At 35.0% G+C, this 72,089-nt stretch overlaps 1 non-coding gene across 1 annotated transcript; it reads left to right on the forward strand.

Moving 5' to 3' along the window:
• Positions 1–40,894: 40,894 nt before the first annotated feature.
• Positions 40,895–41,000, forward strand: LOC121210562 (small nucleolar RNA R71). The gene has a single exon (XR_005905678.1). It is a non-coding gene; the product is annotated as a small nucleolar RNA R71 (small nucleolar RNA).
• The last annotated feature ends 31,089 nt before the right edge of the window (positions 41,001–72,089 follow it).

The following is a 72,089-nucleotide window of genomic DNA, read 5'->3' on the forward strand; positions in this document are numbered from 1 at the left end:
TCCCGAAGGCAATTGTGCGAGTTACTCTAACCGGGCTATGTCCCGAAGGCATTTGAGCGAGTAGCTATATCTGGTTAAATTCCGAAGGTACGTGATTTGGGAATGAGCGATCTGTTGTAATAATTTCAATTAATACGCTCGTAAAAACTCAACAACGAGGTATGTGTTGTACATGCATTGGATTAATTGATCCTCTTAAATAGTATTCGCTCAGTCGATTAAGGAGCTTCCAGTTTTGGTTAAGTTGATCCCTTATGTATGAATATAAGGGTTGGAAATGTGAAGTAGGACTGATTTTTGAGAATATATGTGTATATGAAATTATCCGTTTAGTTATATGAATGCTATACTTCAGTTGAGCCTAATTCCATTGCTCAAAACTTACTAAGCATTAAATGCTTACTCCGTTCTTTGAATCTCTGTTTTATAGATTTTGGTTCGTCAGCTATCGGACTCGGGATTATTGAAGTCGAAGTCTCCCACACTATCAAAGCCCCTTTTGGTACACTTTTGGTTGAACTTTGAAATGACATGTATAGGACTACCCTTTTTGTTGTTGGTCATGGACCCTTTGGTTTTGTATAAATTTGGATAGCCATGCGAAAATGGCTTATATACACTTTGAGCTTAATATTATAATCGTCTTGTATGATGTTCATTAAGAGGTATGGAAATGTTTGGGAACGATTAGCCATTGGAATGGTTAATCATGATCATAATTTGTGCTATATATGAAAAAGGGCTAGTTGAATCATGGAAACTATGTAATAGGTAAAGTCTACCTTAAAAATAGATGCTGATAGTAGCAGTGACTTGAATATGAAAAATCACTAAAAATAGTAGAAATGGAATTAAATAGTGAGTAAATTATGTAATCGAACCTTCATGAATCTATTTTCATAGGAAAGTAACAAAACGATCATATGAACAGTATGTTAAGAGATATTTAAGTTTTCGTGAGACAGGGCCAGAACGGTTTCTGGATTCCCTGTTGCGACTTTGGAAATTCATTATAAATTAACCAGAGATAATTATAAGTCATTCCATATATTTATAGATTCCTTTTCGAGTCTAGTTTCTATAGAAACAAACGGCATCAGTATTGAAGCCCTGTACAGGGAGATATCCAAGTCGTAATGCGCAAAGGTCAGTGTAGTCGAACCCTGAAATAGGGGAGACTTTAGCTAATAAAATGTACTAATTGGCTTGACCAAAAATTCTAGAAAAAAATTTGTAGATGAACATATGAGTCTAGTTTCAAGAAAAATTTACGGAACTGGTTTTCGAGTTTTGGAACTCGAGATATGATTTTTAAGGTGACAGTGACACAGTTAGCCAGCTCGTTTGGAAATTTAAAATGGACTGTGCAAATAAGTGATTTAAGTCTGCGAACCCCTCGTGTCTGACTCCGGCAACGGTCTCGGGTACGGGGTGTTACAATTTTATTGGTATCAGAGCTACGGTTTAGTCGATTCTAGGACTACCGTAATACGTTTGGGTCTAGCTATACATGCCATTATGTGATTATTTGATAGTGTGGTTGTGACAGCCCTAAAGTGACCCTAGTCGGAAAGCGGTCTCGGGACTGCTAGACCGAGTCACCAAATTATTTGAATGTGATAATTATTGCCTAAAATATGTGAATATAAATGTGTGAAAGTTTTAAGCTTCGATTTAGTTAATTGCATGTGAATTTAGTTGATAGGACTTATGTGAGAAAATTTAGAAATGTGCTAGGCAAATGCAAGTGGCCTAATAGTGCATGTAATCAAAGGGGTGGACTTGCATGTCAATTTCCCCCCATTTAAGTACTAGTGGCCGGCCATGACAAGGGATGATGGGCAAAACATGTCATGAAACATGTTGTGTTAATGGAAAAATAAAATAAGAAGCATGGGCAAAACATGTCATAAAACATGTTGTGTTAATGGAAGAATAAAATAAGAAGCATGGGCAATAAACTAATAAGAAATTGAAGGAAGAAAACAAAGAGAAAAAAATGTGTTCATCATTCTCATGCATGACCAAAAAAAAAAAGAGAAAAGCTCTCATGTTGTTCTTGGCCGAATAGGAGAAAGAAAAAGAAGGAAAAAGAGCTTTGAGGAAATCGGCTATGGTGGTTTGATAGACTAAGGTATGTTTGATGATGTTCCATGAGATGCATGCATGTTTTAGTAGTTAGCTTGAGTTCTAAATAGCCCATGGTTCAAATCTTTACTATGTCATGGAGATGATATTCGGCCAAGGTGGATTGGTGCTGATATCATTTGCATGCTAAAAGTGAAGCTTTGTAATGGTGCATGTGATGGTGGATTGATGATTCTTGAATCTTCTTTTTAGCATTTTTGAGTGAGACATTAAGTTCTTTGTTTAACCATGACCAAAAATTGAAATGGTATGGTGTTGTGAAGCAATCGGCCCCAACATAGACATGTATGTTCGGCCACATGAATAAGTACATAAGTTATGTGTATGTTCGGCCATAGGTAGCCTATTGATGGCTTTAGCTTGACTTAGAAAATTCGGCTAAGGGGAAATATTAGCTAGTATGTTGAATTCGATTCGTGATTTCGTACATATGTGACTCTAGTGTCTAATGTATATATGGGCTAAGTACCTTGAGCTTCTCTTTTGATGTTCGAATGAATTGTATTAAATTGCTTGATGTGATTAAAAATGCGTATGACCATTGTGTATTTGAGCTAAAAGGTGGCCATATGACCTATCAAACTCCTTGTCATATTCGGCCATAAGCTAGAAAATGAGACTTTAATGAGTTAAATTTGTTTGAATTAAGCTCAAGAGCAAAGGGGAACTAAATCCGATAAAGGGAAGGAAAAAGTGGTCGAATAGCCGTCGAAACCGTTCGACAACATCCGAGGTAAGTTCTTGAGTAATAGAGCTTAAATTATGATTTGATTAGATCATGTTTTAAGCAAATCAAAATCATGCTCCTTGTGTGTGGCTATTGAGCCGAAATTGCAAGAGTGATAAGTGTCTTGTGTTTGAGTTTTGCTAATGAAAATGAAATACGAATGTGTCATGATTTATTGTTAAATGTGCATGGTTATTCGAATGATGTCCGGGCTAAGTCCCGAAGGCTTTGTGCTAAGTGACCATATCCGGACTAAGATCCGAAGGCATTTGTCCGAGATACTAATTCCGGGCTAAGCCCGAAGACATTGGTGCGAGTTACTAAATCCGGGTTAATTCCCGAAGGCATTTGTGCGAGTTACTAAATCCGGGTTAAGTCCCGAAGGCATTTGTGCGAGTTACTATAACCGGGCTATGTCCCGAAGGCATTTGAACGAGTAGCTATATCCGGTTAAATTCCGAAGGTACGTGATTTGGGAATGAATGATCTTGCTGTAAAAATTTCAGTTAATACGCTTGAAACATCCCAACATTGAGGTATGTTTTGTATGTGCTTTGAATTAGTTGAGCCCTTACAAATAAGTATTCGCTTAGTTGATAAATGAGCTACCGGCCTTTGGCTAAGTTGATCTTTGTGTATGAATAAAAGGGTTGGTAATGTGAAGTAAGTATGATATTGAAAATTTGTGCATATGAAATTATCCGTTTAGCTACATGAATGCTATACTTTGGTTGTGTCTAAATTCTTTGCTCAGAACTTACTAAGCATTTAATGCTTACTCCGTTTCTTTGATTCTCTATTTTATAGATTTTGGTTCTTCAGCTATCGGACTCGGGATTTTGAAGTCGAAGTTGCCCACACTATCAAAGCCCCCTTTTGGTACAATTTTGGTTGAACTTCGAAATGGCATGTATAGGACTACCCTTTTTGTTGTGGGTCATGGACCCTTTGGATTTGTATAATTTTGGATAGCCATGCGAAAATGGCTTATATATGTTTGAGCATAATGTTATAATCATTTGGTATGGATATGCTTAATAAGGATTGGCCATGGGAATGGTTAATCACTATCATAATTTGTGCTATTTATGCTAAAAGGGCTAGTTGAATCATGGAAACTATGAAATAGGTAAAGTCTACCTTAAAGGCAGATGCTGACAGCAACAGTGATGTAGATTTGGAAAATCACTAAAAATAGTAGGAATGAAATTAAATAGTGAATAAATTATGCAAACGAACCTTGATGAATCTATTTTCATAGGAAAGTAACGAAACGTTCATATGAACAGTATATTATGAGATGCTAAAGTTTTCGTGAGACAGGGCCAGAACGGTTTCTGGATTCCCTGTTCTGACTTTGAAAATTCATTATAAATTAACCAGAGATAATTAGAAGTCATTCCATATATGAATAGATTCCTTTTTGAGTCTAGTTTCTATAGAAACAAACGGAATCAGTATTGAAGCCCTGTACAGGGAGATATCCAAGTCGTAATGCGCAAAGGTCAGTGTAGTCGATCCCTGTAACAGGGGAGACTTTTACTAATAAACTGTACTAATTGGCCCGACCAAAAATTCTAGAAAAAAATTTGTAGATGCATATATGAGTCTAGTTTTAGGGAAAAATCACGAAACTGATTTTCGAGTTGTGAAACTCAAGATATGATTTTTAAGGTGACAGTGACGCAGTTAGCCAGCTTGCCTGGAAAATTTTAAAATGGATTGTGCAAAGAAGTGATTTAAGTCTGCAAACCCCTCGTGTCCGACTCCGGCGACGGACTCGGGTACGGGGTGTTACAGTGGTGATTTCTGACAATTGAAAATGTGTTTATTTATAGTAATGGATCCCGATCCCGACCGAGCGGTAGCTGATGATCTTGAGAGTGTAGCGCCTGCTCCCGCACAAGGGACAACTCCGGCGGACTCTCAACCTAATGCTAGTAATCCGAATGATGAAGCTAGACAAGCTTTTTATAGCATGATGAATGATTGGTTCAACCAATACATTCGAACTAATACGGCTGTTCCACAACCTCCATTCCCGACAAATACCACCTCCGCATCTACAATACCTCCAGCAACTGACCAAATAAGGTCAAATAAACCCCCAGTTGATAGAATCCGAAAACACGGGGCTACTAAATTTAAAGCTACGGACAGCGATGATGCCGAGCAAGCTGAATTTTGGTTGGACAACACTATCCGGGTACTCGATTAGCTATCTTGCACACCCGATGAGTGCCTAAAGTGTACTATCTCCTTGCTACGTGATTCTGCCTACTATTGGTGGAATACGTTGACTTCTGTTGTGCCCAGAGAGCAAGTAACTTGGGAGTTTTTCCAAACCGAGTTTCGGAAAAAGTATATCAGTCAGAGATTTATGGATCAAAAACGGAAGGAATTTCTTGAACTTAAACAAGGTTCCATGTCGGTTACCGACTATGAACGAAAATTTGTAAGGCTTAGCCAGTACGCGCGGGAATGCATTTCTTCAGAAGCCGTGATGTCATTGTGGCTATGTTCTTACATATTTGAATGGCTCAAATGGTATGTGTTTAGCTGGTTTGATTACAGATAAGATGTGGCATGTTTTGGGAATGTATTGAGCTAGATGTTGATGATTGGAATGTGGTAACATTTACATGTTTAGGTAAGTTATGAATGAATGTAATTGAGGTGCCTTGTATGGCATATTGGTTGATTGATTTTGGACTATTGAATTGGTCATTACATGTAAGTTTTGGTAATGTTTTGATGTCTTGATTATATGTACAAAAGGCCTTTAGGTGTGTGCATGGTTTGGTGATGGAAATGGCTTGATTTTGGGCAAATTTATGTCCACGCGGCCTGAGACACGGGCGTGTGACTCAACCGTGTGTGGCACACAGCTTGGCGACACGACCATAGGCTTGTATTTAACCTATAAATTTCATTATTGAAATGAAATTTTATGGTTATGGTTTATACGAGCTTATTAAGCATTCATTGCTTATGTAGTGGTTTTTTCCTCTACTTTATAGATTATCGGAAGCTCGATCGAATTGGAAGATTGTCGGAGATCCTTCACACTATCCATCGGCTATATCAGTAGATTTTGATAATTTTGAGTCTTAGTTATAATGGCATGTATAAGTGTCTTGTTTGATGAAATTGGCTATCATGTGTAGCTTGTATATATGTCATTTTGGATGAAGAAGTAGTTGGTATGATATTATGAATATATAGTATTATGTGTGGTTGTTATTTTGATGTGGTGGTGGTTAAATGATGGAAATGAAATGATGTTTTATAAATGGTCTATTATGAATTGTTGATTGGTATGGATTGAGGTAGTTCATGATATGGTTAGTGGCTAGATTTGGTAGCTTAAATGTGTTTGGCTTTAGGTCAAAATGGTAAGGTGCGTGATAGATGTGAAAATGGCCAAAATGGTATTTGTTGTGCATATATATATGTGGTATACAAACATAATGGAAAATGTGATATCAAAATTGTTCAATTGGTGGTTTGATTGATGATTGAATTAGGTAGATTGGTAAGCAAATTTAATTGTTGAAATTAAGGTGTCATGTTGGCATATTGGTTGAATGGTTAGTTTTTTTAATGTATAAGCTTTTATATACATATGTTAGATGTGTCTAAATGCATGATTATAGGTACAAATGGCTTGTGCAAGTGGCATGAGTTTGGGTGAGAAAAATGGCTTGGATATGACCTATTTTTCGTCTACACGGGCGTGTGTCTCAGCCGTGTGTCACACACTGCTAGGCAACGCCACATGGCCGTGTGACCCTTGCAATTTGAAGATTTTCATCTTTTCTTAAAAAATTCTAAATATTTCTGATTTAGTCCTAATTTGTTTCTAATGTGTTTTTAAGGCCTTGAGGCTCTTATAAGAGATAATATGTATGCTATTGATGGAATTTGCTATGATAAATGTTGTGAATTAAATGTTTTATATTTTTGATAAGTTCTGAAATGTAAACTCTGATAATACTCTGTAACCCTATTCTAACGATGAATACAGGTTAGAGGTATTACAGAAGTATGCTTCCTCTATTTGATGTTGATTAGATTAAGATGTTTTAATTTTACTGCATTACTTCTATTTGGCTTTGATTAGAATATAGTTTTACAAACCTATAAATAGATGTAGTCGTCTCTCCTATTGTATTATTTAAATTGGACATAGTGAATTTTCTTCTCCTCTACCAGTGGTTTTTTTCCAAAAGGGTTTCCATGTAAAATTAGTGTGCTATTTTTCTCTCTTTTCTTGTAGTTATCAACATTCTATTTTTACAAACTTATATCAAAGCTTTCCAGGTTGCTTATCTCAATAACGGTAATAGTGCCACTGAAGTATGAAATTTTGCTGTTGGATTGTAAAACCAGATTAGTGTTGTGGCAGATAAAGATGCAGGCAGTTCTTGTGCAGATGGATTTGGAAGATGTCTTGCTGGGGATAGATAAGATGCCTTCGACATCGACGGAGGAAGAGAAGAAGTGTGAATATCAAAAGGCTTTGATGCAATTACATTTGCATTTGTCTAACGAAATTTTGTAGGATGGGATAAAGGAGAAGACCATCACTGCATTATGGGCAAAACTGGAGCAGTTATGCATGTTAGAAACCTTGACGAGTAAGTTACATATGAACCAGTGTCTTTATGCTCCTCATTTAGAAAAGGGTGAGTCTGTGCATGAACACTTAACTTTTCTTAAAGAAATCATCTCAAACCTAGAGGCCATGTAGGTTTAGTTTGATAAAGAAGATTTACGGTTGATTCTACTTTTTTCGTTGCCTCCGTCCTATTTAACCATTAGAGACACGATTTTGTATAGCCGCGAATCTCTCACATTTGATAAGGTCTACGATTCATTGACCTCGTATGACAAGATGAAACATCTTGTAATTAAATTCGACTATCTGGGAGATGGTCTTATTATTCATGAGAGACAAGAATGGAATACTGATGATGATCGTGGAAGGACAGAAGAACAAAATCCTCGCAGTAAATCTAAAGGTAGATCGAGATCTTCAGAAAAAGGTAAAACCTGTAACTTCTGCAAGAAGAAAGGTCACATTAAATCTGAGTGTTATAAGTTGCAAAACAAGATCAAAAGGAAGGCTGTGAATCAAAAGAGAAAACAACCAGAAAAATCTGATGAAGTTGATGTTGTAGAAGACTACAGCGATGATGAACTCCTATTTGCTTCTCAAAACAATTCTACAGTGAGTGAGGAGTGGATCCTTGATTCTGGCTACACCTTTCATATAAGTCCCAACTGGGATTGGTTTACAACTTATGAAGCAGTGTCTAAAGGTATTGTTTTAATGAGAAATAATGCTTCATGTAAAATCACAAGTGTTGGGATGATTAAAGTTAATATGTTTGATGGAGTTGTTAAAACAATTTGTAATGTACGACATGTTCTAGAATTAAAGATAAATTTAGTTTCATTGAGTACTCTTGATTCAAGAGGGTACAAATACACAACTGAAAGTGGGATTTTGAAAATTTCCAAATGTTCTCTCGTTGTGATGAAAGGGCAGAGAAAAACTATCAAGTCATTTGTTTTGCAAGGTTCTACTGTTACCGATGATGCCGCAGTTGCTTCCTCTTTCTTGTCAGATGATGATGTTACTAGACTTTGGCATATACGTCTAAGGCATATGAGTGAAAACATCATGTCAGAATTGAGCAAAAGAGGACTTTTTGATGGGCAAGGCATTAGCAAACTAAAGTTTTGTGAACATTGCATTTTTAGGAAGCAAAAGAGAGTTCAATTCACCAAAGGAATCCATAATACAAAGGGAACATTAGATTATATTCAATCTGATCTTTAGGGGCTATCCAAAGTGCCTTCGAGAGGTGGAGTTAATTATATGCTAACTCTTATTGATGATTTTTCCAGAAAATTTTAGGCATTCTTCCTAAAGCAGAAAAGTGATCTTTTTTTCGCATTTAAGTCTTGGAAAAATATGGTTGAGAAACAAGAAAATAGATAAAACACTTTTGGACAGATAATGGCTTGGAGTTCTGTTCTGATGAGTTTAACTAATTGTGTAAACCAGAAGGGATCGTGAGACACTTGACAGTTCGTCATACTCTACAGCAAAACGGCATTGTAGAACAATGAACAGAACGATCATGGAGAAGTTTCGATGTATGTTGTCGAATGCTAATTTATCAAAATCATTTTGGGCTGAAGCAGACTCTACTGCATGTTTTTTTATGAACCAATCTCCATCTGTTGCCATTGAGAAGAAGACTCTACAAGAGATATGGTCTGGAATACCTGCTAATTATTCTGATTTAAAGATTTTTGGGTGTTCTGTATATACTTATGTTGATAATGGAAAACTAGAATCGAGATCTATTAAATGTATTTTTCTTAGTTATAATGTTGGTGTAAAAGGGTATAAGTTATGGTGTCTAAAAATAGAAAAGTTGTAATTAGAAGAGATGTTGTTTTTGATGAAATTGCTATACTACCTAACTTATCTCTTAAAGATTCTTCAAAGAACAACAAAAGCAGGTGGAGCTGCAGATTGGTCCAGTATCTACAACAGAGACAACTCTCAAGTCAGTATAGAAAATCAAAATAAAGTCACTTCTTCACCAGAATATTCTATTGGCAAAAATAGAACTAGAAGAGAAATTAAACCTCAAATGAGGTATGCCGAGGCTAATCTAGTTGCTTATGCTTTAAATATGGTTGAAGATATAGATGGAAATCAAGAGCCATCTACTTATTCTGAGGCAATTAGCTATGAAGACTCAGAAAAGTGGATGTTTTCCAGGCAAGAAGAGATAGAGTCACTCCACAAGAACAGAACATGGGATCTTGTGAAGCTTCCTAAAGGTAAGAAGATTGTTCATTGTAAATGGGTGTTTATGTAACAGCTCGTTTTAGGTCAAATTATAACAGTGGTTTCAGAACCACAAATGTGAAGTTAAAAGATTTATTTTATTATTTTATTAAAGTTTACAGCATGATAGAATTACTGTGTGAAAGTTTCGTAAAGAAATTTTATTGTTTGAATGCTTAATTCGGTAAAAAAGACTAAATCACGTAGAGCATAAAACTTGTGTTCTATTAGCTAAAAGTGTCAAATAGCTTTATAACATTAAAGTAAAGGTCCTTAAGTGGTAAATATACCATTATTTGGTTAGTGGATGTTAATGGTTTGACATAAATGAAATTTTGTATTAATTTTAAGGTTAAAATGGTAAAATAGTTAATAAATGATATAATTAATAAAACAAAATCAATTTTAAACTTCATTATCATCTTTTTGGCCGAATATTGAAGAAGAAGAATGACTATTTTCGGCCACTTGATTCCTTGATTAAGGTATGGTTTTTGCTCGGTTTTTAATGATTTTTATGTTTTTGCAATTGTTGCTTCGTATTCTAGTTAGCTCGTAGTTTAGATTTCAAAACTATTAAAGATTTAACATGTTTCCATTATTGAATGCTTGAGTAATTTGATGAATTATGATGTATTTGGAAGGTTTAGTGTTAGATTAATAGTTTTTCTAAAGTGATTTTTGATAAAAATGTCAAAAAGGGATTAATTTGTGAAAAAGTAAAATGTGGTGGTTAAAAGTGCAAATAAATTGAAAATATCGGTTGATATGAGAATGGGTAATATTCAGCTAGCATGAAATTGTATTAAATTGCATGTATTTGCAATTTTATGTGATAATGACTAAATTGAAAAAAATGTGAAAGTTTAGGGGCGAATATGTAAAATAGCCCTAATGTGTGTTTTGGACTAAATTGAATAAATAATTGATTAAATAAGATGATTTTGATAATATATAGATCGAGATAAGCAAGGATTGAATCTAGGTCGGGGAAAAGGAAAGGTTGATGATTAGTCAATATTTGTTATCCGAGCGATACGAGGTAAGTTCGTATAATTGGAATCGAACTTTTATATACTTGTAATTATTTGAAATGAATGTATGTAATTGAATAAATGATCTACTTGAAATATGAATGCCTTATGAATATAGTCTGATGGTTGTCGAGCCCCGTTTGAACCGTAGGAATTCGTAGGATACGAGTGACATGTCACTAGGGTTACTGTTTAGGTTGAGATCCTGCATGTGTTGCGGACTCACCTCTGCTCGTATGAGCTTAACGATATATCAGCTCGTAAGCGCTTACTGTTCTCAGCTTGTTAGAGCTTACTATTTCAGCTCAATATAGAGCTTACTGTCTTTCAGCTCTGGGGAGCTTACCGATCATAGCTTGAAAGAGCGAATACAATGATGAATTGAAGGATTACCAATTAATACACTTAGTGTGTATCACCCATGTATCTATCGATATTCTATTAGGTTCAACGGGCATAAATTTGATAATGATTATGGATGTATTCCTGGTTATATAAATGAAATGTCGATTATATGAATGAGATTGAATTGTTACATGTGTTATATAAGTTACATGAAATTGGTATGATATAATACATTGATGTATGAAATTGAGATAAAGGTTGATTATATGTACTTATGAGACTAACATTTTGATCAATCCTTGTGTATAGGCATTTGGCAAGTGAAATTGATATACTTTGTTTAATTGTTTGTTTAAGTTTAAATGGTAAATTAAATTCTGAATTATACGGGCTTACTAAGCTATAAAGCTTACTCTGTTTCTTTTATTTGTTTTATAGAGGTTCGATAGCTCGTTTGATTCAGATAAGTCGGAGTTACGCATCAGTTTATCTAGTTGCTGGTTGGTACCTTTGAACTTATGAATATATGTAAATATGGCATGTATAGGCTAGTTATAAAGATGATAGTTATAGTTATTTAAGATGGTGATTTTGGTACATGTTTTGGTATTTGTTAAAGCTATGTGATTCGGCTTAACTTGGTATATTATTTTGATTATGTACAAGTATTCTGATATGGAATGTTTTGGTAAGTAGTAGATGAAATAGAAATATGCAATGTTGTCTTGATATGTGATAAGCATATGAATGGAAAATGCATGATTTTAATTACGTATTTGAATACTATGTTGAATTGGTATAAAATGTGTATGAAATATTGTGGATTGGCTGCCTATTGAGGTATAAATGTTGCAAATTATGTTTGTGCAGATATGTAAAAATAGGGTGGCAAAATGGATTTGCAAATAGCCTATTTTTTGTCCACATGGGCAAAAACACGGACGTGAGTCTCAGTCATGTGTGATACATGGCTATTTTACATGGTCGTGTGTCCCTGGTGTTGATATTAAAATGAAGTCAGTATGCTCCACACAGTCTCACACACAGGGCGTGTGACTGGCCGTGTGGTACAAGTCAGTATACCCCCTAATTGGTACATGGCCTAGCACACGGGCGTGTGACTTGGCCGTGTTGCATAAGTCAGTATACCCTACAGTTTTGGCATGACCTAGGACATGGCCTGGTAATGGGCATGCGTGGCCACTTCGAAGGGCACACGGGCTAGACACATGGGCCTGTGGTTGGCCGTGTGACCCAAGTCAGTATGTACCCCCTATTTTCACACGATCGGTGACACGGGTTTGTTTAGTGGTCGTGTGAGACACACGGCCTACCCACACGGGCATGTGTCCTCTTTTTTGTGAAAATTTTCAAAGTTTCGTTAAAGTTTTATAAGTTATCGGTTTAATCCCAAACCACACCTAAAGCATGTTTAAGGCCACGTAGTCTATTATAAGGGATAAATTGATTAAGAATGAATGATAATTGTATGAATTGATTGAATGTATGAGAAAAGTTCAGTTATATGTGTTATAAGTCTGGTAATGCTCGTAACCCTATTCCAGCATTGAATACGGGTGAGGGTGTTACATTTATTGGTATTAGAGCTACGGTTTAGTCGATTCTAGGACTAACGTAAAGTATCTGAGTCTAGCTATACATGCCATATATATAAATTGTGATAGTGTGATGACTCTTGACATTTTCAAATGTGTTTTTATATAGTAAATGGATCTTGATCGAGCTGTAGTTGATGAGGTTGAGAGTAATGCACTTGCTCCCACTCAAGGGACAACGCCTTCTGATTCTAGACCCGTTATGGGCAGCCAGTGAGGAGAGGCTATAGAAGCCTTCTTCCCAATGATGAACGAGTGGTTCACTTAATACATTCGTACAAACCCAGCTACTCAACAACCTCCACCCCCACAAATTCCCCAACAAATCCCTATAGTTCATCAAGGTATGGATCATTTGCGATTAAATAAACCACCTGTTGATAAGATATGGAAACACGGGCTAAGGAATTCAGAGCCACTGTTAACGATGACCCTAAAAAAGCTGAGTTTTGGCTTGAGAGCACGATTCGAGTATTTGATGAACTGTCTTGCAAACCTGAAGAATGTTTAAAATGTGTTGTATCACTGTTGAGAGACACTGCATATCAATGGTGGAATACCTTGATATCTATAGTTCTGCGAGAAAGAGTTACTTGGGAATTCTTTTCAAGTTGAATTCAAAAAGAAATACATCAGCCAAAGGAAGGAATTTCTTTAATTGAAATAGGGCCATATGTCGGTAATATAATACGAAAGAGAGTTTGTATGACTAAGTAAATATGTTGTGAACGTGTTTCTTCCGAGGCTATAATGTGTAAAAGGTTCAAAGATGGATTAAATGAAGAAATTAGGCTGTTAGTTGGGATTCTTGAGCTAAAATAGTTTGTTGTTCTAGTAGACAGAGCTTGCAAAGCAAAAGAGCTTAGCAAAGGGAAAAGAAAAGCCGATTCTGAAGTTAGAGACTTTAGAAAGAGATTTTCAGGAAAAACACATCAGTCAGCATAAAAGAAATCTAGAGAATATCATCCTCGTTCTACTACTTCTGCTGGAATTTCGATCAGAGATAGAGATGCGAGACATTTTAGCTCTAAACCTCAGACGAAATCTGTTGCTAGTGTGGGTAGTGTTAGAAATGTTAGACCTGAATCTAAGTACTACAATAAGTGACATTACGGTGAATGTAGGATGATGAACGAAGCTTGTTTTAAAGTTGGATCTCTTGGTAATTATCTTTGAGACTGTCCAGAAAAGTCTATAGTTGAAAGAGATCAATGATGAAATTAAGTAATATGGCTACTAGAGGGAGACCACCTCGAAACAGTAGAAATATAAGTGGCAACCGAGGTGTTACGAGAGATTCTGCTGTGATATTTGAGGCACGAGCACCTGCCCAAGCTTATGCTATCTGTGCACGAGAGGAGGCATCATCGCCAGATGTTATTACTGGTACTTTTTCTCTTTTTGATACTGATATAGTTGCTTTGATATATCCTGGAACAACCCATTCGTATATCTATATGAATTTAGTGTTTAAAAGGATTTTACATGTCGAGTCTATATAGTTTGTAATTAAGGTGTCGAACCCCTTAGGCAAGTCTATTTTAGTTGATAAAATTTGTAAGAATTGTCCTTTAATGACTCGGGGTTACTGTTTTACAGCTGACTTGATGCTTCTACCGTTCAATGAGTTTGACGTGATTCTGGGTATGGACTGGTTGACGATGCATGATGCAGTTGTGAATTGTAGACGGAAGACTATCGAATTGAAATGTCTGAACGGTGAAATTCTTCGTATTGAGTCTGATGATTCGAGCAAATTACCTACTTTGATATCGTCTATGTTAGCTCAAAAATGTATGAAAATGGGCTGTGATGCATATCTTGCAATTGTACTGTATACAAAGGTGTTTGAATTAAATATTTAATCTGTACCTATTCTTTTTGAGTTTTAAGATGTATTTCCAAAAGAATTACCGGGTTTGCCACCAATCAGAGAGGTTAAATTTGGTATTGAATTAGTACCAGGAACAACACTAATATCGATAGCTCTGTATAGAATAGCTCTAATAGAATTAAAAGAGTTGAAAGCTTAGTTGTAAGAATTGATAGATAGAGGTTTTGCACAACCAAGTTATTTGCCCTAGGGTGTACCGGTATTGTTTGTAAAGAAGAAAGATGGCACGATGAGAATGTGTATCGATTACAAATAGTTAAATAAAGTGACTATAAAGAACAAGTACTCTCTACCGCGGATTGATGATTTGTGATGATGGGTCTATTTTAGTTGAATTAAAAGCTAAATCCGTATTTATTCAACAAATTTGTGAAGCTCAGAAATATGACTGTGAACTGCAAGTTAAATGAATTCAATGTGAGACTATCCCTAATTCAGAGTTTCAAATTGGAGATTATGATTGTTTAAAGTTCCGGAACTGAATTTGCATGCAGAGAAATCCAGAACTCATTCAGAAGATTTTGCACGAAGCGCATAGTAGTTGTTTATCTGTTCATCTGGGGAATACTAAATTGTACAACGATTTGAAACAGTTTTACTAGTGGCAAGGCATTAAACGAGATATCTCAGAGTTTGTTTCTAAATGTTTGATTTGTCAGCAAGTTAAAGCCGAACATCAGGTACCATCGGGTTTACTACAGCCTGTGATGATTCTTGAATGGAAAAGGGATAGAGTTACAATGGACTTTGTGTCGAGATTGCCCCTGATTCCAAAAAGGAAAGATGCTACTGGGTTGTCGTTGATCAACTAACGAAATCTACTCATTTCATACAGGTATATACAGATTTCTCACTTGGTAGATTAACTGAATTGTACATTTCTGAGATTGTGCGATTGCACGGGTTGCCACTTCTATTATTTCTGATACAAATCTAAGATTGACGTCACGATTTTGGAAGAAACTACAAGAAGCTTTGGGAAAAAAAGTTGAATTTCAGTACAACTTTTCATCCACAGACTGACGGTTAGACCAAGAGAGTTATTCAGATTCTCGAAGACATGTTGTGATGTTGTATTTTAGAGTTTGATTGCAGTTGGGAAAAATACTTACCGTTTATTGAGTTCACGTATAATAATAGTTTTCAGACGAGTATAAAGATGGCACCATATGAAGCTTTATATGGTTGCAAATGTCTAACTCCGCTATACTGGACTGAACTAAGTGAGAAAAAAGATTCACGGGGTTGAATTGATCAGAGAAACTGAAGAAAAAGTGAAAACGATTCGCAACAAGTTAAAAGTAGCTTCAGATCGACAGAAATCATACACGGATTTGAAACATAAAGAAATTGAGTTTCAAGTCAGGGACCGAGTGTTTCTAAAGGTGTTATCGTGGAAGAAGTTTCTTCAATTAGGTCGTAAAGGAAAGTTGAGTTTGGGATTTATCGGACTGTATGAAATTGTCGAAAGAATAGAGCCTGTAGCATATCTACTAGCTTTACCGTCAAAACTTGAAAAGATTCATACTTTCTTTCACATTTCTATGCTACGTCGATACAGATTCGATCCTCCACATGTGATTTCTCCAGTAGATGTTGAGATGCAGAATGATTTGATGTATGCAGAATGATTTGATGTATAGTGAGGAACTGATTAGGATTTTAGCTGGTGAAATCAAATAATTAAGAAATAAACGCATAATCCTAGTGAAGGTTCTTTGGTACAAACATGGAATCAAGGAAGCTACGTGGGAGCCCGAGGAAACTATGAGAAAACAGTACCCTAACCTATTCACTGGTAAGATTTTCGAGGATGAAAATCCCTAAGGGGGAGAGTTGTAACAGCCCATTTTTAGTCAAATCAGAATAGTGGTTTTATAACCACAAAGTTTACAACATGATAGAATTATTGTGTGAAAGTTTCGTAAAGAAATTTTACTGTTTGAATGCTTAATTCGGTAAAAAGGACTAAATCGTGTAAAGCGTAAAACTTGTATTCTATTAGCTAAAAGTGTCAAATAGCTATAGAACATTAAAGTAAAGGTCCTTAAGTGGTAAAGATAATATTAGTTGGTTAGTGGATGTTAATGGTTTGGCATAAATGAAATTTTGCATTAATTTTAAGGTTAAAATGGAAAAATAGTTAATAAATGATATAACTAATAAAACAAAATGAATTTTAAACTTCATTATCATCTTTTTGGCCGAATATTGAAGAAGAAGAATAGTTATTTTGTTCTTTTAAGGTTCGGCCACTTGAATCCTTTATTAAGATACCATTTTTACTCGGTTTTTAATGATTTCTATGTTTTTGTAATCGTTGCTTTGTATTCTAGCTAGCCCGTACCTTAGATTTCGAAATATTAAATATTTAACATGTTTCCATTATTGAATGCTTGAGTAATTTGATGAATTATGATGTATTTGGAAGGTTTAATGTTAGATTAATAGTTTTTGTAAAGTGATTTTTGACAAAAATGTCAAAAAGGGACTAATTTTTGAAAATGTAAAATGTGGTGGTTAAAAGTACGAATAAATTGCAAATATGGGTCTAATTACTATTTAAGGAGGTCTAATTTAAAATTTCATAGCAATTAGACACCTCTAGCTTCTAGAACACATATTTTGCACTTATTGCAATTTAGTCCTATTAGTCAAATTGGACACCTTATCGATAAAATTTCTTAACGAAATTTTCATGTAATCATTAAATCATACTGTAGACCTTAAAAAATATCACAATAAGTATTTCTACTTTAGATTCATGGTCCCAAAACCACTATTCTATTTTGACCCTAAAACGGGCTGTTACAGATTGTGCCAATATAATTGAATTTTTATGTGTTAAAAGATGATTTTACATGATATGGAAAACTTGATTCTTAATTCTTGAAATAGCATGTGATGTTATGGTAAAATATTAACATGTTGTGACTGAAAATTTAATGCTTAATTGCTTTGATTATGCATAATTGGGTGCAAATTACTTGATGTTTTTATTGTCATTAACTGAGCTTTTTAAGCTCATACCCTCACATTTTGTACAGAGAATTTTTGGGTGTAAGGAGTTGAGAAGCAAGTGCAAGGACAATCCAAGAATAAGGCTCAATAGTGGCTTAAGAAATTTACTTTAGAGACTACATAGGGGCATTGTCATGCTTTCGGGACTAGTGTTATTTTACTTGTAATGGATATTGGACATTAAATTTTGGACTTTAATTTTGGTGATTTTATAATTTCGTTAATACATTATTTTATGTTTAATTGATGTTTGATTTATGGTTTGTTGATGAGTGTTCATACGGTGTTGATAAGATGGTGTATGAAGCATTTATTTTACACTAACAATGTTTAATTGAAGTTTACCATGGAGTGGATTACTTACGATTAAGGTATGTAGCTTGTGTAAATTAATTGGTGTTTGCTAAATGTGTAATTGGGTGTTAAATTTTGATTAATTGTTGTATATTTTTTGTAAATAAATTAAACTGGAGATGTGTGGATGTTTATGGTAATTAATTGTAGCTACTGCAAGTTTAATAGGTAAGTAAAATATGTAAAATCGGTAATTAAAATGAATTTTTGACAAAATAGATGCAGTGGTTTGCAAACGGATGCCTTTTTCTCACATGGGCATGTGGATTTTGGGGGTTTGATTTTTGGTTTTTATAATCTAGTATTCTAATTTGCTTAATTTATAATTTAGGCCTAAAACTTGATTAGATTAATTGAATCCTTTAATGATAGGGAAACTTGGTAATATTTTAGGAATAGACTTGTAACTGTTAATATTTGGTAGAAACACACTTAATTTTTAATTTGGAAAAATGTATTAAAAGTTTGTAAAAGTTAAGGTTTAGTCCTTAATAATAAAACTTGAATTAAACATAGTAAATTAACTCGAATTAAGCTGAAATTTTTAGGGCTTGCATAATTTGACTAAAAGGAGGTCGATAATTATTTAGAAAGAAAATCGGAACAGCTTAATCTTATGTGGTAAAATAACCAAAATACCTTAGGTTTAAATAAATAGAAAAAGTTTAAAAATGGTTCACAAATTGCTTACGCATTAATAAATGATAGTTAATTAGTCATAAATGAAGTGTTATAAGGTTGGGGTGTGGACTGAGTTTTCGTTAGTTGGAGAGTCACTTCGGCGGCTAATGTAACACTTTGAATTTGGGTCGGTCCATTCCGTTCGAGTTTGGAGTGTCACACAGTTAGTAGATACATGGCGAATCCTGGTAAAGAACACTGGAAATCAGTTCAGTGGATTTTGAGATACTTATGATGTATTACTGATGTTTCCTTACAATTTGGAAAAAATAGAGATAGAGTCATTGGGTATGTTGATGTTAATTTTGTCGGAAAACTTGATAAAAGATCTCTCATAGGTTATGCCTTTACAATTGGGGGTTATACAATTAGTTGGAAAGCCACTTTGTAAACTACCCTCGCTTTGTCTACCATTGAAGCTGAGTATATGACAAGCACTAAAGGTTGTAAAGAAGCTATTTGGTTAAAGGGGCTCTTTAGTGAACTCAATGAAGACCTTCAAATTAGTACAGCATTTTGCGACAGTCTACGTTCCATCTTCTTTACAAAGGATCAAATGTTTCATGAGAGAACAAAGTACATTAATGTTCGATATCATTTTGTTCGTGATCTTTTTGCTCGTGGTGATATTGTTCTAAGAAAAATCAATACTCATGATAATCCTATAGATATGATGACTAAGTCACTTTTGACAACCATGTTTGAGTATTGGTTAGACTTGGTTGTTCATTGTTGAAGATAAACCCTTAAGGGTTTTCATGGAAGAGGTGGAGAACTTGTTCATTGAGAGTTCGCGATGAAGAACTTGTTTATTGAGAATTTGTGTCAAGGTGGATATTGTTAAAGATATGTAACCCAAATTCTTGTTAAATAAAAATACAAGTGGCAAGATAAGGGGATCTACAGGTTGCACAAGTGCAATATGTATAGAAGTATGCTTCCTCTATTTGATGTTGATTAGAATAAGGTACTTTAACCTTACTGCATGTAACAGCCCAGTTTAGACCCTATTTGGAACAGTGGTTTTGGGACCACAAATCCAAGCCAGAAAAATATTTAAAAATTATTTTATGTGTTTATTATGTGTGAATTTATATCTGTAAAATTTTCGTGTTTTAATTTTATCGTTTGGGTATCCGATTAAATAAAAGGACTTAATCATGTAAAAAGAAAATTTGATGGTTTATAGTATAAGGGCCGAATTGTTAGTAGCTTTTTAAATTGAAGTATTTAAGTTGTAATTAGTCATTTGATTACTAGTGGGACGGTGGTAAGTATATACCATATGGTTTTATAATATTTTATTAAAGATATATATATGTGTGTAAATTAAATATTATTTTATATTAAGGTGTAATATATATTATAAGACATAAACGTGAAAGCCATATCATGTGCATTAGCTTATTGTTTGGTTGGTAAAGGATATATATATTATATGATTTTATTATTATTTCAAATGTAAAAACTAAAAATTATAAGCTTTATAATATAAAAGATATTATAAAGTAAAATATGAGTGGGCATATGTTTTATTTCACCGATGCCGAAACAAAAGAAAAGAAAAAGAAATAAGGGAAGCTTAGGTTCGGCCAACTCGCAAGCTCAAATCCAAGGTTCGTTCTTTGTCGGTTTTTGATAATTTTTACGTTTTTGAGATCGTTGCTTCGAGTACTTCAAAACCCATGCTTAAAATTTGAATTTTGATGAATATTTTGAGTTATGCCATTGATGGAAGCTTGTGATTTTTATGGTTGATGGTGAAATATGAAAGATAGGTGTTGGGTTAACATATTTTTGTATTGGAATTTTTGATGATTTTGAGTAATTAGGACTTAATTGCAAAAATAAAAATTTGAGAGACTAAAATATGAAATTGATGAAATATATGGACTTGTATGGGTATGGGTAAAATTCGGCCCAACATGGGTATATTGAAATTTTGTATATTTTGTGTTTTGTGCAATAGGGATTAAATTGTAAAAATTGTAAATGTCAGGGGTAAAATGGTAATTTGCCCATTTATGTGTTTTTGAACTAAATTGAATGAAAATATGTTTGAATGAGCTTAATTTGAATATTTTTAGATCAAGAACCAAAGAAATCAGATTTGGACTAGGGAAAAACGAAAGTTGTCGACTAGCAGCTCCGTCCCGTTTTACGACGTCTGAGGTAAGTTTATAAGCAAATACACATGCCTAAATGTAGTTAAATGTTAAGTATATATGCTGGTATATAATATATGAATTTATACTTGTAAATGCCGAATGTGTATGAGTTTGAAAACTATGTTCGAGCTTTCGATTCGACCGAGTTACGACGTTCGAAAGCCCTGTATGAATCTTAGGAATAGTTAGGATACATATGTCATGACACAGGATTCCGACATTTGTGTTCCTTGTGTATGATTATTGAACCGAAAGTTAAAGGGTAGGTGTACATTTTGTGCTTATATTCGAATGAAGCAATTGAATTGCTAATGTGATATGTTATGTGAAATGTGTTAACATGTGAATAAATAAGCAAGACACTGGAAATGTATCCGGGCTAAAGACCTGCAGGCTTCGTGCTGGAAATGTATCCGGGCTAAAGTCCCGCAGGCTTCGTGCTGGTAACATAATTTCGGGTTTTAAACCTAGCAGGCCAAGTGCCGATGAATTTGATAAAAGTATACAATTACAAGATCCTACACTAAGTTGACAAATTGAAAGTGCATTACATATTAAGTTGGCCAGGTACGTATCATGTACTCGTATGTGATTTGATTTGAATTAAATTATAAGTATATAAAGTGATGCATCTGTGAATAAGTGTTATGACTATATATGTGATCGTGATATATTCGGTAAATGTGTGAAGTTATGTGAAGTGATTCTATGTTTATATTCAAATATAAACACTTGGTCCTTGTGGAAAGATTTGTGGAAGTATATGATTTATTTTTAGGTGATTACGATCGTGGAAAATTAAATGTGAATACGATTTTGTATTTTATTCGTTTCAGTGAAACTAAAGCTGTTAGTGAAGCATTTTAATGCCTATGTTATTTGAGTTCGATCTTGAATGACATGATATACATGTTTAGATAATTTGAATGCAAGGAATGTGTGAAAGAGCAAATTGTAATAAATCTGTTTGGGACAGCAACAGTAGCGTGATTTTGGAAAATCACCATAAATTGTGGAAATTGAATTAGAAGCTTAATAAATTATGTAATTAAAGCTTAATGAGTCTAGTTTCTTATAAAAGAAACCTTGTAAGCAAAAGAATTGTAGATAATGAGATATTTGAAGTGGCGTAAGATAGAGTCAAAATGACCTTGAAATCCCCTATTCTGTTTTTAGAAAATCATTGTAAATTGTACAATAATGATTATAAGATAAAATTTATATACTTAGACTCCTTAATGAGTCTAGTTTCAAATGAAATAAACGATAACATAATTCAAATTTTGTATAATGAGAAAATTGATTTGTAGTGAAGAATGGTCAGAATAGTCAAACAGTGAAACAGGGGAAATTTCAATAAAAATCTGGTAGTGATTTGTCAAACCAAAAATTCTGAAAATTTGATGGATGGAATATATGTGAGTCTATTTTCAGGGAAAATTAACGACACTTTATTTGGAGTTTCTTAGCTCCAGTTATAAATAATTTAGTGACTGTTGCTTAGGAAGACAGCTTGTAGTGAATTTGTGATTTTGTTGCAAACATGGTTAAAACTAGTTAATGAGATGCTTTTCGAGTTCTTATGATCTTATTTGTGAATTGAATATTTGGTTTTAATTGAGTTCAGATTCAAGTGAGATGAATTTGCTAAATATGCATTATGTTCATGGATACTTGGCCAAAATGGCAATTACCTAGGAATGATTTCTTGAAAATTTGAAATAATTGATCTATAAGTAAATTAATTGTTTGCATTGCTTAAAACTTACTAAGCATTGAAGCTTACTCCGTGTTCTCTTTTCCATTTCTTATTGGTTTATCCTTTAGTTCGAGTTGGAAGAGCCGGAGATATCATCACACTATCGAGTCATTATGTGAGTTGAGAAGATTGTATATCATCATGGTTTAAGGCATGTATAGGATAGACTACAGGTAAAATGATATTTCGACTTTGTATACATTATAGCCATGCGAAGATGGCTTGCTCATTTTGTTTAGAGAAGCCTTATAATTAAACTAATGTGTTGATAATTTATGTCTGGTAAGTATCTCTGACCTTATAGAAGTTTTGTTCAGTCAAGTAATACCTCATAACCTTGTTCCGGCAACGGATACGGGTTAGGAGTGTTACACTGCATTACTTCTATTTGACTTTGATTAGAATATGGTTTTACAAAACTATAAACAGACGTAGTCATCTCTCCTATTGTATTATTCAAATTTGACATAGTGAATTTTCTTCTCCTCTGCCCGTGCTTTTTTCCCAAAAGGGTTTCCACGTAAAACATGCGTGTTATATTTTTCTATTTTGTTGCCATTATAGACATTCTATTTTTACATGAGTTTTATAGCTCAAGATGTGGTCATTTCCATTAAGTAGTGTGGTTTCCTACATGTAGTTTGGATTAATTGCAAATAAGCTTCTTCAACTTTTGAATGTGGATCAAAACACATCCAAGTACTAGATTATCAATGATTTATTCTTAACTAGCCGAGTTGATTTTGGATTGTATTAAAATTTTAAAATTCCACTACAAATCCTTTCTATGTTTTTCTAACAACAATGATTAGTTTAGTGTTTGGAAGCTTTATCCTAGAATTTATACTCGGATAAGGTGAACCGTTTTATCCTATATATTTGTTATTATATGTAATTAAGGACTATTAACCCACTCAAAAAGGCTAAACAAGAGTAAGTTATTCATGGGTTATGAACTAGTAGGAATAGACTTAAGGTGATTAAACTCTTCTTTGCAATGATACTCTATTGTTCATAAAAGACTAGAAAAGAGGAAATTGAGAGACTAAATCAAAGATTGAAAATTTATAAGAGGGAATGAAAGAAGTAAATAAATTTTAAGAAGTTGGCTATTTTTTTGTAGTGACATCTTAGCCATGGATAGTAGAGTAAGACTATAAAGGTAATTTAGGATCCTAACTATGAACAACTTAGAGATATACCTAAGGCCACCTATTTGATGTTAACCTAAATTATAATTGGAAAGATTTAATTGGTACTTATATAATTATATTAGTTGGAGGTTAGTTGGTAATTAAGTTTATTAGTTCGGTAGATATTCTTAATAAGTAGGAAATCTTAATGAATAAGGTTTCTTGTTGATAAAGTAATAGATATATAAAGAATAGGGTTAAACATTTAGAATTTAAATTTAGTAGGTGATAGATGTAATCCTTGTTGGATACTTTTATGATAAGGCCTTATGGTACGTGATATTCATGACAGGTTTTAAAAATTTATAACAAATCATTCTTGGAACTAATTATTATCACGATGAAGGCAAGTGTACTTATCGAACAGTGGTTAGCTTTAGCAAGACCGGATTGTCGAACCCAAAGGAACCAAGAGTAGTAGTAATTACTTTCTTTTTATTATCTAACCTAAAAATTAAGGGATTTGTTTATCTAGAATAATTAACTAAACTAAGAGTGCACAGAGAGAAAATTGGGAAAAAGCTTTTGGAGAAACTCGATTGATTTAAAACAATACCCAAGGAAAAATTCACTTAGACTTCACTTGTTATTTGGCTCTGAATTAGATGATTTATTCATTTGACTTGATCCATAGAAATCCCTAAGTTATATTATTATCTCTCTCGAGACTAATAACGTCTAAACCTAGGTTGATTAATTGAAATCTCTTTCTAATTAACGCCCTAGTGTTGCATTAACTCGATCTATGGATCCCCTTATTAGGTTTCACCCTAATCCAGCAAAATCTTATCATCCTATCTCTAGGCGTGCAATCAACTCCGCTTAATTATGACAAATTTACTCTTAGACAGGGTTTATTCCTCCTCTGAATAAGAGCATTAACTTGAATCAATATCCTGGAATATCAAAACAAGAATTAAGAACACATAAATAAGAACAAGTCAAATATTTATCATACAATTCAGATAATAATAATAAGATCCGTCTTAGGTTTCATTCTCCTTAGGTATTTAGGAGGTTTAGTTCATAATTATAAAAAAAAAACATCTCAGATGAATAATGAATACAAAACATAAAGAAAACCTAAAACCCCTGAATGGAAATTGAAGGGAGATCTTTAGTCTTGACGATGAATTCGGCTTCTGAGATGGACCAATCGGCTTCCCTTGAGTAATTTCTTGCCTCCTCCTTCATGTGTCTCTTCTAGGTGCCTCCTCAGGTGTTTAAATAGGCTTTAGAATGCTTAAGAGCCCTCAAAGGTGGCCTTTTCCGAGTAGGACTATACTTGGGATCTGCAGGGACACGCCCGTGTGAGATTGCTTTAGCCCGTGGTCAAGGCTGTGAAATAGGCATGGGCGTGTAGTCTACCCGTGTAAGTCGTGCTTTGATCCTGCCGAATGGACACGACCGTGTGACACGCCCGTGTGAGGTAGTCCAAGCCGTGTTGATTTCCTATGTAGGTTCATTTTCTCCGTTTTCGGCCTATTTCTCTCTTTTTACTCTCCTATGCTCATCTAAGTACAAAACATGAAATTAAAGAATTAGGAGCATCAAATTCACCAAATCTAAGGAGAATTCATCCATAGATGTGCTAAGCATGGGATAAAAATATGTACAAATTACGGTTTATCAAATACCCCCACACTTAAGCGTTTGCTTGTCCTCAAGCAAAATCCTCAACTCACAATCAAAATAAATTCTTCTCAATTTATAATCCCTATCAATAATATCTCAAAATACTCCATAAGTAATCATACATTAAAAATTCAACTAAAAGTACATCAAAGTTTCAAGCATTCCAAGTTGAGCATTTTATCATGAAAACATAGGTATCCCCCCTCATTTAAGTAATCACCTTTGATCGAAATATCATAGAGTTTAACATCCTCACTAAAGGTTCACTCAAATCACTCGAGGTGTTTAAGGACATCAAATAAAGCACTCATTAGTCAATATGAAAAGTTATTACCATAGGCTTGCTTGAAAATCAAATCTCCACCACTATATATTGAAATGATACATCAATCAAAACTTTATTTAGAGGGTTGTAGTGTGGCTTTGGTTAGGGGGTGTGGTCACAAGCTGAAGGAAAATGTCAGAATCGAGATTGAATTGAAAAATTACCTAACTAGAAAAATAACTAATCATCAATTGAATACATATAAGTTTTTTCTCAGAATATGGAATTAAACACTTTAAGCTCAAAAGCAAAAATCACTATTAATAAGAATGAATGTATTTTATTGTATTTTTTTTTGAATCAAATAACATAGCTAACTAATAAAACATAGCCAAGCAATTTATTCAAATCAAATCTCGACAAAAATAGGGATCAAATTAGTTGAGGGGATTTCAACAATAATGAGTTATGGGTTAATATTAAGGGTAAATCAATGAATGGTTTGTTAGGCTCAAGGGGGTTTACTAAGGGTTAGTTATAAAGGTAGGCTTTTATGGAGCGAGTGGGTTAAACCTAAGTGTCTTTTTCATCTTGACATATCAAACCAAATGGTGTGGTCTTGACATGCATAATCAAGCAAGTTCTAGAATAACAATTCAATATTGACGTACTCAAAGCAACAATAAAAGTAAGCATGAAAGAAATAGATGCTCTAAAGGCTCAAGATCTCAAAAAAATTATGGCTTTTTGATCTTTAAACCTATGAATTTCAACTCAAGATAATACGTAAACTTGGGGAAAACAACCTAAAAGTTTTAAATTCTCAAAAATCAACTTATCATGCTTGATTCTCTAATGTCTTAAAGTTTAAACACTCAATGCATGAATGCCTATGTTTTAATTCAAGACATATCAATAAAAATCATAACTTAATCAAAATTCATTCTAATAGTGGTATGAGAAGATTACATGAGAACAAGACCAAGTTCAAGGATTTCTAATAATGATATAAAGGACCCCCCACACTTAAGATGTACATTGCCCTCAATGTATAAAGATAGATTTATTGAAAAATATAGATATAAGATCATAAGATAGGGAGAGAAGTGAAACTTCCTGAATGATGAATGAACTCCTTGAATTGGAGTTATGGAGCATAATCGGCCAAGGCAATGATAAGAGTGGAGGAGGATACTCCGGTGGTGGTAGAGGTTCATTAGTCCGTAAGTCCTGCGTCAAAAGAATATTATATCTGGTAGTAGCTATGGTCGTGGTCGAGCAAGACATGGCAATCGTGGAGAATCTTTTCCAGTGGAGTTTTTAGTTCCTATCTGATGATGAGCTTTGGAGCTCTTTATGACTGTGATAAAATTAGGAACTCTTTAGGAAATATAAGGAAGTATAATTATTCGTAATGAAATAGCTGAATAGAAATTATAAAATCATAAGATAAAATAGTATTAAAAGGAAATAAAATGTAATGCCCCGTACCCGAGACCGTCGCCGGAGTCAAACACGAGGTGTTAACAGACTTAATTCATTACTTAAACAGCTCAAACAATTTATTTTTAAAATTTCCAGTCAAGCTAACAATCTGCGTCATAGTCTCTTAAAAATTAATATCTCGAGTTATGAAACTCAAAATCCAATTCCGTAAATTTTACCTGAAACTAGACTAATATATATTTTTACTAATTTTTTTCTAGAATTTTTGGTCAAGCCAATTAGTACAGTTTATTAGTTAAAGTCTCCCCTGTTTTAGGGTTTGACTGCTCTGACCTGTGTGTATTACGAATCAGATATCTCCCTGTACAGAGTTTCAATGAATATGCCGTTTGTTTCTAATAAAACTAGACTCAATAAGGAATCTGTACATATAAATCATGACTTATAATTATCTTTGAACAATTTATGGTGAATTTCCAAAGTCAGAACAGGGGATCCTGAAATCGCTCTGGCCCTGTTTCACAAAAATTTAAACATCTCATAAAATATAACTCATATACCTGTTTTGTTCCATCCATATGAAAATAGACTCATAATTATTCAATTCCATATTTTATTCACCATCTAATTGTATCTCTACTATTTTTAATGATTTTTCAAACTCACGTCACTGCTGCTGTCTGAATCTATTTTATGGTAAAATTTACCAATTTCATGTTTTCGATGGATTAGCTAGTAATTTAGAATACATAACACCAAATATGATCATGATTAGCCATTCCGATGGCTAATCATTACCAAGCATTTCCATACCACTCAATAACAATATCATAAGACCATATATACAAAATGATTATAATGCTATACATGCCATACTCAAAATATGCAAGCCATTATGCCAAGATGGTATACGGATATAGTGTGAACATGCCTCCGACCGTTCCCGATTTCCGAGCTGGCTTGTCAACACTACAAGGAATGAAAAGGAGGGAGTAAGCATAAATGCTTAGTAAGTTCACATGCAAATAGCAAGTAACATAACCATATAAGCAAACATAAAACATCATTTGCATAATCATCACCAAGACATTCATATCATATTTTCATTTATCATCTTACCATATTGTTGTTATATCAAGTTTTCAACCCGAGGGTTAAGTACATACCTGTTCAAAGTATTGATTTCACAACACTTACCAATACGTCCCTTTCATCTTGAGTATTCCTCCATTTGAGTAGAACTTTACCCGTTGAACACATCGGAATATAATTCGGATACATGGAAAGTTTGCACATAAGTGCCACATATGTAGCCAAGCTACTATGTAACCCGCCCATAAGCGAACTCGGACTCAACTCAACGAGCTCGGGCGTTCGCATCCATGAGTGAACTCGGACTCAATTCAACGAGTTCGGACATTCGCATCCATAAGTGAACTCGGACTCAACTCAATGAGTTCGGATGCCCAAACATCCTAGTGACATGTCACTTGTATCCTAATCTATTTCTAAGGTTCAAACGGGCGTTTTCCTCGATCACACATCTTTGCCATCTTCCACGGAATATCGAAATTGATCCTTCGGTGATAGTTCATACTCATCAAGTAATTCACATAATTACATATTATTCAACAATAACCACAAAGCATAATATTTCATGATAATAATCAGCATCATATCATATAAACAACATTAAATTGCTTAAAATGACAATTATGTTACTATATTTACACGTGAACTTACCTCGTATGCGAAAATGGCTACTTTTACCATTTCGTCCACAACTTGGTATTTTCCCTATTTTAGCCCGAATTTTAGTTTTCCTTGCTCTATCATTTAAAATATAGTCTAATTAGGACTCACATTATTCAAATTGACCCAAAATCATATTTTGGAAAAATTACCATTTTGCCCCTAAACTTTTGCATATTTACACTTTTGCCCCAAAGCTCGTAAATTAAACTTCAGCCTATTTTCTTATGTTTTATGACATGCTGATCATTTTTCCCTTCTATGGAAACATCAAATTCTCACTCTAACATGTACTTATGACTATTAGGTATTTTTACCGATTAAGCCCTTTTGCTCGTTTTCACTTAAAACTGAGTAGCACAAGTTGTCTAACATAATTTAAAACCTCATATTCTATCATAAAACACCAAAATACACAAATTTCACCTATGGGTATTTTTCCAAATATAAACCCTGGGTTAAATTATTGCTAGCATAAGCTAAATCGAGCTACCGGGACTCCAAAAACGTAAAAATCATTAAAAACGAGGCTAGAACGGACTTACAATTGAGCTTGGAAGCTTGAAAAACCCTAGCCATGGTTTCTCCTTGCTATATTCGGCCATGGGGTTGAAGATGAGCAAAATTGGCTTTTAATTTTGTATTTTAATTCATTTTATCCCTAAATGACCAAAATGCCCTTACTACTAAACTTTCCAAAAATTCCATCCATGTCCAATTTTTGTCCATAGACTTAGAAATTGGTAAAATTTATATTTAAGACCTCCTAATTAATATTTCAAAACAATTTCATACTAGAAACTTCTAGAATGCAAGTTTTGCAAATTATTCGATTTAGTCCCTAATTTCAATTTAAGCACTTTATGCATAAAATTTCTTCACGAAATTTTCACACAATCATGCAATCACATCATAGACCTCAAAATAATCATAAAATAATTATTTCTATCTTGGATTTTGTGGTCACGAAACCACTATTCCGACTAGGCCCAAAATCAGGATATTACAACTCTCCCCCCTTTAGGGATTTTCGTCCCCGAAAATCTTACCAGAAAAGTGGTCTTCACTTTTAATCTCATATTCGGTGCCAAAGAAATTTCACTTAGACTGTACCTCCAATACATCTCTTTAATTTCTCATATGATCTGAAAGCTTACAGTCTCAACTCTCAACTGTTCTTAAAATTTCAACCCTTCTCAATTTCCCATGATATCATGACATAAAACCCGGATCTTAACTTGATTAATGGAGACCAGAATTTCAAGAAATCCAAAAATCAAAGAGACCTGAAATTCCATGAATCTGATGAGTTGGAATTCATTCAATACATATATGATTTATGGATCTCGCCAAACATTTAACAATAGGATACATCACATTTTCCTCTTTCTGCCATGGAAATAATTCTGATATGGCCTCAAGAATAATCCTTCTCATTTCCACCCCAATTTCAACACTGACATGGATAATTTTGATAGATCCCAATGCTCGGCTTTAACCCCTTTAACAACTCCGATTTTATGTAACATCGAATGCTCTAAACTATCACATTACCTCACTGTCTTGAAACACATCACAATTCATATAACACTACATTACTGAAAGTCAGGAAGTCTTTACTCAATGTAGACTAGTCTAGTTCAGACGCTTCGGTTACCAATATTCTCATCTATCCGAACTCTGTCAACATGTAATAAACTTTTCAGCTTTCACAAGACGAAAACCTTATCATTCGTAGTGACTTTAACTGATATCAAACTCTTTCTAATAAATATACACTTCTCGTTCAGACTATTTACTCTTTTATTCGTACAAAATGAAATTCTATTATCAGACTTGGGAAAAATAATCCTGAAATATTTGTCACATGAAATCTTTCAAATAGATAATTCACCATACCGACTGAAACTTGCGCTTTTATCACTTATGCCTTTATTGATGTCAAATCCTTACACAGAAATTAGAAAAAACCCCAATACTAAAATCACCACATTACCAAGATCAAATTAGAAGTATAGTCATACTTGACATGATTATCACGAGCTGAAGAATGCACTTCGAACACGAGTCATAATTGACAAATTATGGAACAAAGATAACAAGGAAACCGAATAAAGAAATCCAAGATAGAGAAATCCAGAGTAAAGAATTCCAGAATAAAAAGATCTAGGATAAAGAAACCCAAGATATGATACTATGCTGGAGAATCGAAAACCAAACTCATAGAGAAAATACAGAATACCCCGATAATTCTTCAAAGAAAGAAAGTCCAAAAGAAAACATCATTTAATCCCACTGGAATCAAATATAACAAGCACAATATATCTTCCCATACATATATATCAGATGAAGCATCAAGTAGAAGAAACAGAAACATAATATCTTACGTATTCTCTCATCAATTTTTATCAGACGAAATGAAATAGAATACCCGATGAAATAGAGCAATATAAATTATAAACCAGTCAGACTACCAATGCTTTCATCCAACACCAGGATTAAAAGAAATTCCCATATAACAAGATTTTCTTCAGAAGATCAATAGCCATATAAATATTTCTGAGAACGGGTAAACACACAGAATATCTCAAAAGAGACTGCTAAATCTGTCCAGTCATAACTGTCACACTCAGATAGTTCACATTTCAATTATCATTTCCCTAACTAGTTCTGTCGTCACAAATTTCATATTAAACCATTCACTAAAGAAGGCCAGTTCTGAATAAATTTCGATTTACACTTTTCTCGACCTTGCACCTGAGTAATTCGGTTTACCAAGGAGAATTCCTTTTCTAACTGGGACAGTGCATAACTCCAATAATCTTTACGTCAATCCGATACTTTACTGGCTCTGACTTTACTTATCAGCTCATTTTCAATCTCTGATCATACTTATAATTATTCTATCACTGAACTCTTTGGGTTCTCAACCGAAAACTTATTCAATACAAATCTCATGAAATTCCATTATAAGTACCACTTTGGTAAGGGGAGGGGTTGTAGGACCTTTGACTCGACTTTCTTATACATACACATATGACACAACTCCCATCATCATAGCAACATCATCAAAATCATGTCATTCAGTCATGTTGGCTTACACCAATTTTCCTATTGTCCCATTTAGACAATATACTTATGCATACATTCTATGTTTTCTAGATAGCTTTACTTATCCATTCATTTAATTAATTTAATTCATGCTCATGACATCATATAAGGCCAAACAAACATAGATATTTGCATCACAATCACAACTTTCATTTCGTGCATCATCATATACATATCATTACAATCATATAATTCAGTCCAACAATTTAACATAGATAAGTTCATTTCATTATAATCCTTTATCTCATAAAAATTGTATATCATTAACATTCATCAACATTCAACGTCCAATCAAGACAAGGACATTTTCATTCGTATCATGATATTATGACCTTTATTCATACCTCTACTACTTTCTATTTATTCCGTTCATCTTATCAAGTAAGCCACATACACTACATCGTATGAGCATTAAGCAAATATGGATGTTTATCACATATGTATCATAAACCTTTATTCATACTTTTCTGAACCGATACTTATCATAATCATAACTTTACTCAAATACCTTCGCATAACATTGAACATGGTCAGCGCAGCTCGGTTGGAGAGTACCCTATCTAAATAAGACGGTACTCATACGCGTCGGAAGACATCACACTATCACAGATCAATGGCATGTATAGCTAAACTTTTACACATGCTAGGTTAGTCCGAGAACCGACTAAACCTGCTCTGATACCACCAAATGTAACGCCCCATACCCGATACCGTCGCTGGAGTCGAACACGAGGTGTTAACAGACTTAATTCATTACTTAAATAGCTCAAACAATTTATTTTTAAAATTTTCAGTCAAGCTAACAATCTGCGTCATATTCGCTTAAAAATTCATATCTCGAGTTACGAAACTACAAATCCAATTATGTAAATTTTCCCTAAAACTAGACTCATATATCTATTTACTAATTTTTTTCTAGAATTTTTCGTCGAGCCAATTAGTACAGTTTATTAGTTAAAGTCTCCCCTATTTCAGGGTTCGACTGCTCTGACCTCTGTGTATTACGAATCAGATATCTTCCTGTACAGAGTTTCAATGACTATGCTGTTTGTTTTTAATAAAACTAGACTCAATAAGTAATCTGTACATATAAATCAGAACAGGGGATCCAAAAATCGCTCTGGCCCTGTTTCACAAAAATTTAAACATCTCATAAAATATAACTCATATACCTGTTTTGTTCCATCCATATGAAAATAGACTCATAATTATTCAATTCCATATTTTATTCACCATCTAATTGTATCTCTACTATTTTTAATGATTTTTCACACTCACGTCACTGCTGCTGTCTGAATCTATTTTATGGTAAATTTTACCTATTTCATGTTTTCCATGGATTAGCTAGTAATTTAGCATACATAACACCAAATATGATCATGATTAGCCATTCCAATGGCTAATCATTACCAAGAATTTCCATACCACTCAATAACAATATCATAAGACCATATATACAAAATGATTATAATGCTATACATGCCATACTCAAAATATGCAAGCCATTATGCCAAGATGGTATACGGATATAGTGTGAGCATGCCTCTGACCGTTCCCGATTTCCGAGCTGGCTTGTCAACACTACAAGGAATGAAAAGGAGAGAGTAAGCATAAATGCTTAGTAAGTTCACATGCAAATAGCAAGTAACATAACCATATAAGCAAACATAAAACATCATTTGCATAATCATCACCAAGACATTCATATCACATTTTCATTTATCATCTTACCATATTATTGTTATATCAAGTTTTCAACCCCAGGGTTAAGTACATACCTGTTCAAAGTATTGATTTCACAACACCTACCAATACGTCCCTTTCATCTTGAGTATTCCTCCATTTGAGTAGAACTTTACCCGTTGAACACATCGGAATATAATTCGGATACATGGAAAGTTTGCACATAAGTGCCACATATGTAGCCAAGCTACTATGTAACCCGCCCATAAGCGAACTCGGACTCAACTCAACGAGCTCGGGCGTTCGCATCCATAAGTGAACTCGGACTCAACTCAACGAGTTCGGACATTCGCATCCATAAGTGAACTCGGACTCAACTCAACGAGTTCGGATGCCCAAACATCCTAGTGACATGTCACTTGTATCCTAATCTATTTCTAAGGTTCAAACGGGCATTTTCCTCGATCACACATCTTTGCCATCTTCCACGGAATATCGAAATTGATACTTCGGTGATAGTTCATACTCATCAAGTAATTCACATAATTACATATTATTTAACAATAACCACAAAGCATAATATTTCATGATAATAATCAGCATCATATCATATAAACAACATTAAATTGCTTAAAATGACAATTATGTTACTATATTTACACGTGAACTTACTTCGTATGCGAAAATGGCTACTTTTACCATTTCGTCCACAACTTGGTATTTTCCCTATTTTAGCCCGAATTTTAGTTTTCCTTGCTCTATCATTTAAAATATAGTCTAATTAGGACTCACATTATTCAAATTGACCCAAAATCATATTTTGGAAAATTACCATTTTCCCCTAAACTTTTGCATATTTACACTTTTGCCCCAAAGCTCGTAAATTAAACTTCAGCCTATTTTCTTATGTTTTATGACATGCTGATCATTTTTCCCTTCTATGGCAACATCAAATTCTCACTCTAACATGTACTTATGACTATTAGGTATTTTTACCGATTAAGCCCTTTTGCTCGTTTTCACTTAAAACTGAGTAGCACAAGTTGTCTAACATAATTTAAAACCTCATATTCTATTATAAAACACCAAAATACACAAATTTCTCCTATGGGTATTTTTCCAAATATAAACCCTGGGTTAAATTATTGCTAGCATAAGCTAAATCGAGCTACCGGGATTTCAAAAACGTAAAAATCATTAAAAACGAGGCTAGAACGGACTTACAATTGAGCTTGGAAGCTTGAAAAACCCTAGCCATGGTTTCTCCTTGCTATATTCGGCCATGGGGTTGAAGATGAGCAAAATTGGCTTTTAATTTTGTATTTTAATTCATTTTACCCCTAAATGACCAAAATGCCCTTACTACTAAACTTTCCAAAAATTCCATCCATGTCCAATTTTTGTCCATAGACTTAGAAATTGGTAAAATTTCTATTTAAGACCTCCTAATTAATATTTCAAAACAATTTCATACTAGAAACTTCTAGAATGCAAGTTTTGCAAATTATTCGATTTAGTCCCTAATTTCAATTTAAGCACTTTATGCATAAAATTTCTTCACGAAATTTTCACACAATCATGCAGTCATATCATAGACCTCAAAATAATCATAAAATAATTATTTCTATCTCGAATTTTGTGGTCACAAAACCACTATTCCGACTAGGCCCAAAATCGGGATATTACATAAAAAGTAATTTCAAAATATAAAGATTAAAATAAAATAAATAATAGGTGTTTATAAAGAGATTGGGGCACATGGGCATGTCCCATTTCAGCCCGTGTGTTTTGTGGTTTTCGAAATTGGGCATATTGGTGTACACGACCATGTTGCACGGCCGTGTCAATCTTCGTTCTCTTCTCCTACGCCCGTGTATGCGGGCGCACACCCGTGTTATTTTGACAGGCTCGACCATGGTCAGTGGGCACGGTCGTGCCGCACGCCCATGCTAATTTGGCAGGATTACGCATGACCATGTTGCACGGCCTTGGCTTCTTATCGGATCCCATGTTGGGGAAACGTTTTTGCCTTGTGTTGCATCTCGGGTATGTGCACGGCCTACGGCACGCCCGTGTGCCTTGCCATGTGTTTCTGGAAATCCTGTGTTCAGTGACTCAGTTAGTGAATTAAATGTTAAAGACTAAAATTTAAAGAAGTTAACATCGTTAGTGCTCGGGTTGCTTCCCGAGAAGCGCTTATTTATAGTCTAAGCTCGACTTACCTCTCTTGTTGCGTGGTCATGGTGGTTCGAGGAGTTTACACTCCTCATCCCTACTATCAGTTTTATCAACATAAGGTTTAAGACGAGTACTATGTACCTTGAACGTGCCAAATTTTGGATGAATTACCTTGACTGTACCATATGGAAAAATGCTAAGTACCGTAAGAGGGATTTCTTCATTCAGTTCAAAAGTGGTAATACGAGGGTCTGCTGCGTCTAATAGCACTTTGTCTCCAACTTTAAGTTGATTTGGGGAAAAATTTAGCTTATCATGGCGTGGTTTTGGTTTATCATGTGTTTTCGATTTATGTGTCCGCTATTCATCTAGTTCCTCGATTTGTACCCTTCGTTCTTCATAGATAGGTCATTTGTTGTTGCTTGAACATAGCTCATGTAAGTTTTTCGAACCTATTTCCTGCAAAGTAGGTTGCAGCACATAGTCAGTTTTAGTAGGATGATTTATACCACCACCTTCAATTTTAAATGTGTTACTCGAGTTACGAGCTTGAAGGGTGATTATGTTGTCTCTCACACGAAGTGTGAGTTCACCTGTGCCAACATCAATTATTGTTCTAGTAGTTGCTAACAAAGGCCTCCCTAAAATTAAAGGAACGTTACAATCCTCTTCTATGTCTAAAACAACAAAATCAATTGGGAATATAAAATTTTCAATTTTAACGAGTACATCTTCAACAATCCCCTTAGAAAATCTGATTGTTTTATCGGCTAATTGAATACTCATCCTAGTTTGTTTGGGTTTCCCAAGACCTAGTTGCTTAAACATTTTGTAAGGCATGACATTGATACTAGCCCCTAAATTAGCCAAAGCATTATTAACATCTAAGCTACCAATTAAACAGGGAATTGTAAAACTCCCTGGATCTTTTAATTTGTTGGCCAGCTTATTCTAGTATGGCTGAGCAAATCACATTTAGCTCCACATGCGACGTCTCATCCAACTTCCGTTTATTTGTTAAAAACTCCTTTAAGAATTTGACTACGTTTGGCATCTGTGAAAGATCTTCAATAAACGGTAAGTTAATATGTAACTTCTATAATAATTTAAGGAATTTACTGAATTGTTCTTCTGTGCGGTATTTTGAAAACGAGTTTCTGACATAGAGATGAATTTTGTTAGCATCTCTTCAAGGTTCAGTTTTTTCTCTTGCTGGTAGGGTGGTTGTTGGAAGCCTGGAGGTGGTGGTGGTCTCTGATTTCCCTGGCCTCCCCATGAAAAATTTGGGTGGTTCCTCCGACCTGCATTGTGTGACAGCCCTAATTCGACCCTAGTCGGAATGTGGTTTCAGGACTACAAAACCGAGTCATAAAATTTAATTAAAATTTAGTTGCATATCCTCTATGTGTATTAGTGCATGTGTGAAAATTTGATGCTTTAATTTAGTCTTAGGAATGTGAATTTTCTTGAAAGGACTTTGTTGAGAACTTAAAAAAAATATGTTAGGTAAATATGTAAGGACCAAATAATATTAAAATAGGAAAGTTTGGGTTTGCATGTCAAATTGCCACATTCATACTAAGTGGCCGGCCAAGTGATGATATCTCTCCACTAGTTTAAATTAAAATTGTATATTAAATTGGCTAATGAGTAAAATATTCTAATTAAAATGAAAAAAAAAATTTAGTGTTCATCTTCTTCTTCTTCTTCCAAAGCCGAAACAAAGGGGAAAGAAAAAGGAAAATTTACCCTAAAGCAATCCGGCACCTTCATTAGCTAGTAGGAGGTAAGTTTTGAATTTTTGATTAAGTCTTGTTATATGTTAAATTCATTTTTTTAAATGTACTCTTGGTAATGTTAAGAAAGTTGAAACTTTTATGGTGGTTTGGGCACCATGTCGTGAATCAAAGTATTAGAACTGGGGGTTATTTTCATGTTGTATTAAATAAGGGGATGATAGAATGGAGTGGAGATTGTTGAATAAGTAGTTGGCACCTTGTACATTCGGTCATATTGAGTTTAGATAGAATGTTATATTTTTTTTATGGTTATTTTTCCTTATATGATAAATGGTTTTGTGATAGGGCCGAATGAACTATGAAGGTTATAATAAGAATGTATGAAGTTTAAGGTGCGAATTTTAGTCTTGGTGATATGGATGATTCGGTTGAAATATTGAGTATGGGAGTTGCCATTTTAGGTTAAGATCAAAAGAATGATTAATAGGCATTAAAAGGTTAAATGTATGAAATTGAAGTATAAGAATTTATAGGTAATTACATAGGTAATGTTAAATTTAATTTGGTATATTCGGCCATATGGGTATATATGTTTGTGATATTATTTTTAACTCTCTATAATCGATTAAAGGAGTAATATTGTCTTATAAGGTTGAGTTGATTCATGATTTTGTATATTAAGAATTAAATATACCTGAGACTAAGTTATCTTAGTAGTGGTAATACATTCGGCCTTGAAGCATTAATCGAACATTAGTTAAGGTTTTAATGTTTTGAACAAGGATAGTTGTGAAATGAAGTGAAAATCATTAAATTATACATATAAGTATCCAGCAAGGTAATTAAACTACTAAATGTATTTATTCTAGATCAAGAAATCAAAGGGGGAGAACCAAACAAGGGCAAAGCAAAGACAATTGAGTAGTCGATTGGGAATCATTTTCATCCAATATAAGGTAAGTCCTTAAGCATTTTTGTAAGGTTGATTAGCTTGTATATAAATAATATTAGGGAATCATAAAAGAATTCCTTTTGTTAGGTATTCTTTTGGAGTGATTTTTCTAATTATTAATGTAACCATATGTGCTATTTGAATTAAGTAAACTGCCTTATCATAACGAATTGACATATGGCACTATGTGTGCGGAATTAAGTGGCACTAGGTGTGCCAACTTGGATGTTGAAGCATGAGAGAAAATCCAATGCACTATGTGTGCAGTTTACTATGGCACTATGTGTGCGAGTATAATTAGCACTATGTGTGCAAATTCGGTTGATAACATAAAAGGTGCATGAAAGAACTAAGTGATAGAACCATTAACTAAAATATCGAATTTGAAACATGTGCTGTGTATGTATAAATTTACCTAGTGCATCATTGTTCCATGCTTTGAGGAAATGGATCCAAATCAATCGGGTTGTTTTGGTATTTGATTTGATTATAGGACTTGGCATGAGATTGAACCGAAAACCTAAGAAATTATAGCATAGTTCGGTATGGACGGAGTAATTGATCTTGCATTATTTGTTTTCCCTTTTGATCTTTTATTAATGGACGATAGTGTAATGCTTATGACTTACTGAGTTATATACTCATTTGGTGCGTTTATTTGTTACTTATTTAGGTTTCTTTGACCCATTTTGTGTGCTCGGAACCATCGTCGAAGTCATCACACCAACTTGCAACTTTTTGGTACCCTCTTCTTAGTTGGTCTAAGAGAACATTTCGGCATGTATAGGCTATTATGTTTTGTTTGAACTTTAATATGTATACTTTTAGCCATGCGAATATGGCTTAAATGTTGAGTTTGGATTTGGCCTTATGGGTGCTTAGTTATAAGGTTTAGTAAGTTTGGTCTTGATAATTTGGTTATGATTGATAGTGGTTTAAATTCATTTTAGTTAAAGTGATCAGTACTACGAATGGATGATGTCTGTGGTAAGTATTTCATGCATTGAAAATGACTTTAATCCTAGGTTCGAATTCGGTTTTGATTGAGTAATAGTCTAAGTCTATTTGATTATTATGCCGTATGTCATGGCTGATTATTTTTGGTGTTACACTTATGATATGGTTATTGAGTAGTATGGAAATTCTTGGTAATGACTAGCCATTGGAATGGCTAATCATGATCATATTTGGTGTTATGTAGGTCAAATTACTAGCTAATCCATGGAAACCATGAAATAGGTAAATTTTACCATAAAACAGATTCAGATAGCAGTAGTGATGTGAATTTGAAAAATCACTAAAAACAGTATAAATGGAATTAAATAATTAATAAATTATGGAATCGAATATTGATGAGTCTATTTTCATATGGAAGAAGCGAAACAGGTATATGAGCTATATTTTATGAGATGTTTAAGTTTTTGTGAAACAGGGCCAGAGCGATTTCTGGATCCCCTGTTCTTACTTTGGAAATTCACCATAAATTTTACAAGAATAATTAGAAGTCATGCTTTATATGTACAGATTCATTATTGAGTCTAGTTTTATTAGAAACAAACGGCATAGGAATTAAAGCCCTGTACATGGAGATATATGATTCGTAATGCACAGAGGTCAGAGTAGTCGAACCTTGATACAAGGGATACTTTAACTAATAAACTGAACTAATTGGCCTGACCAAAAATTCTACAAAAATTTTACTAGATAAATATATGAGTCTAGTTTTAGGAAAAATTTACGGAATTGTATTTCGAGTTTCGAAACTCGAGATATGATTTTTAAAGTGACTGTGATACAATTAGCCAGCTTGTCTAGAAAATTTTAAAATGAATTAAGCCCGTTAACACCTTGTGTTCGACTCCGACAACGGTCTCGGGTACGGGGTGTTACACATTGTAAGTGTTACTATAAGGATTATTTTGAGATCGAGGATTATTACCCGTGTAATTTAACTGCTCATTCTCCATGTTGTAGCCATAAGGTGGATATTCTGAATTGCTTGATCCGCCTCCACTTTTTTCGCACTGCATTACTGGGTGAACCTGTGAAGAACCAAGAAAACCGTCAGTTTTTCTGTTTAAAAGTTCTACCTGATTAGAGAGCATGGTGACTGAATTGATGTTAAAAACGCCGACTGTTTTCATTAGTTTTTTACTCATGACTTGCCAGTGATAATTATTCAGTGGCATCTCTTCTATAAATTCATAAGCATCCTCAGGTGTCTAATTATTGATAGTTCCACCAGCGGCTGCGTCAATCATCTGTCGAGTCGAAGGATTCAGACCATTATGAAACGTTTGAACCTGTAGCCAGAGTGGTAACCCATGGTGAGGGCACCTTCTCAACAGATCCTTGTATCTCTCCCATACATCGTAGAGTTTTTCTAAATCCATCTGTACAAAAGAGGAGATATCATTATGTAATTTGGCTATTTTAGCCAGCGGAAAATATTTTAATAAAAACTTTTTGGTTATTTGTTCCCAAGTAGTGATTGACCCTCGTGGTAACGAGTTCAACCACTGTTTAGCTCTGTTCCTTAATGAAACAAGGAAATAATTGAAGGCGAATGGCATCATCAGAAACGCCATTGATGTTAAAAGTGTCACAAAACTCTAAGAAATTTGCCAAGTGAGCGTCGGGATTCTTGTCCTGCAAACCATCAAACTGAACAAACTGTTGGATCATTTGAATGGTGTTAGGTTTTAGATCAAAATTATTTGCAGCAACAGTAGACCTAACTATGCTTGATTCAGTTCCTGTTAAAGAAGGTTTAGCATAATCATACATAGTACGTGGAGTAGGATTCTGATTAGCAGCAATTGTAGGAGGTAGCAGATTTTCTTGGTTTTCGGCCATCTCATCGGTTGTGGTTGAAATATCATCCTCTTGCTCTTCCTCTGTGTATCTTAAGCTCTGCCTTATTTCTCTTCGGTTTCTATGAACTGTGCGATCGATCTAACTATCAAACAGTAATGGTCCCGACGGGTTTCTTCTAGTCATACACTATAAAAACTTGCCAGGAACGAATAAAAGAAAAATTAGAAAAGGAAATAACAATTTAAATTGCAAATAAAGTAAAATGGTTAAAGTAATAAAAATCGAGTGTTCCTAATATATTAGTTCCCCGGCAACAGCGCCAAAAACTTGATACGTGATATTCGTGACAGGTTTTAAAAATTTATAACTAATCGTTCTTGGAACTAACTATTATCACGGCGAAGGCAAGTGTACCTATCAAACAGTAGTATAGCTTTAGCAAGATCTGATTGTCAAACCAAAAGGAACCAAAACTAGTAGTAATTACTTTCTTTTTGTTATCTAACCTAAAAATTAAAGGATTTGTTTATCTAGACTAATTAACTAAACTAAGGGTGCACAGAGAGAAAATTGGAAAAAAGCTTTTGGAGAAACTCGATTGACTTAAAATAATACCCAAGGAAAAATCTACCTAGACTTCACTTGTTATTTGGCTCTGAATCAGACGATTTATTCATTTGACTTGATCAGCAGAAATCCCTAAGTTATATTATTATCTCTCTCGAGATAATAACATCTAACCCTAGGTTGATTAATTGAAATCTCTTTCTAATTAACGCCCTAGTGTTGCATTAACTTGATCTCTGGATCGACTTATTAGGTTTCACCCTAATCTGACAAAATCTTATCACCTTATCTCTAGGTGTGCAATCAACTCCGCTTAATTATGACAAATTTACTCTTAGACAAGGTCTATTCCTCCTCTGAATAAGAGCATTAACTTGAATCAATATCCTGGAATATCAAAACAAGAATTAAGAACATATAATTAAGAACAAGTCAAATATTTATCATACAATTCAGATAATGATAACAAGATCCGTCTTAGGTTTCATTCCCCTTAGGTATTTAGGGGGTTTAGTTCATAATTATAAAAGAAAACATCTCAAAATAATAATGAATACAAAACATAAAGAAAACCCAAAACCCTTGAATGGAAATTGAAGGGAGATATTTAGTCTTGTCGATGAATCCGGCTTCTGAGATGGACCAATCGGCTTCCCTTGAGTAATTCCTTGCCTCCTCCTCTGTGTGTCTCTTTTAGGTGCCTCCTCAGGTGTTTAAATAGGCTTTAGAATGCCTAAGAGCCCTCAAAAGTGGTCTTTTTTGAGTAGGACTATACTTGGGCTCGGCAGGGACACGCCCGTGTGACACACCCGTGTGAGATTGCTCCAGCCCGTGGTCAAGGCTGTTGAATAGGCACAGGCGTGTAGTCTACCCGTGTAAGTCGTGCTTTGATCTTGCCAAATGGACACGGCCGTGTGACACGCCCGTGTGAGAAAGTCCAAGCCATGTTGATTTCCCATGTGGGTTCATTTTCTCCGTTTTTAGCCTATTTCTCACTCTTTTTACTCTTCTATGCTCACCTAAGTATAAAACATGAAATTAAAGAATTAGGAGCATCGAATTCACCAAATCTAAGGAGAATTTGTAACACCCGAACCCGATACCGTCGCCGGAGTCGAACACGAGGTGTTAACAGACTTCAAACCACTTATTCGACATTTCCCAGACAAGCTGCCGATCTGCGTACTAGTCGCTTTAAAAATCATATCTTGAGTTTCACAACTCGAAAATCAGTTTCGTGATTTTTCCCTGAAACTAGACTCATATGCCCATATCCATAATTTTTTCTAGAATTTTTGGTTGGGCCAATTAGTACAGTTTATTAGTCAAAGTCTCCCATGTTGCAGGGATCGACTACACTGACCTTTGCGCATTACGACCTGGATATCTCCCTGTACAGAACTTCCATACTGATGTCGTTTGTTTCTATAGAAACTATACTCAGAGAGGAATCTATACATATATGGTATGACTCCTAATTATCTCTGGTTAATTTACAATGAATTTCCAAAGTCGGAGCAGGGAATCCAGAAACCGTTCTGGCCCTGTCCCACGAGAACCTGATTATCTCTTAACATACTGTCCATATGATCTTTTCGTTATGAAAATAGACTCATCGAACTTCGATTACATAATTTATACATCAATTAATTCCACTCCTACTATTTTTAGTGATTTTTCAATCTCATGTCACTGCTGCTGCCAGCATCTGTTACGAAAGCAACTATGCCCACTTCGTGTTTACTCCTTGATCTAACTAATAATTCATCATGCATATCACAAATTATGATCATGACTAACCATGCCAAAGGCTAATCATTGTCAAACTTCCCCCTACTACACTATTGCCATATCATGAATTTTAACACCAAACTAATCAACCATGACGTATGGCATAAAAAAGGTCGAATTATCAAGATTTGCGACCTAACGTTATGAATCCAAACCCAACCGAACATTTATGCCATTTTCGCATGGCTAAAAGATTACATACCAAAGTTCAAACACAACATAATAGCCTATACATGCCGAAATGTTCTCCTAAGCCAACTAAGAAGAAAGTACCAAAACTTGCTATCCGGTGTGATGACTTCGATGACGGCCCGACCGCGCAAAAAGAGACGAGTCCAAGAGACCTAGAATAGGTGACAAGGAAACACCGAGTGAGTTTATAACTCAGTAAGTCATAAGCAATACACTACCATCCATTAATAACATTATCACAAGAGGAAACAAAATGGAACGAGGCTAGTTACTCCATCCATACCGAACCATACCATAGTTCCTCCGACCTATCGGTTCAATCTCATACCAAATCATGCATTCACATTCCATATACTCATCAATAGAATATTCGAGGCATTTTCATAAATCATTTCATTTTCTTTACCATCATACAACTAAACGGCCTTTCACCCATTCCACGATAAAACTTATGTACGTGACTTTAAGTATATTTGTCACATAGGTTCAACTTACCAAGCTCAACTCCAACTATAAACATAGCACCTATTAGCCATGAACTCAAGATACTTACCCGATCCGCTGTCCGTGATCGACTCAATAGCGTCGCACACTTAGTGTCCATAATGATTCAAGAATATATATTAAGTCTACACACTCAGTGCTATATAATCAACTCGCACACTTAATGCTACATAATCAAACTCGCACACTTAGTGCTACATAGTCAACTCGCACACTTAGTGCTACATAGTCAAACTCGCACACTTAGTGCTACATAGTCAAACTCGCACACTTAGTGCTACATAGTCAATTCGCACACTTAGTGCTGCACAATTTAAACCCGCACACGTAGCGCCAATCTCATGGTCATAAATGTTTATACCCACACATTTAGTGCCGAGATCAACAACTCAATACATTTCACCTCTTTTCTTTTCATTCAACACTTTCATCATCACATACGTACATGCATATATATATTTATTCATTCCATTCAGCATCATTACATAAACGTTATGACCATTTGAATTAATACCAACTATATGCTTAATGACTTACTTTATGTTGGGTAAAATAATTCCGAGTCGGCTACTCGATGACCTTCGATTTCCCCTTGTTGGACGCCTCTCCTTTAGGTTCTTGAGCTTAAATAATACAAATAAGAGTATTCAATATTTAACCCAATAACATGAATTTATTTATCACATTCGGCAATCACATATCATTAAATTTTCAAACCAAAATGTCATTATATGACCACATATACACATATCCATATACTTAAGCTCAATAATTATAATGTAATATCATGTACCCACTTTAAGTATATTGCCGAATATACTTAATCATACATACACCTAACCAAAACAATTTCCTAAAATCTTTATATCATTTATACACTAAGCCGAATACTCTCACCAAGTTCACCTATATTCTTCAACAATTCCTTCATTGATCAAACACATATTCGGCTAAAGAAATGGCAATTTTAGCAACCTTCGATTTAGTACTTAACTTTTACCACATATCAAATAACTCATTTCCTTACTCATGTGACCACGTATATTCGGTCATGCATACACACATAAAATCAATTTGGAGACTCTATCAATCCAACATACATTCGGCACCTTCATCCACCATTCTACCAAGCATGTAATATTCAAACACAACCAAACTCACATTCGGCCCTAGCTCATAACAAGGTAGCCGATTCTTTTTATAGTTCAAACACTCCTCTATCATCATTCACCTAACTTTAACATGAAACAACAAAACTCACCATTTCTCATCCAAATAACATGAACAACAACCATTTCTTGAACACTTTCTCATGACCGATTGCTCATGTTACCAACAAGATTCAAGATTTGAACATGGGCTATTTAGAACTCAAGTCAATTACTAAAACATGCATGCATCTCAAGGACAACATCAAACATACCTTAGTCTAGCAAACCACCATAGCCGATTTTCTCAAGCTTTTCCCCTTCCTTTCTTTCCTCTATTCGGCCAAAGATGTTCAAGAATGAACACTTTTTTTTTTGTTTTCTTTCTTCAATTCACGGCAACAAGGGGGTATGGATGAGACCATATTATTATTTTTTTTCATCACCATGCTCATTATTTTATTTTTCTTAACATACATCACTAGCATAACATGTTGGAGACATGTTTCCACCCATAGCATGGCCGGCCACTATGCTTTAGTTTGGCTAATTTGACATGCAAGGACAACACTTTCCCACTTTAATACTATTTGGTCCTTACTTATTTACCTATCATAATTTTCCAAGTCTTTCAACTAGATCCTTTCAAGCAAAATTCACATTCCTAATATAAAATTAAAACATCAAATTTTTGTACAAGTACTATCACACATATAAGATATGCAAATAAAATTTTAACTAAATTTTATGACTCGGTTTTGTGGTCCCGAAACCACATTCCGACTAGGGTTGAATTAGGGCTGTCACAACTCTCCTCCACTTAAGAAATTTTCGTCCCCGAAAATCTTACCGGTAAATAGGTTTGGGTATCGTTCTTTCATCGAGCTCTCAGTTTCCCAAGTAGCTTCCTCGATCCCGTGTTTGAGCCATAACACCTTCACTAACGGAACCCTTTTGTTTCGCAACTCCTTCACTTCACGAGCTAGGATACGCATCGGTTCTTCTTCATAACTCATATCGGCTTGAATTTCAACCTCTGATGGGCTAATTATGTGCGATGGATCAGATCGATAGCGTCGAAGCATCGAAACATGAATGACGTCGTGAATCTTTTCAAGCTCAGGGGGCAAAATTAATCGGTATGCAACTGGTCCAACTCGTTCGGATACTTCGTACGGGCCGATGAATCTCGGACTCAATTTGCCCTTACGACCAAATCTAAGCACCTTCTTCCAGGGTGAAACTTTGAGAAATACTTTGTCTCCAACCTGATATTCAATGTCTTTTCTTTTCAAATCCGCATACGACTTTTGACGATCCGAAGCGGTTTTCAAACTTTCGCGAATTACTCGAACTTTCTATTCGGCATCCTTAATCAAATCAACCCCAAGGATCTTACTTTCACTAAGTTCAGTCCAAAATATTGGGGTACGGCATTTACGACCGTACAAAGCCTCGTAAGGTGCCATCTTAATACTTGATTGAAAACTATTGTTGTAAGCGAATTCAATCAAAGGTAAATACCGTTCCCATGAACCATTAAACTCGAGGATGCAACATCTCAACATATCCTCAAGTATCTGAATTATCCGCTCGGATTGACCATCGGTTTGTGGATGAAAAGCGGTGCTAAAATGCAGCTTGGTACCCAAAGCTTCTTGCAATTTCTTCCAAAATCGCGAGGTGAATCTCGGATCTCTATCCGACACGATAGAAATAGGTACTCCATGTAATCTCACAATCTGAGAAACATACAATTCGGCTAGTTTATCCAATGAAAAATCCGTACGCACGGGGATAAAGTGAGCCGACTTAGTCAGTCTATCAACAACAACCCAAATCGCATCCTTCTTACTTGCTGACAATGGCAGTCCGGACACAAAGTCCATTGTGACTCGATCCCATTTCCACTCGGGTATCATGATCGGCTGAAGTAATCCTGAAGGCACTTGATGTTCTGCTTTCACTTGTTGACATATTAAGCATCTCGAAACAAAGTCAGAGATGTCTCGTTTCATACCATGCCACCAAAACTGACGTTTCAGATCGTTGTACATTTTAGTACTACCCGGGTGGATAGACATTCGGCCACTATGAGCCTCATTCAAAATCATCGAAATAAGTTTCGAATTCCTTGGAACACACAAACGACTTCTAAACCTCAAACAATCATCATCATCCATTCGAAACTCCGATTCCTTGTTCAGAACACACTCAGCCCGTTTTGCAACCAATTCATCATCAACTTTCTGGGCTTCACGAATTTGATGAATCAACAATGGTTTGGCTTTTAATTCAGCTACTAACACATTGTCGGGCAGAACAGACAAGTGCACATTCATCGCTCGTAAAGCAAACAGCGATTTCTGGCTTAAGGCGTCCGCAACCACATTAGCCTTTCCCGGGTGGTAATCAATGACAAGCTCGTAATCTTTCAACAATTCAAGCCAACGTCTTTGTCGCAGATTCAAGTCTCGCTGAGTCATCAAATATTTGAGACTTTTGTGATCCAAAAATACATGGCACTTCTCACCAAATAAATAATGTCGCCATATTTTTAAAGCAAATACGATGGCAGCTAGTTCGAGGTCGCGGGTCGGATAATTTCTCTCGTGTGGCTTCAATTGTCACGACGCATAGGCCACAACTCGACCTTCTTACATCAACACGCAACCCAACCCAAGTAGGGATGCGTCACTATAAATGACAAACTCTTTGGCTGATTCGGGTTGCACTAAAATTGGTGCTTCAGTCAAATGAGTTTTCAGTTGATCGAAACTTTTCTGACATTTCTCCGTCCATTCGAACTTAACATCCTTTTGAAGTAGCTTCGTCATTGGTGTGGCTATCATCGAGAAACCTTTGACAAATCGTCGGTAATAACCGGCGAGCCCCAAAAAGCTCCGAACCTCAGTAATATTTCTCGGAGGTTTCCAGTTAAGTATGGCTGAGATTTTGTTCGGGTCAACTCGAATACCCGATGCGGATACCACATGACCCAAGAAGCTAACCTCTCTTAACCAGAACTCACACTTACTGAACTTAGCATATAACTGCTTATCCCGCAAAATTTGCAACACTAATCTCAGGTGTTCAGCATGTTCAGTCTCATCTCTTGAATAGACCAAGATGTCATCAATGAACACAACTACGAACCGATCCAAATATGGTCTGAAGATCCGATTCATCAAATCCATAAATACCGCAGGGGCATTAGTGAGCCTAAACGGCATCACTAAGAATTCGTAGTGACCATATCTCGTTCTGAAGGCAGTTTTGGGTATGTCCGAATCTCGAATTCGCAACTGATAATAGCCCGATCTCAAATCTATTTTCGAGAACACTGTGGCTCCCTTCAGTTGGTCGAACAAATCATCGATGCGCGGCAACGGATATTTGTTCTTTATCGTCACTTTATTCAGTTGACGATAGTCAATGCACAACCTCATGGTTCCGTCCTTCTTTTTCACAAACAATACTGGTGCACCCCAAGGTGAGAAACTTGGTCGAGCGAAACCTCTATCCGTCAATTCTTGCAACTGAGCTTTCAACTCCTTTAACTCGGTCAGTGCCATACGATACGGAGCTATTGAAATTGGCGTAGTTCCAGGTATAAGCTCAATACCAAATTCTATCTCCCGAACAGGTGGCAAACCCGGTAACTCTTCAGGAAAAACATCCGGGTATTCACAAACCACCGGCACAGATTCAGGTTTCTTTTCTAACTCTTTGTCATCAAGTACATACGCAAGGTATGCTTCGCACCCTTTTCTCACATATTTCTGGGCCAACATTGCTGATATTACAGCTGGCAACCCCTTCAAATTCGTAGACTCAACTCGGATTACCTCGTTATTTACGCACCTCAAATCAATAGTCTTGCTTTTGCAATTTACAACCGCATCATGCGCGGTCAGCCAATCCAAACCAAGAATAACATCAAATTCATCAAACGGCAAAAGCATCAAGTCCGCCGGGAAACAAGAACCTCGAATTACTAGGGGACATCTCTTACACACTTTGTCGACAAGCACGTAACGACCCAAGGGATTTGACACCCGAATTACGAACTCAGTAGACTCAACAGGTAGAGTCTTACTGGATGCTAAGGTTTCACATACATATGAATGAGTAGAGTCGGGGTCAATCAATGCAATCACATTAGTATCAAAGAGAGTGAAGGTACCAGTGATGACGTCGGGGGAGGATGCCTCCTCTCGTGCGCGAATGGCATATGCTCTAGCAGGAGTACGGTTCTCGGCTCGATCAGCCGTATCAGAGGCCCCTCTCTGACTACTACCCCTACCTCCTAAAATTCTTGGTGGCCTGCCTGTAGTTGTCACTCCACTAGGTCTTGCACCTTGAATCTTATTCTTCTCATCCAGCTCCGTGCAATCTCTAATGAAGTGGTCCTTCGAACCGCATCCGTAACAGGCCCTGTTAGTAGACTTACCCCAACATTCACCTAGGTGTCGTCTTCCGCATTGGGGACATTCAGGTTTCTCTAGACGATTATTGCCCACACTAGCTACCGAAGTAGCTCGGGAGCCCGTCGATGGTCTTGCTCTGATGGAAATTCCCGCAGTCGTCCTCGACTTATTAGTGTCCTCCCTGAACTTCTTTACGGCTGAGAACGGGGCTTTACCCGTCGATCTTTTACGGTAGTCTCTAGCTTAAAATTCAGCCTTCTTCTTCTCCTTTCCAAGTTCTTCCGCCTTGCAGGCTCGTTCGACTAGTGTTACGAATTCTTTTATTTCCAAAATACCCATTAGTAGCTTTAAATCCTCATTCAATCCTTCTTCGAATCTTTTGCACATAGAAACCTCATCAGCTACACACTCCCGGGCATACCTACTGAGTCTTACGAATTCATGTTCGTATTCAGATACTGTCATACGGCCTTGCTTGAGTTCCAAGAATTCCTTACGCTTTTGATCGATGAACCGTTGGCTAATATATTTCTTTCGAAATTCTGTCTGAAAGAAGTCCCAAGTTACTCGTTCGTTCGGGACTATAGAAATCAAGGTCCTCCACCAATAGTAGGCTGAGTCTCGCAACAAAGATACAGCACACTTTAGACATTCGTCAGGTGTGCATGACAGTTCATCGAACACTCGAATGGTGTTATCAAGCCAGAACTCGGCCCTTTCGGCATCATCAGTAACTATGGCCTTGAACTCCTCAGCCCCGCGCTTCCTAATCAAGTCTACAGGTGGCTTACTCAGCCTCACAGGATCAGTGACTGATGGCATTACGGGCTCTTGGGGTGGATTATTCAAATTCGGGAATTGTTGGACAGCCGGATTGGTTCGGGCATATTGCGCGACCCACTCATTCATCATGGTAAAGAAGGCTTGTTTAGCCCCTTCACCTTGATTATTCGCAGATGACTGAGGTTCAATAGGCGGTGTCCCTTGTGCAGGAGCAGCCGCTACACTTTCAACGTCATCCGCTACGATTCTTTCTACACCGGGATCCATTTACTAATCAAAACATAAATTTTAACCGTCAGAAGTCATCACACAATTAAACATTAACATTCGGCATGTATAGCTAGACTCATATGTGCTATGGTAGTCCTAGAACTGACTAAACCATAGCTCTGATACCAATCAAATGTAACACCCCGAACCCGATACCGTCGCCGGAGTCGAACACGAGGTGTTAACAGACTTCAAACCACTTATTCGACATTTCCCAGACAAGCTACCGATCTGCGTACTAGTCGCTTTAAAAATCATATCTTGAGTTTCACCACTCGAAAATCAGTTTCGTGATTTTTCCCTGAAACTAGACTCATATGCCCATCTCCATAATTTTTTCTAGAATTTTTGGTCGGGCCAATTAGTACAGTTTATTAGTCAAAGTCTCCCATGTTGCAGGGATCGACTACACTGACCTTTGCGCATTACGACCTGGATATCTCCCTGTATAGAACTTCCATACTGATGCCGTTTGTTTCTATAGAAACTAGACTCAGAGAGGAATCTATATATATATGGTATGACTCCTAATTATCTCTGGTTAAATTACAATGAATTTCCAAAGTCGGAGCAGGGAATCCAGAAACCGTTCTGGCCCTGTCCCACGAGAACCTGATTATCTCTTAACATACTGTCCATATGATCTTTTCGTTATGAAAATAGACTCATCGAACTTCGATTACATAATTTATTCATCAATTAATTCCACTCCTACTATTTTAGTGATTTTTCAATCTCATGTCACTGCTGCTGCCAGCATCTGTTACGAAAGCAACTATGCCCACTTCGTGTTTACTCCTTGATCTAACTAATAATTCACCATGCATATCACAAATTATGATCATGACTAACCATGCCAAAGGCTAATCATTGTCAAACTTCCCCCTACTACACTATTGCCATATCATGAATTTTAACACCAAACTAATCAACCATGACGTATGGCATAAAAAAGGTCGAATTATCAAGATTTGCGACCTAACGTTATGAATCCAAACCCAACCGAACATTTATGCCATTTTCGCATGGCTAAAAGATTACATACCAAAGTTCAAACACAACATAATAGCCTATACATGCCGAAATGTTCTCCTAAGCCAACTAAGAAGAAAGTACCAAAACTTGCTATCCGGTGTGATGACTTCGATGACGGCCCGACCACGCAAAAAGAGACGAGTCCAAGAGACCTAGAATAGGTGGCAAGGAAACACCGAGTGAGTTTATAACTCAGTAAGTCATAAGCAATACACTACCATCCATTAATAACATTATCACAAGAGGAAACAAAATGGAACGAGGCTAGTTACTCCATCCATACCGAACCATACCATAGTTCCTCCGACCTATCGGTTCAATCTCATACCAAATCATGCATTCACATTCCATATACTCATCAATAGAATATTCGAGGCATTTTCATAAATCATTTCATTTTCGTTACTATCATACAACTAAACGGCCTTTCACCTATTCCACGATAAATCTTATGTACGTGACTTCAAGTATATTTGTCACATAGGTTTAACTTACCAAGCTCAACTCCAACTATAAACATAGCACCTATTAGCCATGAACTCAAGATACTTACCCGATCCACTGTCCGTGATCGACTCAATAGCGTCGCACACTTAGTGTCCATAATGATTCAAGAATATATATTAAGTCCGCACACTCAGTGCTATATAATCAACTCGCACACTTAGTGCTACATAATCAAACTCGCACACTTAGTGCTACATAGTCAACTCGCACACTTAGTGCTACATAGTCAAACTCGCACACTTAGTGCTACATAGTCAAACTCGCACACTTAGTGCTACATAGTCAATTCGCACACTTAGTGCTGCACAATTTAAACCCGCACACGTAGCGCCAATCTCATGGTCATAAATGTTTATACCCGCACATTTAGTGCCGAGATCAACAACTCAATACATCTCACCTCTTTTCTTTCATTCAACACTTTCATCATCACATACGTACATGCATATATATATTTATTCATTCCATTCAGCATCATTACATAAACGTTATGACCATTTGAATTAATACCAACTATATGCTTAATGACTTACTTTATGTTGGGTAAAATAATTTCGAGTCGGCTACTCGATGACCTTCGATTTCCCCTTGTTGGACGCCTCTCCTTTAGGTTCTTGAGCTTAAATAATACAAATAAGAGTATTCAATATTTAACCCAATAACATGAATTTATTTATCACATTCGGCAATCACATATCATTAAATTTTCAAACCAAAATGTCATTATATGACCACATATACACATATCCATATACTTAAGCTCAATAATTATAATGTAATATCATGTACCCACTTTAAGTATATTGCCGAATATACTTAATCATACATACACCTAACCAAAACAATTTCCTAAAATCTTTATATCATTTATACACTAAGCCGAATACTCTCACCAAGTTCACCTATATTCTTCAACAATTCATTCATTGATCAAACACATATTCGGCTAAAGAAATGGCAATTTTAGCAACCTTCGATTTAGTACTTAACTTTTACCACATATCAAATAACTCATTTCCTTACTCATGTGACCACGTATATTCGGTCATGCATACACACATAAAATCAATTTGTAGACTCTATCAATCCAACATACATTCGGCACCTTCATCCACCATTCTACCAAGCATGTAATATTCAAACACAACCAAACTCACATTCGGCCCTAGCTCATAACAAGGTAGCCGATTCTTTTTATAGTTCAAACACTCCTCTATCATCATTCACCTAACTTTAACATGAAACAACAAAACTCACCATTTCTCATCCAAATAACATGAACAACAACCATTTCTTGAACACTTTCTCATGACCGATTGCTCATGTTACCAATAAGATTCAAGATTTGAACATGGGCTATTTAGAACTCAAGTCAATTACTAAAACATGCATGCATCTCAAGGACAACATCAAACATACCTTAGTCTAGCAAACCACCATAGCCGATTTTCTCAAGCTTTTCCCCTTCCTTTCTTTCCTCTATTCGGCCAAAGATGTTCAAGAATGAACACTTTTTTTTTGTTTTCTTTCTTCAATTCACGGCAGCAAGGGGGTATGGATGAGACCATATTATTTTTTTTTTCATCACCATGCTCATTATTTTATTTTTCTTAACATACATCACTAGCATAACATGTTGGAGACATGTTTCCACCCATAGCATGGCCGGCCACTATGCTTTAGTTTGGCTAATTTGACATGCAAGGACAACACTTTCCCACTTTAATACTATTTGGTCCTTACTTATTTACCTATCATAATTTTCCAAGTCTTTCAACTAGATCCTTTCAAGCAAAATTCACATTCCTAATATAAAATTAAAACATCAAATTTTTGTACAAGTACTATCACACATATAAGATATGCAAATAAAATTTTAACTAAATTTTATGACTCGGTTTTGTGGTCCCGAAACCACATTCCGACTAGGGTCGAATTAGGGCTGTCACAGAATTCATCCATAAATGTGTTAAGCATGGGATAAAAATATGTATAAATTACGGTTTATCACCTTATGACTAGATTTCTTGATAATTAAGTTTATTAATGAAGTAGATATTCTTAATAGGTAGGAAATTTTATTAAATAAAGTTTCTTGGTGATTAAGTAATAGTCATATAAATAGAGGGCATGATTTAGGCTTTAGAATTAAAATTAAGTAGATGATAAATGTAATGGCCATAGGATCTTTCTATGATGAGGGTTTGTAATTAGAGTATTTGATAATTAAGCTTGTTAAGAAAATCTTCTTAATAGGCAAAGAATCTTAATGAAAAAGGTTTCTTGGTCATCAAGTGATAGCCTTATAAATAGAGAGTATGATTTAGCTTTTAGAATAAACAAGTAGAAGAGAAAAGTAATCCCTATGAGATCTTTTTATGGGGAGGTTTGTACCTTTATCATGAAAACATTACACGTTGTTGTTAGGATGACTTATAGTTTTACTCATGTAAAATTTACAAATTTAGTGTAGTAGACTTTCTAGAACACCCAAGCCCTCGACAACACTAAACTAATATTGAGGTACACCTTCCAACTCTCTAAAATAAGAAAAAAAATTAGGTGGAATTTAAGAAACCTGTAACATCCCAATTTTGGGCCTAGTCAGAATAGTGGTTTCGAGACCACAAATCTAAAGTAGAAATAATTTTTTTATGAATGTGTTGAGGTCTATGATATGTTTGCATAATTGTATGAAGGTTCCGTTAAGAAATTTTGTTGATAGAGTGTCCAATTTGATTTTTAGGACTAAATTGCAAAAGGTGCAAAAAATGTGATTCTAGAAGCTTTAAGCATGAAATAGCTATGGATTATTAATTAGAGGTCCTTAAATAGAAATTTTAATGATTTCTATTTTTATGGACAAAAATGGGCATGAATAAGTAAAATTTAAAAGTTTAGTAAAAAGGGCATTTTGGTCATTTAGTTAATAAAAGAATAAAAAGGCAAAATTAAGTCAAAATTTGCTCATCTTCTCCATGCCATAGCTGAAATTCCTAAGGTCGACATAGCTAGGGTTTCTTCAACTTTCAAGCTTGATTATAGAGAAAAATGGAGTTCGGACCTAGACTAAATCGAACTAGTTAGCCATATTTTGTACCGGGGTAAGTTCGTGTGTAAATCATGCAACTTATATTATGTATTTAATATTTCATTATTGCATGATTTGTACAATTATCATTATGGATTCATTCGGCAAAGATTTGATACGGCAAAATTCTCGGTCAACCTTAGGAATAGTTAGGATACAAATGTCATGACATTAGGGCTATGAGTTTACGTGTAAGACCATATCTGGGATATGGCATCGTTCTGAAATTTCGTGTAGAACCATGTCTGGGACATGGCATTGATATGAGAATCATGTAAGACCATAGCTGGGCTATTAGCATAGATATGAGATCCCGTGTAAGACCATATCTAAGATATGGCATTGCTATGATTCTATGTGTATGTAATTCCCGAGTATCCTTTAGTATTCCAAGTGGTTCAACGGGTAATTTAAAGATTATATTAATGATGTGAAAGGTTATGATTATGTTATGAAGCAGTACATGTACGTACGCAGAACTCATGAGAAATGGTCTCGGTTTAAGATGCACTATTGGTAAGGATGCAAATGAGTAAGATATGTCTATGATCACTTGATGATTTTGTACTAATTTACATTATGTTATGTGTACGTTATTGTATGTTTAAAGCTGATTTTTATTTACATGCTAACTTATTAAGCTTAAAGCTTACCCCCTTTCCTTTTTCATTTCTTATAGTGCCATCAAGCCAGCTCGGGGATCGAAGACGGTCGGAGATCCACTCACACTATCAAATTATCATTTTGGGTACTTATTATTACATTAATTTGAGTTATGGCATGTATAGGGACTTGGTCTTTTTATGATATGTGTCATTATTGATTTGGCCAAATGTGTTGGCTTGTAATGGTATTTGATTCATTTTGTAAATGGCCATTTGGTATTGGCTAATATTGGTTAAGTATTTATACATATGATAATGCCTTTCATGGATGTGGTTATTGCATGGTTTGTGATAATAAGTATGAGATGTTGTATGTGATAGAAATTAGCATGTAATTGATGTGTGGATGTCTTGGTTGAGGCTGAATTGGTTGTGTATATGCTTGGATTAGTGTTGTTTGATGTAGTGTAGGTTGGTGCAAGTAAAGGTGGCAAAAAGGCTTGGTAAGTAGCCTTATTTTTGTCTACATGGGTAGACAAACAAGCATGTGTCTAGGCCGTGTGTGACATACGGCTTGCCCTATAGGTGTGTGATCCGGTCGTGTGTTCCTTGCATTTTTGAATTTTGGCTTCGAATTGGCCATTCCGGTAGATACACAGCCTGTGAAGGACACGGCCTAAGGACATAGGCATGTGCTTAGGAAGTGTAAAGTCTACACCCATTTTAGGAAAAATTATGAAAATTAAATTGCCCACACAGACTAGCACATGGGCGTGTACCTTGGCCATGTGACCCAAATTTGTTGATGATGTCATAAATAGAGAGTTACACGGGTTAGGAACACGGGCGTGTGTGACCACACGGCCTACCCACACAGGTGTGTCCCAAGCCAAACGGGCATGTGACCCATGTTTTTATGAAAAATTATTTAAATGTTGGGAAGTTTTTTGAAGTTCTCGGTTTAGTCTCGAACCACTCCTAATGCATGTTTTGGGCCTCGTAGGCTTGTTTAAGGGACGATATGAATATTTTGAAAAGTTTTAAATTTGAGCGAAAATTCATGTCTCGATTTTGAATGTTTGTTTGAGTTTAAGTCTGGTAATGCCTCGTACCCTATTCCGGTGTCGAATACAGGTAAGGGGTGTTACAAAACCAAATAGCAGAATCAATACTTGGTGTTTGGTGCAAATAATACTTACAACATAGTTTCGTCCCACTACCCTTATTTTTCTAATCAATGTGGGATATGGAGTTTTATATAAACTCATAATCCCTTTTCCTATTGTTCCTAACAAATTTGGGATTCATAACCTTACTAACAAAATACTTAGGCTACACTTAGTTCTTAGTGACTAAACATAATGGTTAAACTTTGTACAACAAAAACTACTAACATAATATATTTCTACTATACTTCATCGTGATATAAGTTAGTGTTGTTATCCAACACTCCCCCTCAACACCAACTTCCACCATGCCAAACTGATGATAGAAACTTCCAAGCTTGTTTCCACACAAGCCTTTTATGAACAAGTTTGCAACTTGGTCTTCTACTTAACATGTTCCAACTCATTGTATTGGTTTTCATGACCACCCTCATCACTTAGCTCAATGGAATACTGCCTCTTAGTCCCATCCTTGTTGATGCCTCTGTAGCTCAACCGTGGTACTTCGCTCCCACTTGTGTTGCCTTGATTGTCTTCTCTCGGTACAACCAAAAAACATATAGCCTTCGTGGCTCCTCATAGTGCTTATCATTGGCTTCTGGTTCTTCATAAGACTTCACTATGGCTAACAACCTCGCCCACCTTGATCATTACTCGATGTGTCCCATCACATAAGAAACAACTCAAAGGTTTACATTCTCTCTTTCCCACAGTTGTCCTAATCTTGCCCCTTCTTTGGCGTGTTGTGATATCCCAAATAAGGGCCTAATTGGAATAGTGGTTTCGGGAACATAAATCTGAGATAGAAATAATTATTTTATGATTATTTTGAGGTCTATGATATGATTGCATGATTGTGTGAAAATTTCGTGAAGAAATTCTATGCATAAAGTGCTTAATTTGAAGTTAGGGACTAAATTGAATAAGTTACAAAACTTGCATTCTAAAAGTTTCTAGTATGAAATTGCTTTGAAATATTAAATAGGAGGTCTTAAATAGCAATTTGAGCAATTTCTAAGTTTATGGACAAAAATTGGACATGGATGGAATTTTTGAAAGTTTAGTAAGGAAGGGCATTTTGGTCATTTGAATATTAAATGAAATAAAATGGGAAAAATAACACAAAAATGATCATCTTCTCCATAAGTTGCTGCCAAATTTTTCTCTCCACTATAGCTAGGGTTTCAACACTTTTAAGCCATGATTGTAAGTGATTTCTATGCCCGTTTTTAATGTTCTTTACATTTTTGAAATTCTAGTAGCTCGGTTTACCTATTTCTACCAATATTTTGAGCTAGGGTTTATATTTAAAATTTTACCCATGGATGATATGTATGAATTTTGATGTTTTATGGTAGAATATGAAGTTTGAGATTGTGTTAAACAACTTTTGCTAAGTGATTTTTCGTAAAAACGAGTAAAATGACATAATCGGTAAAAATACCTAATATTCATAAGTACATGTTAGAGTGTGAATTTGATGTTTCCATAGAAGGTAAAAATGATCAGCATGTCATAAAACATAAGAAAATAGGATGAGGTTTAATTTACGAGCCTTGGGGAAAAAGTGTAAATATGTGAAAGTTTAGGGGCAAAATGGTAATTTTGCCAAAGTTCGTATCAGGGGCTGTTTTGATGAATGTGTCTATTAAATAAATTAATTTGGTATTATAGATCAAGAGAAAAGAGATTCGAGTCGAGATCGGGGGAAAAATAAAGTTTACGAGGAATAGGCTCGACTATTCTCATTTTGTATCGAAGTAAGTTCATATGTAAATATTGTAATATAACCGTTATTTTAAATCATTTAATGCTATTTATACGATATTATGATTTTTATCATGAAATTCTATGCTTTGTGGTCATTGTTGGACAACATGCAAAAACTTTATGAATTATGTGAAAAATGTGAAAGACTACCGAAGTATCGTCATTGGTATTCCAAGGAGAATGGTAAAGGAGTACGAACGAGGAAAGTCCCGTTGAACCTTAGGAATAGATTTGGATATTTGGACATCCGAACTTATTGAGTTGAGTCCGAGTTCACTTATGGATGCGAACATCCAAACTCGTTGAGTTGAGTCTGAGTCCACTTATGGATGCGAATGTCCGAGCTCGTTGAGTTGAGTTCGAGTTCGTGATATGTAACTAGGCATCCGAGCTTGTTGAGTTGAGTCCGAGTTCACTTATGGGTGAGTTACATGGTAGCCTGGCTACATATGTGGCACTTATGTGCAAACTTTCTATGTATCCGAGTTATATTTCGATGTGTTCAACGGGTAAAATTCTAGTGAAATGGAAGAATACTCAAGATGCTAGTGACGTATTGGTAAGTGTTATGGAATGGGCACTTTGGAAAGGTATGTACTTAACCCTCGGGTTGAGAATTGATACTAAAACAATAATGTAGTAAGAAGATGAATGATGAATAGAAATGTGATATATGTTTTGGTGATATTATGCTAATGTTGGTTGGTATAATTCTTTGTTAAGTTATTTGTTATTTGCGTGTGAACTTACTAAGCATTTATGCTTACTCCCTCTCTTCCATTCCTTGTAGTTTTGACAAGCCGATTTGGAGATCAGGACGGTCGGAGGCACACTCACACTATCAACGGACCATCTTGGTATGGTGGCTTGCATATTTTGGGAATATGGCATGTATAGCATTATAATCCTTTTGTGTATATAATCTTATGATATAGCTCATGAATGGCATGGAAATGTTTGAGAATGATTAGCTATTGGAGTGGCTAATCGAGATTATATTTGATAACACGTATGCTTTATGTGCTAATTGATCTATGGAAATCCATAAAATGGTGAAATTGGCTATAAAATAGAATCACACAGCAGCAGTGACGTGAGTTTGAAAAATCACTAAAAATAGTATAGATAGAATTAGATGATTAATAAAATATGTAATTTAAGCTTAATGAACCTATTTTCATGTGGAAGAAACAAAATATGTAAAAGAGTTGTATTTTATGAAATATTTACATTTTTCTGAAACAGGGTCAGAGTAATTTCTGGATCCCCTGTTCTGTTTTTATCACCATAAATTGTGTAAAAATAATTATAACTCATAGTTTATATGTATGAAATCCTTATTTAGTCTAGTTTTATTAGAAACAAACGGCATAGTCATTGAAACTCTGGACAGGGATATATTTGATCCGTTATACACAGGGGTCAGAGTAGCCGAACCCTGAAACAGGGGAGACTTTAACTAATAAACTGTACTAATTGGCCCAACCAAAAATTATAGAAAACATTTAGTAAGTAGATCTATGAGTCTATTTTCAGGGAAAATTTAAAGAATTGGATTTTGAGTTTCGTAACTCGAGATATGAATTTTTTTTAGCGACCGTGACACAGTTAGCCAGCTTGTCTGACAATTTTAAAATAAATTGTTTGAGCTGTTTAATTAATGAATTAAGTCCGTTAACACCTCGTGCTCGAATCCAGCAATGGTCTCAGGTACGGGGGCATTACACGTGTCTTCTCATAAACCTCCTCATCACTCGAGGAATCCTTATCCTCGACTTCTTTTGATGCTCCTCCACTCAATCTTGAGCTCCACTACTCTAGAGACTCAAACTAATCCTTTTTGAGTTCTAATAAGGACTTAGTCACTACCATTGCTCGTGACATGTCTTAGACACCTTAATGTTGCAACTTAGGCAGTTGGAAAAAAATTGGTTTGAAAATAGTTTGCTTGTACAGCAAAAAATAAAAATTTTCAAAATCGACCCGGTTTGTGATATTTATAGCAATAAATCATAGACCGAAATCGTACCTGTGTTTTCAGATAGATAGATCCTTGTCGTTCCTAACTTTCAACCAAATGATCTTATCCTCTATTCTCGTACCATGAATTACCTTGAGTATGGGATCAATCAAAACGAATCAAACACGAAAACTAGAAAGAGTTTCCTTTTGTTTTAGGGTGAAAACAAAAATTCTCTTCTCAAAATATAAACCGACAGAATTGTTATTATGGAAAAATATATTTAGTAGTAGAGAATAAATTGTCTCTATTTTTCGACAGAGTAACAATATATTAAAGTTGTGTTAATAGTCTTACCAGTACCATCTATTTATAAGAAGAGAAAATAGAACCCTTGTTAAATGGTAGAAGTTTATTTCAACAAGAAAAACAACTTCCTACTTAAAGTAGGAGTAGGGTGGACGACATTTCGTAGTATCCCTACTAGGGTTTCCACCCCTTCATATTCCATGAGGGGATTTTTAGACCTTTCTCACATTGGGTCCAATTACGAGTACTTTCTAAACTTTTCGACCTAGTACTTTGTACTCTGATCTATCTAGATTTTGTTTTTCTATTTCCCAAAATCAAATTCAATATTTATATTCAATTAAATAATTTTCTCATCCCAATTTTACTCTTGGTAAAATTTTCTAGAAAATATATTTAATATTTCACCATTCATGTAACACTCCTAAACCGTATCTGTCGCCGGATTAGGGTTACAGAGCATTACCGTACAAATGAAACATTTAAACATATATTTCATAAACATATTATAAACCAAACATTCACATACATATCGCCTCTAAATCGAGCCCTCGAGGCCTTAGAAATACCTTAGAAACAATTCGGGACTAAATTGGAATCATTTGAAAAGTTTAGGAAAAAGTTACAAAACTTTGAATACATGGGTCACACAGCCATTTGGCCAGGTCATGTGCCTCACACGACTGAGACACACGCTCGTGTCTCAGGCCGTGTAACCTTCGAACTAGGGACACAAGGCCGTGTCCCAGCTCGTGTCCTCACCACTGTAACTCTCTAAGTAGGTTCACACAGCTGTGTCACATGCCCATGTGCCATGCCATGTATCTCTCAAAATTGCCTCACACGTTCGTGTGCAGGACGTGTGCTAGGCCACGTAACTCAATGACTTGCATACAAAGGAACCTTCAAGAGACATACGGTCGTGTCGCCAGACTGTGTGTCACACACGGTTGAGTCACATGCCTGTGTCTCAGGACGTGTGGACCTAAAATTCACCTAAAACAGGCCATTCTCAACACTATTTCATGCATATTCATTTAAACCAAAAGTGCACACCTACAAGGCATCAAATCATACCAAAACATGCTTATATTTTCCATTCCGAAGGCACCTCAAAAGCAATCATCAAAACTTAGCTAAACATGACATCTTTACCAAATTTCAAACATCAATATCTAGTTCAAAACCTTCCAAAACATGCCATAACTTTACCATGATCTTACCAATTCAATACATACCATTTGAGCCATACAAAACATGCATCTTAAGATAGCAAAATGACACAAAATATCAAAGCATCAAAGGTACCAAACCAAGATAACATTCATAACTTATAAAAGCCAATTCATCAATTAAACATTCATCATAATAACATAAAAATTCAACCTATACATGTCATTATAACCTTACCCAAAACATTCAAAAACTATCGATATTTATGTTGGGTAGTGTGATAGATCTCCAACTAGCTTCCAAACCGATTGAGCTTCCGATAATCTATAAAACATAGGCAGTAAACTACATAAGCACATAATGTTTAGTAAGTTCGTAGAGAATAAAACATAACTTACCATTTCATTTACATAACAATAAGTATAAGAATAATCTACCCAAACCACAAGCTTGGCACAAGCCTATGCATCATCATCAATACACAAGTTAGTGCATTTATACATAACTCATTTGAATTATCCATATGATAGGTCATTACCATATAAAAATACTTCATTTGATTCATACATCCTTTCCATGAGCATATGCGTAATTCCATTTGAAACTTACCATTTCAATCCCTTTTCTTGTACGTTGAACCATCTAGAATCAGATACTCGAGAAAGCTCACACGAAGTATGCTCAAACATATAACCGTAACCTTTCCTTTACATCATTGCTCACACGAGCTGTGAAATGGGCCTACTCACACAAGCTGTGGGTTGGAATATAAGCTACTCCATGCTGCTCACACAAGCTGTGGAGTATCTGCAACAAATACAAGACCTTAGCCATCGGTAGGACATTCAAGACCAGCACTCGAAATATGAAAACCCTAATAACATGTCACTTGTATCCTACGAATTCCTAAGTTTCAACCGGGACTCAACATCTGTCAAATCATTATAGCTTGAGTATAATTATACATCGATCCATTTACATTACTAGCATAATAAACATTCAAATTAACAATGTTAATTCAATAACCGTTCATACGAACTTACCTTTACAACTAGGGCGTAGAAGTTAAAAAACGAGTTATTTCGAAACTTTTACTTTGCCTCGATCTAGATCCGTACGTGGTCTATCTTGATCTAAATAGACAAATTTCAATCCATTTAATACCTCTAGTATTAAATTTAGTCCTCATTTCATATTTATATTAAATTATTATTTTGCCCCTAACATTTTAACTTTTGACAATTTAGTCCTTAAGCTCATAAATTAAAACCTAAGCGTTTGAATCCCCCATTCAAGCTAACCGAATTTATTAGGGACTTATACCAACCCATACAAACTATCATTTCATAAATTTGCCATGAACTTTTACCATTTTTACAAATCAATCCCTAAATAATAATTTCATCAAAAATCACTTTACAAAACTTGTTTATTTATCAACAAGGATTCATAATCTACCATTTAACATCAAGAATCATACAAGAACATTCATGGCATAACCCTCAACCTTTAACAGTATTACAAATTAACCCCCGAGCATTAAGCTAAAACGACCTCAAAAACATAAAAATCATAAAAACGAGTAGAAAAATTATTTACATGCATTCACTTAAGCTAGCTGAATTTAGGAATCCAAAAATGGCTTTACTTCCTTCAAAATTTGGTGGAAAGAAACTTTGAAGAAGATGAGCACAAATTTTATTTATTTGTTTTAAGTTTAATTACAGAATTACCTTTTGAACCTTTAATTAACATCAAAATTCCATTAATACTTAGCTATGTACATCCACTATCACTTTAATTGGTCAATTTACCATTCAAGTCCCTTAAATTAAAATTTCATAGCTATTTGACTCATTCAACTAATAGAACTCTATTTTTGTACATTTTACGATTTAGTCATTTTCACTAAATTAATCATGCAAAAATCAAAATTTCTTAACAAAATTTTAATACGACCTTTCTAATAATATCTCATGGACATTAAAATAATAATAAAATAATAATTTACTCATTGGATATGTGTAACACCCCTAACCCGTATCTATCGCTGGAGTAGGGTTATGAGGTCTTACTGATCAATTCACAACATTTAACATACATAACTCATACATAAAGCATTCATTCTCATAAATCATTCAACACAATCACATTGTCCTTTATAAGGGGCTACGAGGCCTAAAACATGTTTTAGAATTAGTTCGGGACTAAATCGATAACATATGAAAATTTTGAAAACCTAGAAATTTCAACCATACAGGGGTCACACGCTTGTGTGAACAGGCCGTGTGCCTTACACGGCTCCAGACACGCCCGTGTCTCAGGCCATGTGGAAACAGTGCATACATACTGACTTGGGTCACACGGCTAACCACACGCCCGTGTGTCTAGCTTGTGTGCCTTTCGAAGAGGCCACACACGCCCATGTTCCAGGCCGTGTGCCAGGCCGTGCCAAAACTGTAGGGTATACAGACTTATGCAACACGGCCAAGTCACACGCCCGTGTGCTAGGCCGTGTGCCAATTAGGGAGTATACTGACTTGTACCACATGATCAGTCACACACTCGTGTGTAAGACTGTGTGGAGTATACTAACTTCAATTCAATTTCATCACCAGGGGACATATGGTCGTGTGTCACACACGGTTGAGACACACGCCTGTGTCTCTGCCCGTGTGGACAAAAATAGGTCATTTGCAAGGCTAATTTGCCACCCTTATTCATGCTCACCTAAACAACCAAAATGGTACCATTTCATCATACAATTAGGCAGCCAAAATCATCAACCAAATGCATAATTCATACCATTATAATTTCATCTATTCCAAATCTCAAATCACTACCATTTACTTAACCAAATACTTGCCAAAACAATATCAATCTATATAGTTCATTTACCATAATTCACACACACATAACTTCCTTATAAATAACCAATACAACACCTAAAATCATACCTCATCAAGGCATTTCTCAAGCATTTATACTCCACAAATCAATTAACCATTTGAGCAACTATAAAACCATAAACACATTTATAGCAAACATACCAAAATATGCCATCACTCATGGCTATATATACAAGCCAAAACATATACAATTTATAAGGCAAATCTCATGGCTATAATCACAACCAAAATACCACATCTAGCCTATACATGCCATATACTATTAATGTATAACCCAAAAGTACCAACTTAGATGTTTGATAGTGCGATGATGTTCCCGACAACTCCCGGATCTGAGCTAGCCTTGATTCACTATAAAACGTAGAAAAATAACACAAAGTAAGCTTCATAGCTTAGTAAGCTCGTATGATATAAACTTATCTAATCATAAATACAGCATTCATCAATCTAAACATATTATCATGTACTTTAAGATTACTAACAAACCTTTCAACTGCTTATATACAAACTTTGTAACTTATTCAATTTTAAGTTCATAATATACATGTACATACCTATACCAATCCATAATAAGTTCATACATACACGGAATGCCGTTGATTACTCAATGCCTCGCACACTAAGTGTCATACTCGATATCTCGCACACTAAGTGCCACATTCGATATCTCGCACACTAAGTACTGTACATAGCCAAAGCTATCTCAAATCACACACTAAATGCCATATATAGCCGAAGCTATTTCGAATCGCACACTAAGTGCCATATATAGCTGAAACTATGTTGTATCGCACACTAAGTGCCACAAATAACCGATTTGTTGTCGAACATATCTGTAGTCCCATATATACAATTTATGCAATATCAAAGCACTAAAAGCATAATTATTACAATGCTTAATTCATACGAACTTACCTCGTGTACTAAAATGACGAAACGGACCGAGTATTCAATTACTTTGCTTTTTCCCTGTTCTAAGTTCGAATTCCTCTTTTCTTGATCTATAAGTAATCAAAATCAATTTATTTATTCTTTCATTTATTCAATTCAATTCAAAATACATATTACGTCTATTTTACACATTTGCCCCTAAACTTTCACATTTTTACAATTTAGTCCTTATTACACAAAATCACAAATTCATGCAAATTTACAATAAACCCATGCTATCTGAATTACCATAATACCCCTCGCAACCCATAATTTCCATTTATTTCACATTTCAACCACACATTTTTAATATTTCTCAATTTAGCCCCTAATTTTCATTTTCACTAGAAAATCACTTAACAAAACTTGTATATTTATCAACAAGCATTCAAAATCTATCATCAAACATAAAAACACATGCTATTTCATTGAAAGAAACATTCAAAATCTTTAACAGTTTTGCAAATTAGTCCCTAGGCTTGCTAGTACTAGATGCAATGATCATAAAAACATAAAAATCATTAAAAACCGAACAAAAATGGACTTACATGCAAAGATAATATATGGACAAACCTTCAAGCTATTCCAATGATGTTTTCCTTAGCTAATTTTAGTTAGGTATGGTGAAGAAAGATGACAACCATGTTTTGTTTTATTTAATAAATCTTTATTTACCAAATTACAACTTTAACCTTAAATTAAAACATTAAAATTCACATGTTTTATGTCCATAAATGTCCACCCAACATAAAAATGGTCTAATTATATCATAAGGACCTTTACTTTAATAAGCCATAGCCATTAGACACATTTAAGTAATAGAACACAAGTTTTAAACTTTACGCGACTAAGTCCTTTTTACCAAATTAAGCATTTAAACGGTAAAATTTCTTTATGAAACTTTCACATAATTAATATATCATGCTGTAGACCTTATTAAAATAATAAAATAAATATTTTGACTTCGGATTTGTGGTCTTGAAACCACAGTTTCGATTTGACTAAAAATGTGCTGTTACAATATGTGGTCCTGAAACCACTGTTTTGATTTAATTGAAAACAGGTTGTTACAATTCAACTTGTTCACTATTATCAAATGGTTTATTTTCATTTTGGGGCTTTAAATAGCTAAAGAACATAACCTAATTCTTTCGATTATTTCTTAACAATCAATGTTCATTTTCAAATGAATCATTTCTCACATTCATTTCCATTTTCATTTTGAGAAAACCAGATCCATTTCCAAACAATTCCATTTCTCCATTTCAGAGAAAACCATAATCATTTCTGAATGTTTTTCATTTCTTTATTTTACCATTTCTATTCATTTTTGTTCATTAAATTCATCATGCAATTAATTTTAGTTTCAACGAGCTAGCTGTAACACCCCACACCCGACCATTCTCCGGATTTGGGTATGGAGCGTCACAAATGGACCTACACTTAATTAGCCCCTTGCTAACCTAACTTTCAATAAACAGTTTGAATTATAGAACCACTTAATGAATATGTAAAAAAATATAATAATTTGTATATATAAGGCCATATGCCACTGAATACTTAACCTTTCCGATTTCTATCTCTAATCAAACTGTTTGTTTACAATATAACCCTTAAAATCTTACTAAGGGTTATTTATCCTAAAAATCTCAATTTTGGGGAGGTTATCTAGCTTCATTGTTATTGATCTTGAGGCGAAGCCCCTAATGGTACCCCTTTTCTATGTGCATGACTTGAACTGTCTGCGGACCCCGATCTCATCATTCCATTTGGCTTGGTCCCTCCTCTAAGTCCTTACGCAGTCTCACAAATCTTACGAACATCAAACAAACTACTATAAGTTCAAACAAACATAGTGAGTTTCTCCACTCAGTCACACATAAATAAACACAAACTTATGAAGGTAACAAATGCAAAATAAAATAAATATAAATACTCCTTGCTCGCTCAAGGCGACTGTTTTTTATTAGGGAGGCAAACTCCACACGATATCCTGGCACCTCGCTATATCAGTGAGGCCTATCCTTACTTCTTGTATTTTCCTTCCTTTGGGTTCTTAGGACTTACTTTCCTTGGTGGACATCCATGAATGAACTAGCCCTAAGTGGACTTCCTCATTTTCATACCATAGTCTCAAAGGACTTATTTCCATTTCCAGCCAATGCTGACTGTAACACCCTTTACTTGTATTCAATGCCGAAATAGGTTACGAGGCATTACCAGTCTTACATTGCAAGCGAACATATAAATCGATTCATAAATTTTCATCCAAATTAAAACCATTTATATTCAATCATAAAGTCCCTAATACGAGGCTACGAGGCTCAAAACATGCTTAGGAAGTGGTTTGGGACTAAACCGAGCACTTAGGAAATTTTTACAAAACTTAGAAAAACTTTTCCATGTACAAGGGTCACACGCGTGTGTGGTTTGGGACATGCCCGTGTGGACAGGTCGTGTGGTCACACACGCTCATGTCCCTAACCTGTGTAACTCTCTGTTTTGCAAAGCATTAACAAATTGAGGTCACACGGTCGAGACATACACCCGTGTGCTAGGCCGTGTGGTTAATTTAATTTTCATAAAATAGGTGCAGACTTCACATGGTTGGGACATACGCCCGTGCTTAAGGCCGTGTCCCATACACGGCTGAGGCGCACGCCCATGTCTCTGCCTGTATGCTCAATTTTGAGCATTCTGTTTCTTGAAATTAAGGTGTAGGGGACACACCACGGCCGTGTGTCTACCCGTGTGGACAAAATAAAGGCTATTTACCACGCCATTTGTCACCCTTATTTGCATATACACATCCACAATCTTAATGGCATAAATCATGGCATATTTAGCCAACCAAAACATCCACAAACAAGGCCAAATCACGTCATTTTATTGTTCGCCCTCAACATATTTACAACATCATATTTTGCCAAACCAAATCATACCAAACTCATATTCTACAAATTTCAATATGGCTACCAATAACATGCATAATTTTACTTAGTTTTCTTAGCATACCAATGAGCCAATCTTAACCATTTAACAATAAAACCATTAAGCCACATTCAACCATTTACCAAGCATTTATAAACCATATCACACAAAAGATAATTGCACATGCATGCATACATAAATAGATATAAGCTTACAACTAATTCAACCAAAATGAGCCAAGTTACATGGCTAAATACCACATCAAGCCTTTGACAATTACAAGCCAATACATTTGGCCAAACTCATAAAGACACCCTGAAAATTTTTACAGTAAGATATTATCCTTGATATAGTAAAATAAGGAAATAAAGTGACAAAAAGGGAAATTTTGAGTTATGTAAATATTTAGAAGTATATTATGATATATTAATTCAAGAAAGGACTAAATTATAAAAGTGAGAAAAGTTTTGTTGCACAAGAGTAAATACTCAAAAATTGAGGGGTTAAAGTGTAAATATGAAAAAGTTGAAGGACCAATAGTGTAAATAATTTAAGAGTGGAATGATCTAGAAACTAAAGAAAATGGATGAATTAGGACCAAATTGAATAGGTGAAGAACTATGAGGGACTAAATTGCAATTTTACCAAATTAAATGATGACTCAAGGATGGAATTTTAAAAGATAATAAAGGGCAAAATGGTCAATTGGAAGAGAGAGAAATCTAGAAAGTAATGATGATGTTGATGATATTTTATGATTATTTAATTAGATATATATTATTTTAATGAGATATTTTATTATTTATTATTAATTATTTAGTATAAAAGGAAGGAACGATGAAGAATTTTCATCATCTTTCCATGCATGCAACCAACGTTAGAAGAGAAGGAAAAGAAAGAAATTTTCTTTTCTTTACAATTTGGTCCTTCCACCAAAAATTCACCATTTTCACCTAGAAATCAAAAGAATTTCCATAACTACTAAGAGAGAAAAATGTTAAGGAGACCATGGGGAGTTAGAATATCAAGTTGGATTCAAGAAATAGAAGCTGGAGGAGAGAGAAAATCAAGTTAAAGATTAGTATCAATAGAACAAGGTAAGTATATCAAGATTTCAATATGTTTTTAAGTTTGTTATTATTGACAAAGCATGAAAATAATGTTATAGTAGAGTTTTCTTACATAAGGTCCTATGTTCATGATATGTTAGTGAAGAGAAAATAAGAGAAAGTGATGAGAAATGGTGTAGAAAAAGAAAATAAGGGTGTTATAACATGGTAATTAATATCTTGTACTAAAACAGTTTTGGACAGCAACAGTAGTCTAACTTTGAAAAATCATAAAAAATTGTAGAAATATAATTATAGGATGAACAAAATATGAAATTAAATCTTATTAAGCCTAGTTTCTTATAGAAGAAATTATGTAAGAAATGGAATTGTAAATCATGAGATATGATGAATTTTGTGAGACAAGGTCAGAATGAATTTGGGTTCCCCTATTCTGACTTTGTAAAATCATAAAAAATTGGATAAAAATAATTAGGGGATTAAATTTATATGTTTAGAATTCTAAATTAGTCTATTTTCAATAGAAACAAACGAAAACATCATTAGAATTCTGTACGAGGAGATAATTAATTTTTAGTGAAGAAGGGCCAGAACTGTCAGACAGCAGAATAGGGGTAAATTTAAAGAATAAACTGTACTTATTGGCTAAACCAAAAATTTTTAAAATTTTATGGTAAGAAGATATATGAGTCTAGTTTTAGGGAAAATTATCAGATCTTAATATTGTGTTCTATAGCTCCAGATATAAATAATTTAGTGACTATGACGCAGATAGACAACTTGAATATTCATAAAAATAAATAATAAAAATTATGGATAATGTTACTTACAAGTGTGTTATCTACATTAAGGATGTGGAATGGAGAGGAGGAGGAGGAAAAATATGTATGAATATTCATCTAGCATGGCTAATTTGTATATTTTAGGCTCAGGGACTAAATTGAATAAAAGTAAAACTTCATGGGTAATTTTGTAAAATGTCAAAAATGACCAAATTGCATGAAATGGATTATTTTATTATTTAAATTACAAAATTGAATGAAATTATTAATTTAGTTCAAGATCGGGGAAAAAACATGTTTTAGGGATTAAATTGAAAAGTGTTAAAATTATAGAAAATTCTGATATTTTATAGAATTCATGGACTGTTATCAATACATATGAGAATAATAGCTGGAAATAAGGATTAAATTGCAAGAATTTTATTTTCCTGATCCTAAGGATGAAATCATCATTAATTAAAAGTTTAGGGGCAAAATGGTAATTTTTCCTAGAGCATTAATTAAATGTATTAGAATATGAAATGAATGAAAATGATGATCAAATTTATTTATAAGATCCGGAGTCAAATATGAGACTTGATCGTGGAAAAGAAAAGATATCAGATTAATGAAATTATAAACACAAACAAGCAATGAGGTAAGTTCGTGTAACTTGAATTATATTCTTAAATGCTTGAGATTGTATGTTATTGATGTGAATATGATTTGAATGTTCATTGTATGAAAATTAATGAAACATTGATATATTTGATAAAAAGGGGAAGAAATCCCGGT

This window comes from Gossypium hirsutum, chromosome A11 (assembly GCF_007990345.1).
Source record: "Gossypium hirsutum isolate 1008001.06 chromosome A11, Gossypium_hirsutum_v2.1, whole genome shotgun sequence".
In the NCBI taxonomy this organism is placed as follows: Eukaryota; Viridiplantae; Streptophyta; class Magnoliopsida; order Malvales; family Malvaceae; genus Gossypium; species Gossypium hirsutum.